The 72089-nt window shown below is 37.6% G+C and overlaps 3 protein-coding genes and 1 long non-coding RNA gene across 4 annotated transcripts in view; 2 read left to right on the top strand and 2 right to left on the bottom strand.

The window, feature by feature from the left end:
* Positions 1–2174, top strand: part of LOC136243272 (uncharacterized) — a 4755-nt gene extending 2581 nt beyond the window's left edge. Inside the window, exon 2 of the long non-coding RNA XR_010694818.1 lies at positions 2046–2174. This is a non-coding gene — a long non-coding RNA (uncharacterized lncRNA). The remainder of the gene's footprint in view (positions 1–2045) is intronic.
* Positions 2175–26464: 24290 nt separating this feature from the next.
* LOC136247822 (uncharacterized) lies at positions 26465–28483 on the bottom strand. Its single transcript, XM_066039645.1, has one exon. The coding sequence runs from the start codon at positions 28481–28483 to the stop codon at positions 26465–26467; it is 2019 nt and encodes a 672-aa protein (XP_065895717.1).
* An 81-nt stretch (positions 28484–28564) lies between these two features.
* LOC136247821 (uncharacterized) lies at positions 28565–31162 on the bottom strand. Its single transcript, XM_066039644.1, has one exon. The coding sequence runs from the start codon at positions 31160–31162 to the stop codon at positions 28565–28567; it is 2598 nt and encodes an 865-aa protein (XP_065895716.1).
* Positions 31163–51573: 20411 nt separating this feature from the next.
* Positions 51574–66580, top strand: LOC136247820 (protein NLRC5-like). Its single transcript, XM_066039643.1, has 2 exons — positions 51574–55035; positions 66497–66580. Exons 1-2 carry the CDS (start codon positions 51574–51576, stop codon positions 66578–66580), a joined length of 3546 nt encoding a protein of 1181 aa, XP_065895715.1.
* Positions 66581–72089: the final 5509 nt, after the last annotated feature.

Raw genomic sequence — 72089 nt, 5'->3', positions numbered from 1 at the left:
AGGTAACTTCTTCTAGCTGATCTCTCTACAGGGTGATTTGTTTGTAGCTGAATTCTGTACAGGTGATTTGTTTGCAGCTGAGCTCTTTACAGAATGGTTTCTATGTAGCTGAACTCTTTACAAGGTAACTTCTTCTAGCTGATGTCTCTACAGGGTCACTAGTTTGTAAATGAATTCTCTGCATGGTGGTTTCTTTGTAACTGAACTTTCTACGAGGTAACTTCTTCTAGCTGATCTTTCTATAGGGTGACTTGTTTGTAGTGGAATTCTGTACAGGTGATTTATTTTGCAGCTGAGCTCTTTACAGAATGGTTTCTTTGTAGCTGAACTCTTTTCAAGGTAACTTCTTCTAGCTGATGTCTCTACAGGGTCACTAGTTTGTAAACGAATTCTCTACATGGTGGTTTCTTTGTAACTGAACTCTCTACAAGGAAACTTCTCCTAGCTGATCTCTCTACAGGGAGATTTCTTTGTAGTTGAACTCTCTACAGGTGATTCGTTTGCAGCTGAACTCTCTACATGGTAGTTTCTTTGTAGCTGAACTCTCTACAAGTTAACTTCTTCTAGCTGATCTCTCTATAGGGTGATTTGTTTGTAGCTGAACTCTCTACATTGTGGTTTCTTTGTAGCTGAACTCTACAAGGTGATTTCTTCTAGCTGAATTATCTCTTTCTATAGTTGCATGAATTCCCTAAAAGGTAACTTCTTCTAGCTGATCTCTCTACAGGGTGAATTGTATGTGGCTGATCTCTCTACAGGGTGACTTGTTTGTAGCTGATCTCTATACAGGTTACTTGTTTCTAGCTGATCTCTTGAATTTTCTTCGGGTGACTGCTCTATTAGGATGACTGCTCTATTAGGATGACTGCTTTATTAGGATGACTGCTCTATTAGGATGACTGCTCTATTAGAGTATCTCGATCTCGCACTTACTACACCAAGTTGGATTTTGTGTTATAACTCCGTGGCTTTAAGTCTGATTCTTCTACACCATTGAAGAACCTTTCTAAGATGATAACTCCATCTGTACAGCGGTTTTCAAAGCATTACCCCAAGCGGTTTACCTGGTAGACGTGACAAGCAGTCGTTTTTTATTAGCTAATCTCGATTGCGTAATTGTTACACACTGTTGGTTTTTTCGTTGTATCTTCCTGGTTTTTAGCTCGATTTCTTTCAAACCACAAAAGGTTTTAGGTTCAATAGTTAACCTATTCACCCACCGATTTTCAGCTTCTTCCCATACGCGGTTTACCCTGTAGGCGTGACAACATATTGGTGATATTTTTCGTGAATAATCGTTCATAACTCTTTGCCTGTTTATCGTATTCCAGCCAATGTTGGTGCAGAGATGCGCCTTTATACCCCCCTTCTGTGTGCCAAATTTCAAGGCGATCGGATATGGCGTTCGCGTTTTATAGCAGTTTTTGTAAGTGTGCGAAAAGAGGAAGAAAAATAAGAAGAAAAAAACGAAGAAACTACTGTAAGCCAAATTTTGAAGTCGCATATCTCGGGAACGCTTGAAGCGATTTCATTCAAATTTGGAATGTGGAGTGCTGAAGGTGGAGGGAGTGTCCACAGCAAAACTCGTCTTGTTTCATCAAGGCAGCACAGAGCTACGGAGGTGCGAAAATTGCGTTTTCTTTCTTCCTGTCAATATACTCACGGGTGTTACGCGACGGATTCTTGGGCCGCACGACACACTACCGTGTGTCTTGATGTGGAAAATGCACTGTAGGATGTGTTATTGAGTTGAGTGTGTAGCGCATACCAATTACCCACATCTCACTTTTGGTTGAAGTGGAGCTTAGGGTGCCCACGTCTTCACCTGCAAGACATAGTATGGGTTATTTGCCACAAAAGGAATTGCCAACACCTGAGGAGTGCACAGGTGTCTCTCTGGGTAGGCAAAACTGTGCTATAGCCAAAGACTTTTGTGTGTGATTTTGTGAATACAGTCTTTATCTGTGTACACTGGTACATTTTTATGTACATGTTGTGTGCCAATAGTAAGTGTACTAAAATGTTATGTATTCATTTTTTTGCAGTGCCAGAATTATCAGTTTGTGTCAACAATGAACTACATGGAACCTGTGCCTCTCAACCATGTCAACAAGAATTTTGTAACTGTTAAAATAATTGATTTCTGTATGTTTATCATTATCCATTAATCATCACGTGCATGTTTACCAGTATGGGGTACATGAATAGGTGCATTTCTAACGGTAGATACTGTAATGTTGTCTTAAGAAACTAGCTAGCAGCATTATACACGCATGGGCATGGTGGGTGATGCGATTTTAGGAGCTTGAAAACGTCTTGCATTAACAAATAAATGGTTACAGCAAAAAGACGATTTTCTTTCTGCAGTTCAACAGTATAAAGCATGCTAAACTCACTGTCGTACTAGTTGTACGAAGAGTAAATGCCATAAAATTCCATGACACTGAACGGCGACGTGTACACGGCAGTAACTCGAATGGGACTCACTATAAACATAAAGTGCCAACAAACTGTGCAAACATCACAGATAAATACAGAAGATGCTCATGTGAGGTTCATACTTCCTCCATATCATACTTTGGGGTTTGGTACGAAAATGGCTTTCATACCAATGGTATAAAAGGCATTTAGTGTGATCAATGGCGGATCCAGCATGGGGCATTTGGGGCAAATATCCTTCCCCCCCCCAACCTTGTGGAAGAGCCATGCCGCTCAGCGCCATACAGCCATGCTTCTGATTAAAATAGCTACTAAACTTTGTGTCGGACCAAGATCAGTTTATTAACTCATAAAAATGTCCACATTTTACTAGCATAAATTACAAATTCACCTGAAACCAAGCAAACCAGCTCAAACTAGCTGTAAAATTTCCACCCAGCACCGTCTTGTGTACTAAGCGCCTCTAGAATTAATTATCGAATTGCTATTAAAAAGATATTCAGAGCCTTTAAAATAGCTTTCAAGACTTCACAACCATCCAAAAAGGCCAGAATGGCAAAAATCTACTGTGAGACACTACTAAGAGGTGATTATTTGCTGCTTCAAAATGCAGCAACTAACAAGAGAATCTGGCTCTCCCCAACCACCTACAACTTAGCCTGTCTGTGCCCCTCCCTATGGGGTGCCGTTTGTACCAAAATTGTACAAAATTGCCTTATTTATAAACTATAACCGTACTTTATAAATCAATACACTACTTTATAAATCATGAACATATACTTTATAAATCATATGCATGATTTATAAACCATATACCTGATTTATAAATCATTGACATACTTTATAAACTATAACATTGATTTATATAAATTATACATGTGATTTGTAAACTATAACACTTATTTGTAAAGTATAAACACTGATTTATAAATTATAATATTAATTTATATATCAATACACTACTTTATAAATTATGTGTATAGTTTATAAATCATACACATGATTTATAAATCAATAAAATCATACACATGATTTATAAATCAATAACATACTTTATGAACCATACATGCATAATTTATAAATCATCATTATGATTTATAAATTGCACATGTCAGATTAATAAATCATAAGTATATTTTACAGACCATCATAACGAGTGACTTAGTTTGGTTATTGTTGTATTTTATAAATCATTGTCATGCTTTATAAATTTAACACATGCTTTACAAATCACATGTACAATTTACTTTTGTAAACTACTACTATGATATATAAATCAATAGTGTAATTTAGTAGCCATATGTTGTTGTTTAGTATCGATGGTTAGAATTCATATCAATATTGCTTAGATGTGCATCAAATGGAAAGCATTTGTGGCATGTGATCCAGCACAGGATTCAGCACACTTAGTACAAGCTTTGGCAGCTGTTGTGAGCACTTGCACTAATGAGAGCAACCCGGCAAAGTGGAGTATATCACCATTACCAATGCCCCTGCCAGTGGTCCCACCAACTATGCCACTGTTGTCACCAATTATGCCACTGTTGTCACTGATTGGTTTGAGCCCAAATCCTACACCGTGTAAGAGTAGCCAGCAAGAGTGGCATAATTAGTGGAATTACTGGCAGGGGAGTTACCCATGATGATGACAGGGGCATTGGTAATGGTGTTACTCCACTTTGCTGGGGTTGCTCTCATTAGTGCAAGTGTTCACAACAGCTGCCAAAGCTTGTACTAAGTTTGCTGAATGCTGTGCTGGATCATATGCCACAAATGCTTTCCATTTGATGCACATCTAAGCAATATTGATATGAATTACAACTATCGATACTAAACAACAACATATGTGACCGGATTTGCGAAAAGGTACCTTTTCCACACATTTTACATACCAGCAAACAAAATGTCATAACTGTTTACTTCTTATACTGATTAAGTTGCTCTTTGCATCAAAACGCAGCCAGATACTGTAGCTACACTCATGGAAAATTTCAGATGATTACATGATATGATTAAAATGTTATAAAGCTGTAAAGTTCAAAAAATGGGTCAAATTTTGTGTGTGAAAAAGGTACCTTTTCGCAAATCCGGTCACATATGGCTACTAAATTACACTATTGATTTATATATCATAGTATTAGTTTACAAAAGTAAATTGTACATGTGATTTGTAAAGTATGTGTTAAATTTATAAAGCATGACAATGATTTATAAAATACAACAATAACCAAACTAAGTCACTCGTGATGATGGTTTGTAAAATATACTTATGATTCATTAATCTGACATGTGCAATTTATAAATCATAATGATGATTTATAAATTATGCATGTATGGTTCATAAAGTATGTTATTGATTTATAAATCATGTGTATGATTTATAAACTATACACATGATTAGGCTTAAGTCTATTATGCTCCAAAATCTTCCTATTATTCTTTCTGGCACTTCGTTTTTTATTCACCTATTATGCTCAAATTTATTCCTAAGTCTACCTATTATTCTCAAATTATTCCCAAATATGTGTGCCAAATTAGTATTTTTGTTAGAGTTTTTAAACAAGTGACTGCTCTATTAGAATTATGGACTCGAAGTTGACTGCTCTATTACAGTAAGTGACCGTTCTATTAGAGTATCTCGATTGTTTTCACCGTTTTTATGCTTGCAGTGTTTTGGTAGTAACTATAAAAGATTTTTACACTGCACCACAACAAAACCTTATAATTTTGTACCAATTATTCTTAGATTTCATCCGATTATTCCGGAATATTCCCCAATGCTTTTCAGTACCTATTATTCCCGAAATTATGCCGGCATAATAGACGCATGCGTACACATGATTTATAAACTATACACATGATTTATAAAGTAGTATATTGATATATAAATTAATATTATGATTTATAAATCAGTGTTTATACTTTACAAATAAGTGTTATAGTTTACAAATCACATGTATAATTTATATAAATCAATGTTATAGTTTATAAAGTATGTCAATGATTTATAAATCAGATATATGGTTTATAAATCAGGTATATGGTTTATAAATCATGCATATGATTTATAAAGTATATGTTCATGATTTATAAAGTAGTGTATTGATTATAAAGTATGGTTATAGTTTATAAATAAGGCATTTTTGTACAATTTTGGTACAAACGGCACCCCATACCTCCCCTTGCCAGTTCCTGGATCCACCCCTGGTGATAATCATACATTATGGTGTGAATTTCACACTTCCGAATTTACTGTGTAGGAGAAACTGATGGTTGCAGTTCCCATGGTTACCATTCATCTTCACATGATTGATTTCTGCTGGATTAGCAAGACTTGAAACCCTGGAACAATAATTGTAATTGATGATATTTCAAAATGTACATTTCTAATTGTAACAGTATTTAAATGGATATAGATTATACCACAATAACGGTGTGCAATACATACATTGGGTAAAATGGTCAGTAATACACACAGAGAATGGTGTCCTCATTTTTTTTTTGTTTTTTTAAAATGTTATTTAAACAGGGAGACAGCATCAGCAAAAGCTGTTTTTCAGCTGTGCTCTGAACAAGCATACAAAACAATATAGGTACATATATTCACACAATTAACTTAATATGACTTAAATAAGCTAGCTTAAAGCTATTTAATGAGTTCATCTCGGTGATTGAGGTAGGCAGGCTGTTCCATATAGTTGTGCCATGATAATATAGACATCGTTTGCCATAGTTTAATCGCACAGCAGGTACATACAAACGATGGACATTGCGCCCTACATGACCTGTGACAGATAAAGCAGACCTGAATATGGAAAGTAAGTAGGAGGGTGATAGCCTTTTTAAGATCTTGTATACTTGTATGGCAGTATGAAATCTGCGACGTTCAACTAAAGTAAGATTAAACGCAGATAATCTGACAGAGTCATATGATGAAAACCGTGAATGAATTTTTTCCAGTCTCTTAAGATGGCCAACATTAGTAGGTACCCATACAACATCACAATAGTCAATTATAGGTAAAACATGGGCCTGATATAATAATTTCATCACAGTATGAGTGAGTGGCTTAAGGCGATTAATTGAATATAATTTGCCACGAACCCTCCGTAAAACATACTCCACATGTTGGTGCCAAGTTAAATGTTGGTCAATGTAAACTCCTAAATATCGCACAGTAGAAACCTGTTGTAGTGGTAAACTGTCAAGTGATATAGGTGTAGGATTTTCCCAGAAATATGCTGTCGGGTCCCAATGAGCATAGATGAGGACTTTGGAACACTCAGTTTCAACTTGTTGGCAACCAACCATATAAAAAGTTGTGTAACAGCACGCTGTAGAATGCACTCCAATTGTCTGAAGTCACTATGACAATAATGCAGCTCTGTATCATTCGGTGCGAGGAAGCATATCATACACACTTTGGTGTGATATGCAGCCAATTGTTTTAACAGTGCTGGTGAACCGTATAATAGCTCGCTCAGTATAGTGTGTTTACAGCATTCTTCTGGCAGTGGAGAGAAGCCATGGTTGCTGTGGAAGAGAATTGCATCTTTGGCAGTGCTTTAGAGGCTAGGAGGGTGATTAATAAGCATGAAAGGCGCCGAGACTGAGCTGAAAGAAGCCGTTCTTTATAAAGAATCTCGAGAAAATTTCTTGTGTTAAACATTCGTTTCTTGGCATCCCTGACAGGAGTGATCATTCTAGTGTGTAGTGGTTCAATGTCAAAGGACTGGGATGGGTAAGGCTGTTCAACATTTCCACGTAAGGGGGCACTAGCTAGCTACGTTTGTTATATTGCAGCTGTTCAGTGCAACAATCTTGTTGGCCTTCTCTGCACCATCTCTAGTTTGTAAATATTTTGTTCATGGTATTGGACACCAGTCTGTATATAGGAATGGGATGAACACATGTATTATAACAGCATTTAACTGCTAAAAACCAGACATTTGTTATGTTACATTGTAAAAGACCCCTTACTGTATCTGCCTTTGCAGTGATCATGCTGATACCTGTATGCTGTGCCCATTTTAGGTTGCTGTCCAGCTATAACAACACCCAGATACAGCACTTAGTATGGCTTACTAGGTGTTGGATAGGCTTGGGTTATCAGAACTAACATGAAAGTAAGGCAAGAGTAGTTATGACTGCTGAAGTATGCCCACAAATGCAAATCTCAATAAGCCAGATTTTACTGAGTGCCACTCATGTTCTATTCTTGATAGCTATGCTGTGATGGTATGACTAGACACTTTGTCTTATTGGACAATTTACAGATAAAATAGTAGTTGTTACTCCATGGCAAGCGGTGTACACAAACAAACAGAGTTGTGTGAAGATCTTCTGCACACCTTTGTACAGACTCACGTGTCATGATCACCTACAAAATTAGAGTAGTAGAATAGATAGCAGAAATCTATATACATTTTTATTTTTATTGTTAACAACAGATGGATCAGTCCACGTATTTGTGTCATTTTTAAGATTTGTTGTTTTTGTTATAGAAAAACAGCTATATTCTTAATCACCACTGAGACTCACAAGTGGATCACCCAAAATTATAATTTTCACAAAGTTCTTGCATTTAGTGCATGATAATTTTACATGTGTGGTTTTGTAAGTTTTTACATTTGTATACATCTGAGGGGCAGAGAAAATTAGTACAGTGATCCATCTACTATCCAAACCCAGAGTATGTTCAGATAATTGAAATGAAATTGAAGCTCATTTATTTCTGTACAGAACTGTTCAATTAGTCTAATAGAATGCACACTTACTGTAATAAAGCTATCATTTCTACAGTTCAGATATGGCCGTATAAAGGAAGGACCACTGTAATAAGTCATCAAACATAAAGACAACTTTAACACATTCAGTCTCATCACCTCAGCAGTAATACCTAAAAGTATAGTATTCATTGCAAGACCTGTAAAAGACATCTCCCAGGGTCTTCCTTTCAGCAATCCCAATTGCAATACGTTAGGGTCCGCAACGTGAAAAATGTGACCGGGCCTGCGAAAACAGGGCATGTGGGCACAAACTATACCCCATCACTCTACAGGTCATATCTCAGTACTGGAATAGTATATTTGCGTTCTGTAACTTTCATCATGATGCCAGGTAAATGCTTACTAAGAGCTGAAAATTGTAATGCCATAGCATAATGGTACAAAAAGGTATGAGTGATGAAAGTGTGAAAAAGTAGGCAAAAATCATGTGCCCACATGCCCTATTATCGCAGGCCCAGTCACAAATGAAGTTGCAAGAAACAAATCCCCGACTATCGTAGTATGTTACCCTTAGTGCCCCATTACTAATACCACCCTTGGTTTGGAACTGCGTTCCCTTGTTGGAGAGACACGCAGATTTTAATATCTCACGTGATTGATCTTTATTTCGTGCGCTCTAAAGAAGACGTCGAGAGCTCCCAGATTCTGAGTGTGATTTCAAGCATTGTTGGCCTCCCAAACCATGCATAGAAGTGAGTAAAAATTTGCCAGTGTTTTCCACAAAGGCTGACTTTCTGTTGATGGGTCGAGAAAATTTTTCGTTCGAGGCGCTCTATCAGCCAAGAGAAGAGAAGCCAATCCTATCACATAAGATGGTAATGAAGTTGGATGTATAAGTATTCTACACATTAAGTTTGAAAGAGCTGCGACCTTTCTAACCATCTGGCTGGCAGAGATGAAATTTTCAGTGCAATGATCTTCGATGATTTTGGTGGGTTGCCTCCTTCCTACTGTTACAAACGGTCTTCCTAGGAGCTTTAAATCAAGGGAAGAACCAGAAGAACATCTGAGGTTTCTAAGAAGTGGTCAAATCCTTGACTTTTAAAGTTAAAAGGTCATTGGAAACTACTACTCTAATAGAACATTCAGTATTTTATTAGAATAACCATGTATAGTCACTACATTTACCATCTGCTTTTGGTTGTGTCAATTGAACAGCTGTATAGATTGCTGGCAAGTGTGCATTTTATGGACATTTAAATCTTGATATTTAACCTTGTGATGATGCATTCCAGTTCCTGCATCCATTTCCCACATCCTATTAAACTATACAGTGAGGCATAACATATGCTTAAATAAATTATATAGGTCACAATCATCAGTTTTTCATCCATCAATACCATTGCACAAGCTTATAGCAAATTATTTAGCTGAACTGATACCCCAAATGATTTGTAATGTTACTTTTTAGTCTGCTCTAGCCATGCATTTATTAACTTTGATGATGGCTTCTTACAGCTGCACTTGACAATTAAACAATCAATGGACCAAAAAATCATTGATATGGTAAGAAAAACAATGACATAGGCAGAGATACAAAATTAATAGATCTAGATGAACAGAAATTTGGCTTCATTAAAGCAGACACTGCTTGAAGTATCTTAGTTTACTACAGTGGTATATCCCCAGTATATGGAACAATTAATTGTTTGTTATTTTAGTAGTTTTTCAGTAAACCTGCATTCACTGATGTTTTACTGAGAGTTTAAACTTAGTAAAATAATTATGTTCCATATATTTAAGTTTACTGACACTTTACTATCAGTATAACTACAGTAAGGCATCTTAACAAATTAGTAAACTAAGAACCTTCAAGCAGTGAGATAACATTGCAGATTGATGAGTATTTTCAAGATAAGTTTGTTATTATGAATGGGTGTTGTTACACAGAGCAGTCCAATGCATATGAACCTGTGACAAGCAGAAATCAATACAACATGCAGGTTAAATGTATTCTTTGGACAATATACAGTGTGTATGTACTAATGTGTTCAAGGAATTATTCAACCACGCATATCCTTAAATATCAAATACTTGTAAAAAGTTACACTTTAATTAGCCCATACAGGTACAGATTCCATCTGGATGCATACCCCAGCTATCTGAGGCAGTACTTTGGGTGGCCATTTTCACTTCAAAAATTAAGCAGTTACTAACACTGGTGATTGCTCTATTAGAATGATTAAGAGCACATTGATCTTTTGCTACAAGAACTGACCACCAAAACTGGCCATGGAGACAATGGCCTTGCGATTCCCTGCCCTATTTTCACTACCTGTGCAAAACATGATAAAAGGACACTGTAAAAAGTGTAGGTCTACTACACCTATAAAGTGATAAACTACTCTAATAGAATGATCACATTGACAGATAAAACTGTGAAGCTTTTCCTCTACCTTAGTCATGAATCAATAATTTTACAAACTCATAGGACATATACACAGCAGAATTAGGGTATTATGGCTATGTTGCATTACTAAGTTGTTATATATTTAGGCAGTTGCACAAGATACATAGCTAATTATTATAGTTAATTTTCATTTAGGAAACCAGGTATGTAAAATGTGAGGTTACGAGCTGGTCATACAATAGAGTGCTCCATCTGATACAAAATGATTACTTCATAGCAAATGAATGGATTTCAAATACTATTATACTCTCCAGCATCCTGGATACTGCATTGCTTGCATCATCACAAGGTTAAAATATCAAGATTTAAATGTCCATAAAATGCACACTTGCCAGCAATCTATACAGCTGTTCAATTGACACAACCAAAAGCAGATGGTAAATGTAGTGACTATACATGGTTATTCTAATAAAATACTGAATGTTCTATTAGAGTAGTAGTTTCCAATGACCTTTAACTTTAAAAGTCAAGGATTTGACCACTTCTTAGAAACCTCAGATGTTCTTCTGGTTCTTCCCTTGATTTAAAGCTCCTAGGAAGACTGTTTGTAACAGTAGGAAGGAGGCAACCCACCAAAATCATCGAAGATCATTGCACTGAAAATTTCATCTCTGCCAGCCAGATGGTTAGAAAGGTCGCAGCTCTTTCAAACTTGGTGTGTAGAATACTTATACATCCAACTTCATTACCATCTTATGTGATAGGATTGGCTTCTCTTCTCTTGGCTGGTAGAGAGCCTCGAACGAAAAATTTTCTCGACCCATCAACAGAAAATCAGCCTTTGTGGAAAACACGGGCAATTTTTTTACTCACTTCTATACATGGTTTGGTAGGCCAACAATACTTGAAATCACACTCAGAATCTGGGAGCTCTCGACGTCTTCTTTAGAGCGCACGAAATAAAGATCAATCACGTGAGATATTAAAATCGGCGTGTCTCTCCAACAAGGGAACGCAGTTCCAAACCAAGGGTGGTATTAGTGATGGGGACACTAAGGGTAACATACTACGATAGTCGGGAATTTGTTTCTTGCAATTTCATTTTTCACGTTGCGGACCCTAAATATGTACACTGAGTGTTTCTAGGTGGCAGCTGTCTACATATGTGACCAGATTTTACAGAACTGAACCAAATCGCACATCAGGCAAAATCAAACTAACACCACCAGTGGATAGCTACACTATCGTACTACAGGTTTTGACCCTCAGCACTACTCAAACTACACGAGGCTGGTTTTAGTAGACGTCTTTTCTGGGTGGTGTGGAGTGCCCAAATGGCGGTTTCAGGCCTTGTGAAGGACCTGGCTTGGCAAGAATCAGTGGTTTACGGGTGGACAGCCTTATAATGTTGGCCAGACGTGTTCTCTGTAGATTTTGCTACATATCAGCCACTAAGGAGCCAGCACAGCCCTGTAATCTCGTGTCTGGACTCCAATCGTGGTCTGCCTCCATTTTGAGGACTATCTTTTGCCCTCCCCGCCACCCCCCAGCCTCCACCCCCTTGGGAGCACTCGTGATACTACTTCGCTCGTCCAACTGCTCAGATTTTCTATCTTATTTGGCGGGAAACTGTACAAGCAGCTACAAGTACTGGAAGTGGCTTGAAAGGTAACAGATTGATGCATCTTTTGTGTAAATTTCATACGCGTGCTTGCTATCCTTGGAGAGTTATGCTAGCTTCAATTCTTTAAAACCGTTTATCTCGAAACTTCTAATGTGCGATTTGGATCGTTTTTCCAAAATCCAGTCACATATATTACAATGGACCAAAGAATCATATAACATCATAGCTAAGCTTTTTATCATGGAACAATTTATAGTAATAACATTTACAAAAACATACAGAGCTCATATCTCACTAAAATCAGGCTGAGCCTGAACCATTCACACTGTAGCTCGAACTCCGCTACAGTGGATCAAATCGCTGGCGGTACTCCGGCCAGTAGCCAATACCTTTAGTAACAACAGCAAACAGAGTAACGAAACTTGTGCGGAATAGCCTTTAAGAGAAATTCCCTGTTGAACGGCTCTATTTGAGGATCTGTTTTTAGTCTGAGTTTTAGTCCGCCCCTTCGTGCAGTTACTAATCAACCTTGTAAAGAATTGCCAGAGATGTACTTCTCTACCACTTCTAGTATGAGTTCTCTTCAACACCAGTAGAATACAGCAATGTTCGACCACCACCATATACACATACACACATTCTTATGAACTTTTATAGAGCTATATATGACGTACCCTTTTCTTGACAAGCTTAACACTACTCATTCATTGTCATTTAAACAAAGAACGCACGTGACCATATTTCGTCACTTTACGACTGAAAATATTAGGCTTGGTTACATAACTATGAACCATTTTACTCCCGGTATTTTTATGAATTCGTACTTGTCTTCTGTTTATCAACAATCTTGCACAGTGATTACTAAGAAATGATGACTTCAACTTTCACAGTGGAAACCCTAACAGTTTGGTAAGGTGAGACCAAAAAAAAAAAAAAAGGTCACAACCAACTGACAAGAGCTTTCCACCTCACCAGCTACCATTTCTAGCTGATAAACTACATAAAAATCCTTACATAGCTCGCTACACACTGACTACTTTATTAGAGTGACTGCTCTATTAGAGTATCTCGATCTTTATCACGGTTTTCAGCCCCACTCCAAGAAAGATAATTTCGGTGTGATATCATTCTGAGAGGGGGCTAAGCGCCCTTCAGCAGATCGAGGGGGGCTTTAGCCCCCTAGCCCCCCCCCCCCTTTGGCCGCCTATGCCTACAGCTTTCTTCGTCTGGCTGCAGGAGCTGCAAAAGTGACCTGTACGAATGTTCTCAATTCTCGGACAAAAATATGTATTATTATTATTGATAATAATAATTAATAATAATACTTATTATTATTACTAGGACCGGGTCACACATAACCAAGTAAATTTGTTATTATGCTATTATCTACTTTACCAGTTGTACACAGAAGGCAGAGCCTGTTCGGTAACGTATTAAACAAGATTGTTTACTCCTCATCAGTCTTAACAGTCCCAAATTATTTCACTAACACCACATATCCCACCCGCCACCACCACCCCTTCCATTTTGAGATTCCGTTTGCTAGAACAGATCATTATAAATTCAGCTATTACCCCAAATCTATCCGCGATTGGAACAATTTACCAACTGACACAATAGAATCCCAATCTCTACAAGTATTTTTAGATAAATTATAACTGACTCTTATCTGTGTGATTTGTAATGTTTTTCCTTTCCTGAACATATCAGTTTGTAACTGTGTTTTCAGTAATCATAATCATAATCATAATCATAACAACCTGTGGCAGCTTTGTCTATATAACTGTGATGCATAATAAGTACAGTAGGACCTCCATTATCCAAACACCTGTGTGCCAGTTTAAATATATACAGAGTTCCGTTCAACTACTCTAATGGAACATACACTTACTCTAATAGAACATTCACCTAATGAAGAAATGCTCTAACACAGCAGTCACTAATAAAGAGCGAATAATCAATGGTTTGGATAGTCAAGGTCCTATTGCATCAGCTGCTTGTGTCACAATTGATGGTGGCCTCTCTACCTTGTCCCCATAGCCCTGATTATGCCACAAGAATGTAGATGTAGTGTCAGTTTGTAACATCATGAGAGCAACTTTTAGCTTGCAAGTAGGGTAGATTTTTTCAAGACCAAAAAACATAAAGAAAAACCCCACTTAATGACCTAACATTGGAATTCTGATGCTATACACTAAAAATATGGTATGATAGCAACATAAAAGCACATAACAGTTGACAATATACATAAATATTTTTCAAGTGTTTATCTTTATCCATTAATAGTAACTTGAGACAGGTATTCCATTTATTTATCTAGCTACAAAATAAGAATACATGAAACTGCTTATTCCCACATTTGATATCCAACAAATACAGTTACATGTATAGTATAGGGAACCTCTCAGGGACATATTATTTAGGGATGCGCCAATTTTGCCGGCAAATTTTTTGGAAAAATACGTTGGTAAAAGCAAAGAGCAAAATGCTGGAAAAATAGGTGGAAAATTGGAAAAATGGGCACCAAGGAATGGCAACTTGGCACATTTTGTATGAAAAAGATCGAGATACTCTAATAGAACAGTCACGCATGGTATTAGCATAATTAGGATAACATGAGCTCATAGGAAATGGTGACAAAAGATCGAGATACTCTAATAGAGCAGTCACTATGTACAAAATATTCTAATAGAGCAGTCACACATGCTTGCAAGCTTGAGATACTGCAATTAAGTTTTACTGATGCTCAGCAAAATAGAAAAAACCCGAGCAAAATATTGAGCAAAATAGATGAAAAATAAAAGAATTGCTGGAAAGAAAAATAGGTGGAAAAAAAAGCAAAATAGGCTCATCCCTAATATTATTCTGAATAAAAAAAGTCTGACTGACTGATGAAATTACTCAGCTACTGTACAAGAATGAGTAGCACAACTTAAACAACACTACATCATTTTTGCCAATGGATTTTATTCTGGCTAGTGAATGGATAGAAGTACGGCTATTCAAGGGCTGCTTCAAGCTACCATTTCGCATAAACAAAGTATCTGAGTTATTCCACATGACCATTAATCACAGGGTAATACAGTGTTATCCAACCACCTTGGGACCAAGACATGTTCAGATAATCAAACCCCATACATTTGTATACAGAGCTCAAATACTCTAATAGAACATACATCATAAACAAAAGAGAACTCAATTCTGCTGTTTGGATAACCAAGTGTTCAGATAATCAAGGGAACTAGCACTGTATGTCATTTCACCACAGAAAGAAGACTGATATACCATTTTACCCTGTAAGAAATGTAACAGTAAACTAACGGGTGGGACACTACGTATATAGCATAGTTTACCCCGAGATTTACTTCAGAGTAAACTAACATTTATTTTTTTGATCTAAGTTTTACATCAGAGTAACTAACAGTTACTAGTAATTGGTTTACTCTGAATTAATCACAAGCGGAGCTTATAATAAGAATTCCCTGTTCCCTGTACCATTAGAAAAAGACTATTGATACCACACAATCATCACCACATGCACATATGCACGCAGACACACACAGAGTAGAAGAGTAGATATTCTGTTAAATATTTTTTTCAAATTCCATAGCAACTTGTTGGAAACATGTTAGGTCAATCTGAAGGCTTGTTTAGGCTTAGTTTTACCTAACCAATACTGCCACATCATTGTTTGGGAAAAATGAGGATGGTTTTTGGATGGACCACACCCATGTCTTTGTGGTCTTTACTATACAGTACTATATCAGTACTATCGTACTGTACAATAAGTGAGCTGACAATCATTTCTCCAGTGTACACACCTTCTCATTGCTGCTAATTCCAATGCAATTAAAATTCAGAAGAACTGATAGACTTAAGGGCCTAGCTATACAGTGGAACGTGTCTATAACGGTCACCTTGGGACCAGATATATCTGGCCTTTATGTACAGGTGGCTGTTATATAGAAAACCTGCATAAGGTGGTCAGCAGCATTTTAGTGGCTATGACCGTTATAAATGAGTAATTATTATTAAGAGACTCGCGCCAACCGCAATAGAGTATAATTTTACTAGTCTTCATACAGAAAGGACAAGGTGAGCTTGTTATGAATGTTGGTTATAGCTATTGAATACGTTTAAGTAATGAAGCCTGATAGTTTGTATAGCATTCATTGAAAGGCAGGAAGTGTGATAATTGCATGCGCATTAATTGAAATGGTGCCGTGGTCACAGACTATTGGCTTAACAAGCCACCATAAAAGGAAGTGACTGCTATACGAAGGATGAAGTTATGTATACAGTGATTCATAGGCAAATTCTTGGTTGACCATTATACACGTTAGACAGGTGACCGCTTAATGCAGACCACAATACATACATTTGAATGGGAAAATATTTGGGCGTTATGCAAAGGTGACTGCTTAATCCAGGTGACCGTAACACAGGTTCCACTGTACATAAATACTAAAGCTTGGAAGGCATACCTTAGTGTGCTTCCTAGTAGGCCATGCACCCCACCCCTACCCCTAAGACAATTTTGGAAAATTAGACCATTGGGGTTGAATCTGAGGGTGATTTCAGCAGTTTACTGCATACAGTACTTATTTTACTGTTGTATAAGGGTGACTGCTCTATTAGGGAAACTTTACAGAAAAGCAGGAAACATACTATCCAGAATTTTTTTAACACTAGACCCAACATGAGGCTGACTATTAGCAAGTAGCAACTAATTCTGTCTCCCTGCTATATTAGAGTGACTGTTCTGTTGAATGTAAAAGAAGCCGCACATGCTGCAATTCAGCAATCATGGAACATTTAGTCGTTAAAACAAATACTACATTTGACCGGTTATAGCTGAGGCTACTACAACTTTCAACAAAGAAAACCCTGCAGCTGTTATGTGAAGATGGCTACTATGGGCTTGTGTGGTAGCAGCTCATGATGTCTGTATGGATTCACAAGTTACTGGCCTTGTTCAATCATCCTTCAACGGTATCACTTATTTAAACTTCTCTCAAAAACGTTATTTCCTGGCTTAAAACAACTCCTTTGCCTGGTTTCTGCTCCAAACATGTCTTATCAACACTTGTACCAGCATATTCAGATACAAGATGTGGCTCTTATTCGAGGGCAACTCTTATGACAATAATTCTAGGCTGTAGAGTGGCACTATCTGGGGGCAGCTATTGTAAGAACCGCGGCTATTAGCCAGTCAAATATGATGAAGGTACAGTGGACCCTTGGTTATCTGAAACATGATGTGTCTCAGACAATGGTAAAAGTGTTCAGATAAATCAATTGTTTGTAAACCTGAAGTCTATACATTTATATCCAGAGCTCTGTTGAAATACTCTAATAGACATACATTTGTACTTAAAATGTTCTAATAAAGCAGTCGTTACCAATTGTGGATAAACGAGGATACGGATAAATGAGGGTTGGATAACTGAGGGTCTAGTGTACTTAACTATTATACAAGAATAAATAACATAGTTCAAACAACCAGTAGTGGGTTGGACACTTTACATTTAGAATAAGTTATGTAACATTTGGTGTGGTCCAAACTCTGATCAGAGAATAGAGGAAGTTATTTGAGACATTAGCACCCTTCTAGCAATGTGGATACTACTTAGTGGTAGTTCAAATGGTATGGTCATCTTGTTTAATCAACAGTTGTTTCTTTGTTTCTAGTCTAGTGGCAGGGCATATTTATCATGTGTAATTTGATAAAGAGCATTAAAACACCTCGTGCTTTCAAGTTTCTTCCTATAGTCAGGTATAAACTATATAAAGACACATTCAGATGTATATATGGGTTAAGCAGGCCAATAGCTAGTTAGGGTTCTCAAGGTTATATTAGTCATTTTGCATACAGTAGTGTTACATAATGCATACACTATTCTTTGAAATGTTGTATTGATGTCCATATGAAGATGGGCATGTGTATGTGTGTTGCATGGCTGAATATGACTTTCCCACCCAGTGCCCAGACATGGCAAAGTCTGGCTATGCCACTGCACAACGGTGTTGAAATGAAAAACAGATGTCAATTTTTTTTAGAATCAGATGTCAAAAAATTCTTTAGAATCCACTCTTTGTACTCTCATAGAACATTCATCAATTTAGAGTCTAACTTATTAGTGCCTGAAAAAGAAACACCAACAGTTGGCCTAGAAATTTAGCATGGTTAACGTTACAGATGTTAATAGTGTTTCTATCTAGTCTTCCCCTCTACATAGAGAGAGGGTCTGGTAACTTTAGAGATGTCATTAAACAGTGATGTCGCAATAATGTTAGCAGGGGCATATGGAGGGGAGTTTCCAGGGGTTTCAGGAAACCCCTTTAGATTTTACACCGTACTTGAAACATTAAGAAATTGAAACTTCAGGGTCCCTGAATCTGGAATTTGTCATGGAACAGGACACATTTTAAACTTTTATCTTAGTTAAATAACAGTTTTTCAAATGATAGCAATACTTATAGTAGCATTGTTCTGAATTACGATTTTGGTGAAAAGATCGAGATACTCTAATAAAGCAGTCAGACAATACAAACTATTCTAATAACAGTCACTTAGCTGTAGTGGAAACCCCTTTTCAAAATTCCTGTGTACATCACTGATGTCAGCAAGGATGGTGCATCCAACAGCCACATAAAGTGAGTAGTTCTTGAAAAAAATCAGCAAACAGCTACAAACCAAAGAAAACCAAAGATTCTTTCCATATGGATTAACATAACCAAGATTTCTTTCCATATAGATTAGGCAGCATTACCAGCTTTAAAAGTGTTACTCCACAAATTTTGAATATCACAGTGACCAGACCCTTACTCTATAGAAAGGCAGACTAGTTTCTACAGTCAATAAAACTGTGTGCAGTACACAATGTGATGACCAATAAAATGAAGGGGTAAACATGTTGAAATTCATTACAGACATTTTCTGCCTTCAATGCTAGAGATAGTCAAAAGTGCGAATCAACTTTACTGGAAATAAAAAAGTGATATCATTGGAAAATCACTTTTCTCACATTATGTAGTGAAGCAAGGAACAAAAACATAAGCTGCTCTATCAAGATATCTTTTTACTTTTAATATCAAGACACACGGTAGTGTGTCGTGCGGCCGAAGAAGCCGGCGTACCACCCGTGAGTATATTAACAGGAAGAAAGAAAATGCAATTTTCACACCTATGTAGCTCTGTGATCCCTTATCCGATTGGAACCAAACATGCTAGAGAGGTGCCGGCCAGCAAGGGAAGTCTACACACCAAATTTGAAGAAAATCGCTCGAGCCATTTCCGAGATATGAGCGAACAAAATTTCGTTTTAATTTCTTCGTTTTTTTTCTTCTTCTACTTCTTCATTTCGCACACTTCGCAAAATCCGCCATAAAAACACAAAAGCGTACTGGGATACGGCTGAAATTTGGCACACTTAAAGGGCTCATTAAGGCGGATCTCTGTACCAACTTTGGTAGGAATCCGGTGAACATTCACGGAGTTATGACCAATTATGTGCGTAAAATAAGGTCGAAGGTCTGTCACGCCTACAGGGTAAACTCCTTTGAGGAATCAGTTGAAAATTACTATGTAGATGGAGCAACCATCGTAGGAGTGCCTTTTTGTGGTTTGAAAGGAATCGGGATAAAGACCACGGAGATATGACACAAAACCCGACCTGTGTCAAAATTACGCAATCGATTTTTATGAATAAAATGCTATTAGTTTTCGTGTCTATCAGGCAAACCGCTTAGAGCAATGAGCTGAAAATCAGTATGTAGCTGGAATAATTATCATAGAACGTCCTTGCAGTAGTGCAGAAGAGCTTCTCAACCATCATGTAGAGAGTTCAGCTCAAACAAATTGCCCTGTAGAGAGATCAGCTAGAAGAAGTTGCCTTGTAGAGAGTTCAGTTACAAAGAAACATTCATGCAAAGAGTTCAGCTGCAAACAAATCACCCAGTAGAAAGTTCCGCTATGAACAGATCACACTGTAGAGAGTTCAGTTAGAAACAAGTCATCTTGTAGAGAGGTCAGCTGGAAGAAGTCACCTTGTAGAGAGTTCAGTTACAAAGAAACCACCATGTAGAGAGTTCAGCTACAAACAAATAACCCTGTAGAGAGTTCAGTTACGAAGAAACCACCATGTAGAGAGTTCAGTGCAAAAAATCAATCACTCCGTAGAGAGTTCAGCTAGAAGAACTCACCTTGTAGAGAGTTCAGCTGCAAATAAATCACCCTGTAGAGAATCCAGCTACAAACAAATCACCCTGTAGAAATATCAGCTAGAAGAAGTTACCTTGTAGAGAGTTCAGCTACAAAGAAACCACCATGTAGAGAGTTCAGCTGAAAACAAATCACCTGTAGAGAGATCAGCTAGAAACAAGTCACCCTGTAGAGAGTTCAGCTAGAAGAAGTCACATTGTAGAGAGTTCAGCTACAAAGAGACTACCACGTAGAAAGTTCAGCTGCAAAAAAATACCCTTTAGAGAACTCAGCTACAAACAAATCACCCTGTAGACAGATCAGCTAGAAGAAGTTACCTTGTAGGGAGTTCAGCTACAAGCAAATCACCCTGTAGAGAGTTCAGCTACAAAGAAATCATCATGTAGAGAGTTGAGCTGCAAACAAATCATCCTGTAGAGAGTTCAGCTATGAAACGATCACGCTGTAGAGAGTTCAGCTACAAAGCAACCACCATGTAGAGAGTTCAGCTGCAAAAAAAAATCAATCACTCTGTAGAGAGTTCAGCTAGAAGTCACCTTGTAGAGAGTTCAGCTGCAATAAATTACCCTGTAGAGAATTCAGCTACAAACAAATCACCCTGTAGAAAGATCAGCTAGAAGAAGTTACCTTGTAGAGAGTTCAGCTACAAACAAACCACCCTGTAGAGAGTTCAGCTACAAACAAGTCATCCGGTAGAGAGATCAGCTAGAAGAAGTTACATTGTAGAGAGTTCAGCTACAAAAAAAACTACCATGTAGTGAGTTCAGCTACAAACAAATCAACTGTAGAGAGTTCAGCTATAAACAAGTCACCCTGTAGAGAGATCAGCTAGAAACAAGTCACCCTGTAGAGAGATCAGCTAGAAACAAGTCACCCTGTAGAGAGTTGAGCTAGAAGAAGTTACATTGTAGAGAGTTCAGCTACAATGAAACTCCCATATAGAGAGTTCAGCTGCAAACAAATCACCCTGTAGAGAACTCAGCTAGAAACAAATATGCCCTTTAAAAAGATCAGCTAGAAGAAGTTACCTTGTAGAGAGTTCAGCTAGAAACAAATCACCTGTAGAGAGTTCAGCTGCAAACAAATCACCTGTAGAGAGTTCAGCTATAAACAAGTCACCCTGTAGAGAGATCAGCTAGAAACAAGTCACCCTGTAGAGAGATCAGCTAGAAACAAGTCACCTTGTAGAGAGTTCAGCTAGAAGAAGTCACATTGTAGAGAGTTCAGCTACAAAGAAACTACCATGTAGAGAGTTCAGCCGCAAACAAATCACCCTGTAGAAAGTTCAGCTATGAACAGATCACCCTGTAGGGAGATCAGCTAGAAACAAGTCACCCTGTAGAGAGTTCAGCTATAAACAAGTCACCCTGTAGAGAGTTCAGCTAGAAGAAATTACCTTGTAGAGAGTTCAGCTACAAAGAAACCACATTGTAGAGAGTTCAGTTAGAAACAAGTCATCCTGTAGAGAGATCACCTAGAAGTATCACCTTGTAGATAGTTCAGCTACAATCAAATCACCTGTAGAGAGTTCAGCTACAAACAAATCACCCTGTAGAGAATTCAGCTGCAAACAAACCACCATGTAGAGAGTTCAGCTGCAAAGAAATAACCCAGTAGAAAGTTCAGCTATGAACAGATCACCCTGTTGAGAGTTCAGTTAGAAGCAAGTCATCCTGTAGAGAGATCACCTAGAAGTATCACCTTTTAGAGAGTTCAGCTCCAATCAAATCACCTGTAGAGAGTTCAGCTACAAACAAATCACCCTGTAGAGAGATCAGCTAGAAGAAGTCACCTTGTAGAGAGTTCAGCTATAAAGAAACCACCATGTAGAGAATTCAGCTGCAAACAAACCACCATGTAGAGAGTTCAGCTGCAAAGAAATAACCCAGTAGAAAGTTCAACTATGAACAGATCACCCTGTTGAGAGTTCAGTTAGAAGCAAGTCATCCTGTAGAGAGATCACCTAGAAGTATCACCTTTTAGAGAGTTCAGCTCCAATCAAATCACCTGTAGAGAGTTCAGCTACAAACAAATCACCCTGTAGAGAGATCAGCTAGAAGAAGTCACCTTGTAGAGAGTTCAGCTATAAAGGAACCACCATGTAGAGAATTCAGCTGCAAACAAACCACCATGTAGAGAGTTCAGCTGCAAAGAAATCACCCAGTAGAAAGTTCAGCTATGAACAGATCACCGTGTTGAGAGTTCAGTTAGAAACAATTCATCCTGTAGAGAGATCACCTAGACGTATCACCTTGTAGAGAGTTCAGCTACAATCAAATCCCCTGTAGAGAGTTCAGCTACAAACAAATCATCCTGTAGAGAGTTCAGCTATAAAGAAACCACCATGTAGAGAATTCAGCTGTAAACAAATACACTGTAGAGAACTCAGCTACAAACAAATCGCCCTGTAGAAAGATCAGCTAGAAGAAATTACCTTGTAGGGTTTTCAGCTACAAACAAATCACCCTGTAGAGAGTTCAGCTACAAAGAAATCATCATGTAGAGAGTCAGTTGAGCTGCAAACAAACCATCCTGTAGAGAGTTCAGCTATGAAAAGATCACGTTGTAGAGAGTTCAGCTAGAAGAAGTCACCTTTTAGAGAGTTCAGCTGCAAACACATCACTCTGTAGAGAATTCAGCTACAAACAAATCGCCCTGTAGAGAGACCAGCTAGAAACAAGTCACCCTGTAGACAGATCACCTAGGAGAAGTTACTTTGTAGAGAGTTCAGCTGCAAACAAATCACCCTGTAGAGAATTCAACTACAAACAGATAACCCTGCAGAAAGTTTAGCTAGGGTCAAGTCACCCTGTAGAGAGAATCCTGTAAAGTGTTCATCTACATACAAGCAGATCACCCTGTAGAGAGTTCAGCTACATTTCAAGTCACCCAGTAGAGAGATCAGCTGAAAATTATCCTGTGGGGATTAGTTGACATGTACTAAATATATGCTCTCTTTTTATATTATGAACTCTTGATATATGCATTATATATATAATTTGTACATTTATTGATAAAATCAGAATGAGTTAAAGTATTTATAAAATCTGCTTCATCTTTTTCTTTTTCCTGTGGTAAAGAAAAATATATAGGTAAAAAAGCCACAAAGCTGGCCATAGGCCGGCTTTGTGGTATACAAATACAAAAAGAAGTGAAATCTAATCAAAAACAGCCAAGCTGTAAAAAAAGGAGTGCGGCCCTTGAAAAGGCTATGGTGAAAGAAGATGTGAAATCCAAGGTGGGGCCAAGAAATGGCTGTGATGGTAGGTTAATGGTAAAAATTTTAATAATGACACCTGAATTGTTGTTATAAATTTTTTTACCATTAACCTACCATCACAGCCATTTCTTGGCTGCCACCTTGGATTTCACATCTTTCTTCACCATAGCCTTTTCAAGGGCCGCACTCCTTTTTTTACAGCTTGGCTGTTTTTGATTAGATTTATATTGCTCTACTTAAATAGCCAATATGCTTCACATTCCTCTTATATGTTCTCTTGGACCCTTTCCTACTCCACTTACAACACTTTTTGCAGTTAATATTGATAAAAAGTGAAAAAAAGCGCAAAAGCTTAATTTATTATCAATTTCTAGACAGTGAGCGTGTGGTATTCTGTTTATCCATCAACTAACAATTCCTTTAACTCGAGGTATCTTCTCACTGAGCTTCTCAACTGCAAGTGGTATCTAATGCCTGGTTAAACGTGCAGCGCATATGAACTAGTCGGTTGCTATAAGCTACAACCCGTTTTTCAAACCGGTTGTACGAGTTCGTTGCTAGGTACTCTTACCGCAAAGTTATTTTGTTTGTTTATTGGACAGGGTTATTTGGAATAGTAAACTTCGTAATTACAGCAAGTAGAGATGAATCCATTTTTAGTTTTTACCTTCGTGTATTACTTATTGGCTGTGCCTAGAGTCACGGCAATCACGTGAATAAAAAAATACTTAGACAAAAAACCTAAGAAAACGAAAAAAAAAGTTTGGATAAAGCGAGGATCGAACCCAGGACGTCCCATACTCTAGCCCAGCGCTCTACCAGTGTATCACTGCGGTTCCAGCCCCCTTATTTCCTTAGTTTGTACCTTATATATGTCATTCATGAAGAAGCCTATATAAATAACACCAATAAAGAAGAAACTAAACCTGAACCCTTACCCTAACCCTAACTTTAAAGTACAAGGCGCATCCCCTAAAGTCGAATGCTCGGGGCATACTACCAGGCGCATGCTCGGGGAATACTACTAGGCGCGTGCCCTAAAGTCGAATGCTCGGGGAATACTAGACTCTGCCAACCCTAGCTCGCCTCAAACTCAACAAAAACTTACCTTCATACAACTACTGTGTGAATTCTGGTTGACTTTGCCGTGACTTTAGCACCAGTCACGGTGCCGTGACTCTAGGCATAGCGTTACTGATTTCATTACGGCGAGTGCGTATTTTTATGTGCAGTGGTTTAACCGTACATTATTTAATTATTTATTACGTATTTTGACGAAAAAAGTATTATTCTTATTACTTGGTTATGTAATTATTATTAATGGACAAAAATTGCTTGGCAGTACAAGACTGTCAAGCTAGGCCGCAGGCCTTTGAGAGTGCCCATATCTTGTTGTTCTCCATAAATCATCAAGATTAATTGCAGAGGCACTTCTAATACTGTTTTTCAATTGTAATGTTGTTGACAGTACAGCGGCGTTACCTGTAGAGATAGTAATCCTGGTTACAGCATCAAAGGCTAAGAGAAGCAAATTAAAGTCTGATTGGAAAGTTTATCGTGATGCCAGGAACCTAGTCAACTGCAGATTGAAAGAGGCACACAACAATTATTATGCCAGACTATTTGATAGTTCATTCAGTGGGAACCGCCGCCAATTTTGGAAGTACGTAAGGGCCAAACGACAGGATAAACATGTATATAAACGACATAGCAAATGATATTGATTCTCCTCTTCGGATGTTCGCAGATGATTGTCTACTTTACAGAATAATCAATAGCAGAGAAGACACCATCCAGCTCCAACAAGATCTGAACAAGCTATCTGAATGGGCTAACACCTGGCAACTGAACTTTAATGTCATCAAATGTGCTGTAGTGCAATGCACAAGGAATACTTCACCCATCACACATAATTACATACTGAATGGCCATATATTAGAAACATCTGAGCAACACTCTTATCTGGGCATCTTAATTAACAAGTCATTATCCTGGTCTTCACACATATTTACCATAGCAGCAAAGGCGACAAAAACCCTTAACTTTTCGAAACGTAACCTTAGTAGTTGCTCACAAAGAGTTAAGAAATCTGCATACATCACAATGGTGAGGCCACAAATGGAATATGCATCAGCTGTGTGGGATCCATACTACAATTCACAAATTCAGCAATTAGAGAAGGTACAACGTCGTGCAGCCAGATGGATTTATAATGACTATAGTAGATTTAGCTCAGTTTCAGCAATGTTAAATGAATTATCCCTGCCATCTCTTGAGACTCGTCGCAAGATATCTAGATTACAAGTCCTGCACAAGGCACTCCATCACCAGCTTGCCATCTGCATACCATCATATTACCTACCACCAACGAGAGAAACTAGATCATACCATCCATTGCATCTCATAATTCCATCATCATCCACCAGATCATATCAGAGCAGCTACTTCTCAAGAACTGTTAAAGAATGGTACACCTTGCCTGTTAACATCATTGAAACGTCTGATCCAGATTCGTTCACATCACTTTTACACTCATATTACCACACTAGTACTAGCTTGTAATTAGTCGAACAATTGGTTTACTGTATGTTAAGTTAGAACTGTTTTTGTTGTTGTTTTTTGTTTTCCTGAGCATACCAGCAGGGCTGACTGCTCAGTACAAATAAATAAACCGTTAGCGATGTTTAACACTCGTAGAATATTGTAACGTCGACCTAGTACGAGACCAAAGGTAAAACACTAACACGTGTTCACACACTGCTGAACTAATCATACACACGTGAGCAATATACAAAACCCACAATACATATCTATATATCTATATATACTTAATGTTAATCACTGTCCATGACATCCTCGGGGGGGCACGTAGATAGCTTATCCACTCCTTCATTTGTTCTTGTCCTCTTCTGGCAGCTTCACGAACTGGTCTGTTTGAGGGAGGTACAGGTTGATCACTATCCTTGCTCTGTGGCATCTTCACAGTGGATGGCTTGACTGTCATCTCAGTTGCTGTCACTTCAAGGGGGTACAGGCGGGCTATGGGACGGTTTGTCCTTCCAGTGGCAGTGCGAATGTTAGCAGAGCGGACCAGGCCATCTGCTCCCTTGTTCACTGACTCTATTACAGCTAGCTTCCAGTTGATCCTTGCCGTATCATCATGGACTAACACTACGTCCCCTATTTTCACATGCTGCACATTGTTGCCAGTTGTCTTGTGTGTCTCCCTCAGTGCAGTTAAATATTCATGTCTCCATCTACTCCAAAAATGCCAAATAATGATGGCATGTGCTCTTGCCCTACGTTTGACTTCTGACACATCTCCGAAATCAGGATCTTCAACTTCATCGCCTTCAACTCTAGAGTGTGGCAAGGTGGTAATCCTCCTCCCATGGAGCAAATGAGATGGTGTTATAGGCTCCGGGTCGCAAATGTCTGATGATGTGTGAGTTAATGGCCGATCGTTGAGGAGTGCCTCCACTTCAACTACAATTGTTTGAAGGCTTTCTAAAGTGGCACATGTTCTGCCCAGGGTCTTCTTTAAGGCGGACTTGGTGAGGCCTATCAGCCGCTCCCAGAAGCCACCAAACCAGGGAGCACATTTTGGTATGAATTGCCACTGGATACCTCTACGAGCGAGGGCGTCTGATAATTCGGCAGATGAGAATAGACCTTTGAGTTCCTCCGCCGCGGCCAAATAGGTGGAGCCATTGTCAGAGAGTAGAAGCTTAGGCACAGATCGACGGCCGGCAAACATCCGAAATGCTAGCAAGAAACATTCTACACTGAGGTCAGTCACTATTTCTAGGTGGACTGCACGTGAGACGGCACACGTAAATAAGCAAAGATAAACCTTGCACTCACCCTCTGAAGTTCTGACATACAGGGCACCGGTGAAATCAACTCCGGTAACAGTAAACGGGTCTGTGTGGTTAACACTTGACTTGACTAGTGGAGGGGGATCAGGTATGGTGTACGCTTTTCCGGCAGCCTTCCTGCACACTACACATTTCCTAATGATGGATTTGATCCGTTGACGGGCACATGGAATCCAGTACTTCTGGCGTAATGCTGTAAGTGTAGCATTGACTCCACTGTGCAGTTGGGCTGAGTGAGCGTTCCTGATTATCAGGGTTGTGAAGGGGTGGCGTGAAGGCAACAGATAAGGGAACCTCGCCAATTCTGCCAATGGCGTATTGTGAATGCGGCCTCCACAGCGTAATAAATTGTTACAATCTAAGGATAATCTTAATTGTCTCACAAGTTGTGAACAATTTCCACTTGACTGTAAGTTAGTGACCTCATCTGGGAACATGGTGTGTTGAACATCATGTAGCCATTTCAAATTAGCTGCTGTAAGCTCTGGGAGAGTCAGTGGTCCTACTATTCGTGAAGTGATGGATTGTCTGGTGTTTTGTATAAACCGAAGCACAAACGCTGGTGGTGCGGGATTTAAACTGGTTACTTCTTGTATCACATCTAGCTCCTCCTCTGCTGCCTGAACATGTAGTACTTCAGACTGCTGCCATGTTGGCCACTGTGATGGTGTGGGTAACCATATTGGGCCATGCATCCACTGTGTTGAAGACTTCAGGACATCACATGTTATGCCCCTGGTGAGTAAGTCGGCTGGGTTGTCAGCTGAAGGGCAGTACCGCCATGTAGTTGAAATAGAACGTATCTCACTTACTCGGTGGCTGACAGATGGTTTCAAAGACTTCTTGCTGTGAATCCATGACAAAACAATTTGGCTGTCGGACCAGAGACAAACAGAGAAGGTGGCATTGAGTGATGTTGACATATACGAGCACAGTCGTGCAGCAGTTACAGCAGCCATTAGTTCAAGCCTTGGTAATGAGTGTTGCTGGAGGGGTGCTGCTCTGGCCTTTGACATTACAAGGACTGAATTCATTCCAAGCTAAAAGTATGCAGCCGCACCATATGCTTTGGGGCTAGCATCTGCGAATACATGGAGTGTTGCATCAGCATTGCAGGATACAGTGACACACTGCCGAGGAAATGAAATTTCTGTGGCATGAAGTATATCATGGACAATGGTGTTCCAGTTCTTGCACAGCTCCTCAGCTAGGTCACTGTCCCAATCAAGACATTGTTGCCACAGTTGCTGCAAGAACAGTTTGGCAGAGATGGTCACTGGAGAAATAAGACCCAATGGGTCGAAAACACTAGAGGCACATTTCAATATTTCACGTTTTGTACTTGCAGAAATGAAGTTACTGGGTTCTGGCTTGGGGGAAGGGTAGATGAGATCAGTCTGAACGTCCCACACTAGACCAAGCACCTTCACTGGGTTACCGGATTCAGCTACATTGTGTTCCTTTGCTGTACTTTTCAGATGTGGGCTATTTGAAGCCCAAGAACATAGGTTGAAGTGGGCACTGTTGAGTAGTGACCTTGACTTGAGGTAATAGTCCACAGCAGCTTGCTCACTGTGGCAACCAGACACAACATTGTCAACGTACAGATTGTGAAGGAGATCACGAGCAACCTCTGAGTTATTCTGGGACAGATGGTAGATCAGTGCAGCATTTAACATAAATGGAGAGCAAGTAGCTCCAAACAACACTACCTTAAACCTGTAGGTGGTAAAGGGGCTGCTTGTATCAGCTGGGTCCGATAACCACAGAAAACGTGTTGCATCTCTGTCTGATGGATCCAAATGGACATGTAAGAAAGCTTTCTCAATGTCGGATGAAAAGGCGAACTCATATTGACGGAATCGGAGGAGAATAGCACAGAGGTCCATGAGAAGGGGAGGTCCAGGGTCTAGGCAGTCATTCAAGCTTGGAGAGTCAGATGATTGTCTGCAGCTACAGTCATGCACGATCCGAATCGGTGTGGCGGAGGAGTCCTTTTTGACGGGGTGATGTGGAATGTAGTGCACAGCTACAGCTGTCTGCTCCAGATTGTTGTTCACCTTCTCAATGAATCCTTGCCTTTCCTGGTCCTCAATGATAGTACTGTACATTCTCAGGAGGTTGGGTGTCTTGGCTAGTCGGTGAGCCATAGATCTTGTGCGTCTAACACAGATGGTATAATTAGATGGAAGTGGTGGATGATTACTCTTCCATGGGAACTTTAGACTGTAGGAGCCATCAGATTGCACAGTGACCTTGGTTGTCAAGTAAGTCTGTAAAAACTCAGCATCTGAATTCTGTGTGGCTGTGGTAGTTCCCATAGATTCCACCTTCCAGAAAGTGCTGTAGTCTGTCTCTTCGGTGATACAAGAGAGGCCTGAGATTTGAACACACGATATATTGATGGACTGGGATAGGGGTAGCGGGCCCGATAGGAGATAGCCAAGTCTGGATTCGACAGCTGTTGGACCATCACCACGGACTACACGATCTTGAATGAAATGCCAATAGAAGTCCGCCCCAATAAGAATAGAAATGTGGAAGTTTTCATCACTTGTCCCTGGGTGAGCTAATTGCAAGCCTTGTAGGTAAGGGAGCTGGCTCAGATGAGTTCTCACAGAGTTACGTACAGGTGCAGCCAGTTGGGGAACAATCAAAACGGATACCGAGATCTTAATTCCATTCAGAGTGTTGATGAATATGGATGCAACTGCTAGTCTCTTAACAGCAGACAAATGTGCACCAAAGGAGGAAACAGATATGTTTTCATGGCTGGTTGGCTGAAGGTGAAGTTTGTCAGCAAGGTTTTGTGTAATGAAAGAACGCTGAGCACCCTCATCAAAGAAAATGTTTCCTTCTACTGTAGTGTGTCCAGATTGCCCACTTGATATGTCAGCTATGGCAGTCTTCAATAAGCAAACACTTGTGTGAAGGGCAGATAGCGATGCAGTAGTTACTGCAGTTACCGGTTGTTGTTCAGTAGCTGTTGTGGCACTGGTAGTATGACCTTGCTGTGGAGTTGAAGGTGATTGAGATGGCAGCTTATCAGTTGTGGTGAATGCCTGACATAGGCTAGTATGGTGTTTTCTGCGGCATTCTTTACACGTAAACCTTGAAGTGCACTGGGACACTTTGTGACGTGCAAGGCAATTAAAGCAGAGGCCAGCATTTTTAACAATGGAAAGGCGTTCTCTATGACAAGTAACTGTATTACGCAAGCCAGGTTTGTGTGCTCCCTTACAGAAAATGCAGTTGGGATCCTTTCTAGGTTTATCATGTGATACTCCTCGGTGGTGATCAGTGGCTGTATGAAAGGAACCCATAGTTGGCAGTGAATTAGTGTGATAGCCAAGTTTACGACCGGGTTTCTGACCCACTTCAAAGATCCGTATTTTCTTTGAGATACTTGCTAACAGTTCATCAATTGTCCATTTTGAGTCATAATGATCCCGTGCCATGTTTGTTCTGGTATCAGATGGTAATTTACTCAAGGTAACAGAGGTTAGGAGTGGGCCATAGGATTCTGGTGGCATGTCAAGTGCAGATAGTGATCTCATGTGGATCTGTACAGTATTGTGAAATGACTGCAGACTTGCTAGATTTTGAGATGGAGCTGGGACATTCAGTAAGGCCTCCATGTGTGCATCTACTTGCTTTTATTGCTGGCCATATTTCTCCTTCAACAGCTCAACTGAATGAATATAGTTAGTATCAGTTAGTGGAAAGCCACCAATGATGTGAGCTGCATCCCCCTGTAACTGGGTGCGCAAGTAGTTAAACTTCTGTGCCCCTGATAAGTGTGGGTTACAGTCAACTGCTGCTGAGAAACTGTCCCAAAAGGACTGCCACTGGAGGGGATTCCCATTGAAGGTAGGTAAGGCTAGTTTGGGAAGTCTACTATAGTTGTGATGATGTGTAGTTTCACTACTCTCATGTGTGGTACTACTATCATGAGTGGTGGCAACAGCAGTTGAGTGTATTGGCTTCTTTACTACTTCTGGTTCATGCATAGCTGTATCTTGTATGGGTTCTTGTGTAGCTGTATTTTGTATGGCGGGCATTAATTTAGGTGACTCACGTGATTCCCTAGAAAATTTACGAGGCGTTGACTGTCTTGTGATGGGTAGTTGGCCAGCTCGTTTGACATACTCTGTCAGAAATGCAATTCTTTCCTCCAGTGTTGTCAGGTATGTGTCAGTGTCACAGACTTCAGTTTCCAGGTCTTCTTCATCTTGAATAGCTGCCACGATCGCCTCGTCCAACTTTTCTATCTGATCCCTCTTCGCCATCAGTTGTGTGACAGTGGTAGAAGCTAAAATTCGTCGAGCTTCGGGGATAGAGTCAAGGTGTACGGCCTCAAGTTCAGCGGAGAGCATATCTTCAACCTTCGCCAGGAGTTTGGTCACGCTTCCCTTAAGTCCGCGTCGTTTTACTCGGTGACGTTGTAGATCGTCCATGTCTAGTTTCGATCATAGCACCAAATGACAGTACAGCGGCGTTACCTGTAGAGATAGTAATCCTGGTTACAGCATCAAATGACAGTACAGCGGCGTTACCTGTAGAGATAGTAATCCTGGTTACAGCATCAAACCGTTAGCGATGTTTGACACTCGTAGAATATTGTAACGTCGACCGAGTACGAGACCAAAGGTAAAACACTAACACGTGTTCACACACTGCTGAACTAATCATACGCACGTGAGCAATATACAAAACCCACAATACATACATATATATATATATATATATATATACTTAATGTTAATCACTGTCCATGACAGTTGTACGTACAACTGGCTGAAAGCCAAGCGTAATGGCCACTTCGCTTTCGAGTCAATAATTAATAGTTGGGGTGCGCGAACCATCTGTATTTTTACATGGTGACTGCAGAGGCACTTCTACTGTTCTTCATTATGTAATGGGCTGAAATAACAGTGTAATGGCCACTTCACTTTTAAGTCAGTATAAATGAAAGCTGGGGCACGTGTTCAGACAAAAAACCGCATTACCTTTAGCGCCACCCTTTATTTTGAAGTGATATGCATGGGTTTACCAGTCATAATATTGTTACAAAAAAGTAAACAAGCAAAAAAAATAAGAATTTTATGGTCGATTTAGGGATCATGGATAAAGTACAGTAGGGAAACAAGGGAAGTCACCTACACCTGCAGATAATTATACTAGTGGACATTTAATCCTATTATTATCATGGCCTCATGGGTATAGATGACTGATGTGTGGATTGAATGTTTGCTAGTAAATGTGTAGGCAACCTCCATCTTCTTCTTCTTATTATTATTATTATTATTAACACTTTACGGTGACCAGCACTGAGGTCTGACAGCAACATGTGCTGCAGCCTTAGGATTACCTAACTTAATTTCAAGTTTCAAGGACTTAGACTTAATGACTTATAGCTGATAAGGTTCCCTTTCTATGATCCCAAATTGACCTTAAAAATACAACTTTTTCCTTAAACTTGTAATAATAGTTCTTTATAGTGAGTGTTGTTTGTAATCTATAGCTACTGCTAGTTGACTAAAATATATTAATGATGGCAACTAAAACTAAACTTTAACTAATATAAAACGTTTTTCTATATATTTACAACTATGTATAACTGAAGCTAAAAGTCAAATGCGCTACTAAAACAATGCTAGCCTGTAATGAAACATTTTATTAGATTATATAAATATTGGTGGGGTTGAGGTTAAAAGCTACACCAAATGTTTGCTGGTTCTATCAATTTATACAGTTTTAAGGATAGTTTCCTTTCAATGGATACTATTATTGGTAACCAGCATTGAAGGTCTGACAAGAGCTTGTATGGCAGCTTTTGTATTACCTAACCTAATACTGAAATTTGTATTAGATCAAGCAAACAAGATGAGAATAATTTCTATTTTTGAAATAAAGGCACAACAATTCTAACCAGGCACCTCACTCAGTGACTAAATCTGGAGAGTATGTCAAGACCATACAAAAGTAGACCCAATAAGCAGAATATAACCAGCTACCACAACTATAACAGCTGTGACACTGTGACAGCTGAGAAACAGTTGATACAGTGACAGTGGGGACAGCTGAGGTACTGTGGCTGTGATAGCTGTAACAGTAAAAACAGCTGAGACAGTCACACTGTTACAGTATACAGCTGTGACAGTAATTAGTTATAAGCTTCTAAAGTTCATGGATCATGTGGGTATTAAAGCAGACTAGATTTAATAATTATCTATTCTACTGTTTGATTTGTTTTTTGAATTAGTTGGCCTTTCTCAAAGCCAACTTTTGTAAGGAGAACATGACTGTCAGTTCAACAGCCCTGGCACTACTTTGTAACTACTGCCAAATTTAAAAAAAACACTCCAATAAAGTACTCGACACAATACTAGAGGTGTGCGATTATCTACATTTATTGGATTATCGAGATATCATAAGACTTATCGAGATAAGGATGATAGGTTTATTAATCTAGATAATACTAAACTTCTGTAAATTATTGTATACCTGATGGTGTAGGCACCTCCTGGGGGCTCCAACTCTCCTACCACTTGGGAACAGTGTTAGGACTAAAATTTTCACTTTTTTATAGTCTTTAATGCGCTTATCAAAGTTTTTCCCCACCTACCCCCATGCAGGCAAACAAGGAGATTTAATAAAATGTTGCTCCAAGTGTGGACAATGCTTGCAACAAGTATCGGGATGGTATAATGGAGAAGGAGGGGGATTAGACCTACAATTTTCCCCAGGGTAGGGGATTTAGACTTATAATTTGGTCAAGTCCCCTCCTATTCCCTCTCTTTGCCCGCATGGGGGTAGGTGGCGCAAAACTTTGATAGGTGCATAAATTGCAATTTGCTCACTTTACTGGTTACAATTATGGCAGTTTACTTAAATAAATAATTGTTTCAGTTATCGAGAGATGTTAAATAATCGAGATAAGTTCAAAGGAAATGTCGAGATATGTCTAAATTAGTCATCTCACACTTCTACACAATACTCACCAAAAGATTAGTAGTATCAATATATATATATTTTTTAAATATATAAATAATCAATAATTATTAAACATAACACACGTACATACTGTATCAATAATAACAAATTCTTAGATTAAAAGAAAGAAAGTCCATCCCTAGACTGAGTGTGGCACCTCACTAGACATTGGATAGCCTGCAGTTCGAATCCTGGGATAGGTTTCTTTTTTTTGGACCATTTTCTGTTTCACCTTATTTCCTAAGTTAGTCCTCAATTCAATTAGCTATCAATTATTTTTTCCTTTTATAGTTTATTGAACATTAACATGCTAACTTGAGCACATACAAACATACCACAACACATTACTGCATGCTTTCCTACACAAACCGCCCTTCCACTACACCAAGCTCTATAACATTACAGCATGCGACCACAACATACTACAACAACACATCACTTTACAGATCAGTTATGCATATGCAGACATACATACATATACATACAACTCTTTGGGAGAGGTAGGGCAACTGAGGTATGTCACACCAGCCCAAATAGGCAATGTGTATGTGTTATCACTGTCACAGCAAACTTTACATAATGCATCCAGTATTACTCACATAAACCCAGCAGTCAGCCACCACATTGCAAACATACAATTGTAACAAGTATTAGCTCATTCAGTTGTGACATGTTAAATTTAATGACAGTTAGCATTTCGTGATAACAAACACCCAGCATTGGACTAGGCAGCTATTAAGTTTAATTATTCAGCAATTTGTACCCAATTCCCCCAAAGTAATTGTAAACAGTTACACGAAAATTGACAAAAATGTACAGTAACTTACAGAAAATACATCAATGTATATAATGCAAGCACAGATATAATACATCAATTAATATGGTAACTAGCATTACGGAGTAAGTATCTGCAACTAGTATATTATTATTCAGTGTATATATGCAACAACATGTTATACAGTGCACCTATGCTGCGACATGTCAACCAATGCTATATTATATCGGGATCAAGCCAGAATTCGTTCAATTTCTGCTGACTCCTGTACCAGTTCATGGCTTCGGGCCATTCCTTGTGATTCTTTAGGCCTATCCATGTCCTCACAGGAGTTTGTATGTTCTCTTTGATAGCCACTTCTCCAGTTCGCTGCCCATGTGGTAGTGTTGTTGATCAATTTGGTGATCATCTACTGGGCTGTGGACATGGACCCATGCATATACGTAGGCACGATGCTTTATGTGATGCAATATATCATGCTTTATTTTAATTTTAATTATACTGGACAGCCAGTAATTACTGATATGTCCAGGGGGACCAGCTCCATGAAAAATTAAATACACAAGTACAGATTAGCTAACTACTTACACACATGCAATTACATTAACTACAAATAAATCGACTGATTCCAGCACAAGTAAATGGTGGGATAAGTGATTCCATTCATCAATTGTTCTTGGAAATAACTAAATTTATATGAATTAGTGTTTATAAATGGTATTGAGAAGCGTAAATGGTGATAAGATCTAGTTTATTGCACTAAAAGTTTCTTGATTATAATGATCCGGGGATTTTTAATCCTGATGTATGATGAACTGCCTTAAAAACTAATTTAAGCCTTGATATTTGTCTTCTCTGTGCAAGTGACTGCCACTAAAGATCCTCTAAAGTAGAAGATATGCTCGTTCCACTTCGCCAGTCATAATTTGATGTGATCCATCGTGCTACTCTTCTTTGCACCATTTCTAAAGCATTGATATTTTTGTTGAAGTAAGGGTCCCACACACACTATGCATACCCCAACATAGGTCTTACAAGATGGGTATATGCCATGCATTTGACTGCTTGATTGCATCTATACAAGTTTCTGCTGAGAAAATTTAACATTCTTGTTACTTTAGTAGCTAGTGATGTTACTTCAGGACAACACTGGTTGCCATAAGGAGCAAAGGTGTACTGGCTCCCGATTGGACCGCCCTGGTGATGTTTTTCACCCTGACTTTGTGCATGGGAAGCCTGCGTACTTCGATGTTGCTGTACGTTGTCCATTACAGGAATCTTTGTTGGGTCGGTCTGCAGTTTCAGCAGGTGTGGCTGCTGCTAAGGGAGAAGAAAACAAGGATGCTAACCATGATGAGCTTGTGCAGGCTGCTGGAGGTGTCTTTCTCCCCCTGGTGGTTGAGTCCTTTGGTTTTTGGTCTGCTGCTAGTCGTCCTGTCTTGCAGGATAGTACCTTTGAGGACAACCACTGGGAGTGACATTTCTCGTGGCCTAGCGTATCGCCTTCTGCTAGAGCAACTCTCTGTTTGTCTGTGGCGTCACAATGCCCAGACATTTTTACATCTATTTAGCCTATTGCCTGGCAGTCCTTTGTGGGAGTTGAAATCTGTTTCATGCTCCCACTCCCTGCAGTTTGGTCGGTAGTCAGCAGGGCTTTCTTCTTAACGCCCCTGTCTGGAGGATTTTGCTGTGTGTATGCTGGCGGTCCATGCAGTGTTTTTGCAGGTCTGTGTAGGCTCTGTAGGTTTAGCTGCTAAAAAATAAATAAATGCTCGGGGAAACTACTATACGCGAAAATAAAACATTTCGGTTCAGTAATCACTTCCTAAATTTTAATGTTGCAAGAACTCCGCAAATCTCTGTATATGCTGGACAGAGAAGTTTTTTAAATTTTATTTTATTTTTAAAATTTTTTATTCCGGCCCTAATGGTACGTACTCCCATCCTCCCCGAAGGAATTTTTTTTGGCCACACTTTGGACTTAGAAAATTTTCACGAAATATTTTTCCGGATAATGTTGTGTACGTATCCCGGATACTGGCATGTCGAAGACTAGTTAGCAGGGCCAACAACGTCGTGTTCTCCGTCAGGCTGGCAGCCGCTAGAAAAGAAGGGCGAAAAATTTGAGCCAGCTTAGAAAAACTCTTTTCTCCAGCTGTTTTTTCAGAAGGACTGTTCTTACCTTGTTTCTCTCACTGGCTGCCTCATCACTATGAACTGATTTGTCAGTGGCGTCTCGCATTACCTGGCAGCACAGAGCAATTCACAGGTATTGGTGAAACTGATTATGTGAGTGTGAAGCAGCTTGTGTTTTATTCTTGTGACACCACACTGTGTGTGTCGTTTTTGTGCTATATAACTGTTTGTATAGTATGTTCACGTTGAGCTGAATCCTGAAAACAGCTAAAAATTACAAGTGGACTTTTTCTCAACAGAGTTAACATTTCAGCCAACCAGATGATTATTGGTAACAGCAAAGGTATCAACAACAGACACGTACGGTTTGGCTCCATTACAAGTTTGGGAAAGGGCTGTATTGGACACTGGACTTATATGGCTTCCCCATAGGAAACGTATTGTGAAAATTTTGGTTGACAATAAATATTATGTCTAACATTTGAACAACAAGATTTAGAAATATTTTTAGTGGGTCAAGCAGTACTACAAATGAGCCAAATTTCAAGATCGTGTGTAATTGCATTCATGAGTTATTAAATGTTTTTGAGGGTTCAGCTCAATGTGAACATACTATACCTCCTGCAAAGAAGAACAGCTTAAGCCGATTGCATTGAGTTTAAACAATAAATCAAATCTGTGTGTGTGTGTGTGTGTGTCACTATAGGTGTTATGAATTCTCTCATGGAAGAACGGCTCTGCCGAATGTGTTGAGTTTCAATTTTTTTTTTAATTCTGACATTAGATACATTACCAGTTATAACTGAACAAGGGATGGTCACTACCTATGTGTGGTTCTGTAAAACCATCTACGACTGTGCAGATGGTCCTACAGGAGTATTGGAACTATATGTGACCTAATTTTAGAAAACTGTCGATATCCGCACAATTTTCAAAATGCATTTTATTTGTTCTTTGTTTTCTACAGGGACAGAGGAATGGACTAGCTAAGTTTCAGCTTCATAAGCAAAGCAGTGTTGGAAATACAGCACTAGACAGCCGGACGAGCAAATAAATTGATATGTAGAGAAGCTATCGAAAAAAGAATCTACAGGCGCTTACATAAACCATAATAGCTTACTGATACAATGGCGTACAGAATTGAATCTTGGCTCATTGTGTTCGCCATGACTTTGTGCATCCACCAAGGTATAGGTGTTGCCCCAGGCATGCTTCTGTGTTCGAGAAGGAAGCACAATTCACTGGAAAACAATTGTCAGTAAATTCTTTCGTCACCACAATGTAAACAAACATTTGTAACTTTGAAATCCTTTCGTGTATGGAGATGAAACAAAGATTTTTGTACTCCCTATGAACAGGCAAATACGATGATGCCAAGGATGTATCCATTGGAGGCTTACTTCGCCCACCTGTGAGGCGATAAAAATTTGCGTAAAATTTTTTGGAGCTTGCATTTTTTACCCATAGTTTTTATTACAAAAGTACTATTGTATATCGACGGTTTTCCAAAATTAGGTCACATATGTTGCTGAACATCAGTTGTGGTTTTTGTCATCTTATTAGTATTACCAAATTCTACTTTCTCAGAAAGAAATATGAAAAATTATTTGCTATTCTATTGTAGTAACAATTAAGTGACTGATATTTGTAGTGACATTAAGTCCCAATAGAAAATAACATTTCGCTACTTAGAGATGTTCCTTTCCCTATAGAGATGCTGCTGTTTTTATATACGTTAATTCACCTATTAATGTATTACCCCACTATTCCGCCCTTGGGTATATATGGAGATTTCAAACAGCTGAATGTCAAATGACCCATAGAAGGGCAAACCTATTGTGTCAAATCCTCACTTATCCACACAGGGATATAACAAGTTACAAGAAAAAGTACTTGTGTGCTTAATGAATGATTATCAAAATTAATGCTCTATGGTGCGGCAACAGTTTTGTGTCAATTCTCCCTGTAAATACATTGATAGGTGCATTATAGATATTATAATTTTATCACCACTTTATTATGTGGTAATGTGGTCATGATTTTGTGTGATGTTGTGTGTATTGGGTATGATGTTCTTATTTGTAGGTGGAAACTCAGATATTGCAAGCAACTGGCTAGGGAATTTAATGTCTAATGAGGTAACCTAACACACTACAGAATGCCAAGAAATGCTTATTGGATCGAAGTCATCTCATTTTTATGCAATCACTGTGAGAATAAGGACTCATTGTTCCAACTAATCTCCATGCCATACGGTTTGTGTGGGGGTGGAAAATAAGCCTTCTAGTCACTGTTGTACGCACTCTGTGACCGCTGTGGAATGTTGGCAGAGCCAGTCAGATTGCCTTGCCGGCTCTATGATAAAGCAAACACCAATTATTCTAATTCTTACTGTAATAAAGGACTGAAGTTTAACAATGCCATAGGCTTAGGATATTTGTTCCCCTCGTACAGAGCTCTTATAATCATTGGTTCGCTTTGGATTTGTGAAGTAGTGGAACTGTCGAGGAAAGACCTTCAGCAATGTTTCAAATACATCATGACATTACCAGTACAATTTTCGCCTCAGTTTGCTCAGACGTGACTGGCACAATTCATCCTTGCCACCAAATAATAACATGATGTAATCTAATTGCATGTCAGTTTATTCAAGGAAAATGTACAACAGTGACCAAACTGTTTATTTCCCGCCCCCACACAAACTGTCTGGCACGCGAGACTTGCATATTCAAGTTTTTTGTTATTCAGACAAAATAATTGTTAAATCTGCAATAATGGGTAAATATGCGGGAGCTGATGAAAACAGAAAAGAAACTCACTGTAGTTTCTAATAACTATGTTACATACCGTGCAAGAATTGTGATCCACAGATGTGATTACTGTTAACCATTTAATTGAGTGACTGACAGTCTACTTGCTGGCTAATGTAGTACACAGTTCTATGTATATGACTCAACCATACAATTAAGGTACATCTTTTTTATAAAGGACAAAAATTACCAATCTTTAAGAGGTTTCATTATAGACAAATTTGTAAATTCTCAGTGCTATCTCTTATACAGATTCTTGTACAGGAACATTTCTAATATTAATGGTAATTAGAACTGCTCCCGTACAGTATGAGTCAAGCATACTTGAACTGTTGAATGACCTAGTGCATGTATAGTATAATTATGTACGTACATATAAACTTATTTATTGGAACCACTATGTAACGAACCACTGCATACGTATGTAACGAACAGTTTGAGACCAACTGATGAAATCTTACTGAGAGGTTGTCCTTTAAATTGCATTCTATAGGAACCACAGAAATGTTTCTTTATAGTGGAGGGTACTTTAAGAGAGGTTCTACAGTTAGATAATCCATCAATGCTTTTTAAATTTAGGAGTAAGAGTTACATGGTGCAAGTCAAGGTTGTCTACCAACAGGAAGAATTGTATGCAAAAGAAAATGAACAAGTAGCTACAGGTATCAAAACACACATATTCAATGATCGATAAGTGGATGTGGCTCCATGATAGTCTACAGGCTCCCATAAGCAGGCATACAGCTTTTCTTGATGCCATGCAGACTTGTTGCCTACAACAATACAAACCCAATAAGTGGGCATAATACCATAGAGGATGTGAGTGTGACTCCATATATCACTTAAGACACCAAAACATTCTCAAATGGTGCATGAGTATGGCTCCACATTAAGTTCCTTGAAATGCAACCCAAATAACCTGACACTAATGCACTAATAGACCAATAGACCTGCAGTGCTGGTCACTGTAAAGTGTTAATAACAATAGCACTTCAAGTTCACACATGCATAAAGAAGTACAGTAGATGTACTCTATAAAATTGATGAGGATGCATTGATTTTTATTGCGGAAATTTTGAATGACGTGCTCTTATATTATAGTACCTGAGAACTGATACTAGTAGTATATGGCTATGGGAGAGTAAACTTCACAACTTAGTTTTTTATCCCCTTACACGGCATAATTCATACACAAATACTGACTCTATTTATTCTGTCTATGTTTTGGGGTTGGAACTAATAGTCCAAAAATTCTACCTTGTCAAACAAAAACAGACCACAGCCCCCAATAGTGAATAACATTAGAGTCATTTATAGATTTGAGGTTCGTTTTGTCTCATTATAGGGAGTTTTTTTAAATAGCTGTTCCAATACTGAATAAAGATGGGGTTAGAACATGTAGTATTGGAACACTATTTTTGCTGTGTTAATTCAGTTTTTAGGCTATCACTAGTTGTACAAGAGATGAAATGGTGACACAATTAGTACACACATAAAGTATTCACTATAGCTGTCACAACAATGAGTATATCACACCTAATAGAAGTGAATACTTGATTATCTGACCTTCGACTATCAACACAGTTCTATTGGAGTATTTCGTCTAAGGCGTGCATTCCATTAGAGTAACTCTGTATATAAAATGGGCTTTGATTATCTGAATATGTCTTGGTACCTAGGGGTTAGGAAGCATTGTACGAGTAATTTCTTTACAGCTGTCAGCCATGCAGGCATTATTTAGACAGTAAAGGACAATAAGTTTTCAAGTACAACTACCTTATAAATCATGGAGTAATAAAAGTACTTCTGCAAATTTACCATTGGATAAAATAGCAAATAATTTGCACTAAATCTACTACACTAACACTAATGCAACCTTCAGGTGTGAGGATACAGCTAGCATATTGAGGTGAACATACACTCTATGTACAGCAAAATACGATTGGCTACAGTCCATATACCATTTTCTTAAAGAGGGTGATATCAATAACATGTAGCCATCAACAAAAATTAGTTGTGTAAAGGTGCTTTACAATACACGCACTGGTGCTATTGTAGTATACACCTAAATGCAAAACTTCAATCATGTCTTTTGTTGTTGCCATTACCCTTGAATGCTCACAGTCAAATTGTTCATCATTAAACATAGATCAGTCATCTCACAAGATCACCATAATACAGACTCATTGTTCCACACCTCATTTAGACTAGAAGTAGCTTGGTTAAAATCATTCACAATAACAATGTGAATCCACCTACAATATAAGAACATCACACTCAATCATAGATCATCACACAAAATCATCACCACATAATAAAGTAGTGAATCATTACCTAATATAATATACCTATAATGTACATAAAAACAGCAACATTTCTGTAGTACGTAGTTTTGGCCAGAAAAGCCCAAACCTTCATGATTCCCTAATATTACTATCATAGGGTGAATGGCAGATCCAAGGGGAGGCATAACACACCCCCATCTTTCTAAAAAACAACATAATACAAAATCGAGCTACTCTAATAGAGCAATCAGTAAAATACTCTAATAGAACAATCACCACACATAACAGTATGATTAGTAAAAATTCTCCATAGTTGTTGAATATGAAAACTAGCATCTGCAGGACTATAATTCCATGCATGGGCATACTTAACCTGCTAAGAATATTTTTGCTACAAATGAAATGTACATGGTAGGCTCATAATACCTAACTGAACTACTCATGATTTTCACTTATCCCTATATATACACAACTCGTGATCACTTAGAAAGCAGTACATATGATTTAGATAAAACCACCTGAAATCAAAATTTTCAGTCCTGAGATATATGAAATCGCTTCAGCTTCTGGGGCCAGGACCTCTGCTCCATATAATATATTATACCTATTACTTTGGTGCACCATTTCAAACCCCAGAGCTTCCTCTTATACTGTATGATTTATCATGTATAATGGCAATATCCTACTAGTACAAGCATAGCTTAACTTGTTTCTATCCCACTCTACATTAAATGTACTATAGACTATAGTGTGGTGGTCTTTTTAGTCAAATGAGAAGAGAAGACAGGAAGAGTGAAAAGATTTGTTGACCTCGTAGCTTGTTGCCAAGAACCCTAAGCCATTATCTTCATCTGCTTGTCACTGTGAGTAGCAAAAAAGAACAGAATTTCTGAAGAGGTTACTGAAGCAGCAAACAATGTTACTTTGATCACTTATTGCAGTAAAATCTAGTATGTCATAATAGATATAGAAATTGAAATTAAGTTAGGTAATCCTAAGGCTGCAGTACATGTTGCTGTAGACCTTCAGTGCTGGTCACTGTAAAGTGTTAATAATAATAATAATAAAATAATAAAAATATCCTGTATATTGTACCAGTAGAAATCTTTTGCAAAGCTTAGATGTGTCAATAGCCAGCAAGACTACTAATGTGAGTTGAACCTTCCCCTGGTAATGTTTGCTTCAACCGTACATCTGACCAGTCCAACTGTTCCTAAAAATTTATATAACAAACACGGAAAGACTCACACTATGGCTTACCCATGATGTTACTCATCATCCGACTTAATAAAAATCACCACTGCTATAGACTAACAAATTTACTCAGTAACGAATCTAGAGATGGTATCTTACTGATGGTGGGGTATGATTATAATTAAGTCCTGGAGTTCTATGTATCTGGTCATTTAACATTTTTGGAAAGCACAGCTATTTACTGTATCACTTCAGAGCATGGCATGATATTGAATGAGGTATCTAATATCACTAAGAAACCTCCTGGCATATCAGAATCCTCCTTGGGTTGGTTAGAAACTTGCTTAGTAATATATTTAGACTTCAAGCACATTCACTGTGTAGTATTTAGTATAATGCACTAGTTATGAAAACTTGTCTTTGATTTCCAAGAGTATAACATGGTTAAAATTAAGCACCAAACCGTGTTCAAAGTTGGATGCCTTGGTTCTTCATAATTTTAAAAACTGAGGTGAGAACATCAAGAACCTTTGGCTGGGATCCTAATCTATACACATAGAGTTGTAGATAGATACTGCAGAGTTAGAGTGAATCCTGTACACAGGAAATATAATCTAGCAGTGCCTAATATTCAACTACATTAAGGTTTGTTCACTAGTTGTGGTCATACAGTAGTCAGCCACGACATGTACACAACATATAGAATGGTCAGAAGAGTCAGCTAAATAACCACATTCACGGGACAGTTACAACTAATGAAGTAAATAATGACTGTTCTATTAGAGTACTTCATACTGGAAGTGTACTAAGTGTTTAGTTGGTCAAAGTAAACAGCCAGTGTAACTGAAGGGATTGTACCATGTTAGTGTAACTGATAACATTGTTGTTACTTCACAGGGTAATCAGCTGTGCTACTGCCTGCTTAGTAATTTATACAGCATCAAATATACATGTATGGACTCATGTACATACACACATACAGTACAAACAATCAACATGCAGTTAGCAATACAGGAGAGCAGAAAATTTTGTTGTTGTACAGTGCTGTAAAAATGATAGCTAAGCGGCTTCCTCTCCGCGTAATGTTATAAATGTTTGAATTTAACCACAATAATCATCCTAGAAATGACAGAACATGTTCAAACATACAGTATCAAGCCAGTAAGAGTAACACTATTGTAAAGATGGCTGATTACTACTACACTGTAATAATACAGGGTGAACTCAGAATTTCAACTGTGTCAAACAAAACTGGCCTTCAAACATACTGTGTATCCTTGTTCAGTAGGATGAAAGAATTTAAACATTCTTCAGTGTGTTAAACTAACAGCAACAATGCTAGAAGTCTAATCTATACTCTATTGTCTATTTGGTGTTATTAACAACTCAATTTCATTAATTGGCAAGTCATCCCCTGCCTCAACCATACATTTGACCAGTCGACCAGTCAGTCTAATCACATTATTTCATATTCCATTAACACTTCTCAGAACTAGTTTTCCAGCAGTCACTAACAAACCTGTGTATTATGCTCTCCGTAATAATCACACTTTGCTAAACTTTAGTATTTTCAACAGTTTCAATAATATTATGTACAATCACCACTCCTTTGTTCTGTGCATAGTATGTACACAATGAAAATAGCCAATGTGCTGTTGCCTTGTGTCAATTTTGGTAGCTATATGGAAAAAATTAATTTTGTTACCAAGTTGGTTTTCCTTGCCAGTCAGAAACATTGTTAATTTGTGTGTGAGTTTGTCATGTGTCATAAACCGTTTCCTTTCTGTAATTCTACTGCATTTTGTCCAAAAAAGAAATCACAGCCTACGAAGTCCCACAAAAATCCAAACAGAAGTTGCAGAAGTTATTATTATTATACCCGGGACACATGCAACCAAGTACAACCACCAATGGGGCAATCTACAAATGGGGCATGTACAACAGTGCATGACCAACACAGAATGTGTGGATGAAAAAGATGCACATACAGTAAACTTAAGTGATACATGCAAATTGCAATTATAATCGTGAGGATCTGCTACTATTTCGTTGTATTGAATACCATGGAAGACCACATAATGCATTGTTGCCGCCCCTCTTCCATGGTTCTCACAAGATGAGGTGCAAGTGCATGCTCTCATATCTACGGTATTGAATCTCATGCCTGCAAGCAATGAAGCTTATACATCCATTAAACAGTCCTAAAATTATAATGTTTAATGAGGATGAATGTACTGGATTAAGATATGCATGGCTGCTGAAGTTTCCAAAACAGACCTCAATGATAAAAGAAGCAGGGTATTTCACTAGAAACTGATATTTGACTTTCTTTTTTAAAATATGAGCTAGGCCATATGTCCTAAAATGATAACATGATATACTACAAGATGAAATTGAATTTTGGAGAACAAACGGCTGTGTGCAGCTGATCACTGTAAAAGATGGCAGTACCTTCAATAGGATAAAAATCCAATACCAGAAAATAAAGGATATGCCACCAAGAAAAAGTACAATTCCATTCTGTGGTAGCATTGCAGACTGTAACTATGTATAAACACAATATATAGTTTACAGTATGTAGATAAATAAACAACAGCAAGCACAACCACACAGCAATTATCAGCCTAAACATAAATGTGACCAGGCCTGCGAAAATAGGGCATGTGGGCACAAACAACACCCCGTCACATAAAATGTAATATCTCAGTACTGGGATAGAATATTTCCACTCTGTAACTTGTTGTGTAAAGTCAGCTAACTGTTGAATAAGTACTGAAATGTTTATGGCTACAGAGTTATAGAATACAAAGTTATGACATAATTATTAAAGATTGAAAAAGAAGGCAAGTTTTATGTGCCCACATGCCCTATTATCACAGGCCCGGTCACAAATGTTCATCATTCCCAAGAAGTTTTATTGATATTTGACTATATTTTTGAAGTAATCATTTAGGACCACAGAAATTATCTATACAAGGAAATGCTTAATTGCAAATCATACTGTTTGGACATCAATAGTTATTAAGAATTCAAACTGCTACAATGTGCCAAGGAAATACAGTGAGCATGCATTATATGAAATGCACACTTTATTACCTTTCATAGCATTCCCAGTACATCCAGTGAAAGCTCAGTTATCCAGATCCCACTTATCCAGATTCTCAGTTAATTGCACTACAGAAATGACAGCTTTATTAGAGTAGTGACTGTTCTATTAGGGTAGATGAATACTATTGATACTAATTTTTACAAATGTTCTTTATGGAAACCAAGAGGCCAGAAATCACCATTCTAGTTTACCACACCACCCAGAGAAGATAGCTCTCAAAACCATCTAGAGTATTAATTTTAGTGTTTATATAACTACCCACTGGTGTTGTTAGTTTGATTTAGCTATTGTGTGGTTTCGATCAGTGTGGTTACAGTAAATTATTTGAGACTGGGCCTGTGAAAACAAGGAATGTAGGCACAAACTACATCCTGTCATACTATAGGCCATATCTCAGTACCCGAACAGAATATTTGCATTCTATAACTTTCATCATAAAACCCACTTAAATGCTTACTAAGTATTAAAAATTCCATTGCCAAAGCTCATAGGTATAAAACGTTATGACTCAAGGAAGTATGACAAAGTAGGAAAAAATTATGTGCCACCCTGTTTTTGCAGGCCCAGCCACGTTTTGCAATGTAAAGCAATTTTTTTTATTAACAGGCAGTTGTACACAATTTACTAACATGCTATTGTCACAGTGAAAGCATGTAAACGTAGTGCCTTCAGTTCTTTAGTACAAATATACTTATGTAAGTACTGCAGGGTTGTAAAAATATACTGTACACACACACATATATACAAGTAAAAAAATTGGATTAAAGTTCAAAGAATAAATTGTAGTGAAACAAGGGAATAGAAAAATGTTGTGAATAACAGAAGGTGTCTATACCTGCAGATATATATTAATGGGAAATACTCAAGTACTGTGTCATAAAAATCTTATCATAATGGATAATAGTGGAATATCACAAAATAGGTTATGCAATGCTATTTCAAATGAAGTTTTTGGAAACTATCAACTGTTAAATTTTAAATTTGGGGTGCCACTACTAATCTTAAATGATTATTTTTGGACAGATAAAGAAACATCACTGCATTGGTATGTTAGAAAATATTTGGTAAATTGCAAACTTGATGATTCATTAGAAATTACTAATAGTTATTTCTGCGAAGATTCATCCTTTACATATGAGCTAACAATTTCAAATTGTGGTTTTAGAGAGGATGATAATAATAATTACATAGAAAGTATTGTTTTGCTCAATGAAAATCCTTTATGCGTATAAGAATATATGAAAGTAAAATTCAAGATGAAGTTGGATTAAACGTGTTAAGACATTTTCAAGAATTTAATAAGGATGAATCCGAATTTATTTTGATTTCTGATTCACAATTAATAGGCTACGGAGTAACAGAGTTACAAATTAATGAAATGCTTGAAAGCAGCAAGAACATAAATTCTGTCTATCTTCTAAATTGCAGTTTAACTGAATTAGCCATGTTTAAAAGTATACCTGAATATTGGGACACAATTGATATATCAGGATCTTGTATAGGAGATGAAGGTATCGAAAAACTTTGCACGCATTTCTCATGTTTCACAGACAGAGTAATATGGATAAAGCATTTTAATGTTTCATGTAATGGTTTAACTCCATCATCATTAATAAAACTACTTCAATTCTGTATTGTTGCAAACTTAATTGTATCACATAACAATATTATAATGGTTGATGATCAAACGGAAAGTTTCAATGTGATGCTACAAAATGCTCATCATATTTTAGAGATTGAATATCTCAATTTTTTACAACACATTCCATTAGTAGTTACAGACTTAACTAAAATCTATATATATTTAATAGCAACCCCGGTTGATCTAGCAGCTATTCAAGAGTCATCATGCAAGGGTTGGCAGCAATGCAGTATATTTCATGTTCATTATCACTACAATAACAATGTTGAAATCAAGCACTGTCTAACTTTAGATTACTCCTATTTAGTATTACATTAACATTGTTAAAGTTGGTGGCAATTATGAACTGATTAAGGTGGTAATTTCAGTTATACTAAATGGATTATTGGTATCTGGCCACAAGATAAGAACTATTGATCTTTATAATTGCAGAATTGGTGACAGCGTTTGCAGTGTATTATGTAAATCTATTTTTAATGACAAGTGCTTATTGAATTATGTTGAAGAACTAGACTTGTCTAGTAACCTAACTACTGAATATTGTATTGGCTCAATCATTAAATCTCTTCAATACTGCATCATTAGAAAGTTGAAAGTATCTCTTACACCTTCCACATTTTTAAATGAATTTGTAGGGAGCATATTTACTGCCTGTTCTGGACAACCAGGGATACGTAATTCCATCAGTGGAGTTCCTTTCTCACTCATTAACCTCGCTTTACCAAACAACCACTATGATTCTGAGGCTGAAGAGGATGAAGAAAGTCTATATTACAATGTCATTGGTAACCAAATATTGTAGGAAAGTTATATATTTATGTTTTTTTATAAATTACACATAACATTATGGTGATTCAGACATAAGTTTACATAGAGTATTAAAAGGTTTGGAAACAGATCTACAATTTGCAAAACTACACCATCTCCATGTTTATAATAGCTTTAAAAAGGCTGAGCATTTTCTGCAAAGGATTTTGGCTATCTTGCTTCTTAAAAGAGTTGATGATGTTATGATATATGAAGTGAACCTGCCAGACAAAGTGGTTAAGGAAATTGTAAATAGCCTCAATTGGTTAGGTGATCGTATTCATTTTGTTTTAACATCAAAGACAATTAATGATTTATGCATACAATGCCAGTGGTCATCATATTTTAGCAGCTATCAAACAGTCTTCAAATCTCAATTCAACACAGCCTGCCCTCATAGAGCAGCCGGTATATACGAACATTACAAATACAAGTACTTCATTATCTATTGCTTCATATCATTGGCAATATATTCATTTAAATAATTGTAACATTACTGATGAAGACCTTTATGAATTACAAGCTTGCTTCAGCAACGTTACAATTGGGTTCCTGAATCTGTCTTGCAATAAGTTAACATCACGTGCTGTTAGTATGTTTGTTCTAAATTGTAAGGATGTACAAAATCTGCATATCAATTTGGAGTTTAATCTATGTGAAATTCTTTCCAGTTTCAACCATTTATTTAAAAGAGATTTGCAAATAGAAATTAGATTCAAAGGATCAGTAGCTTTCATTTTATGCAGATCTTATTTGTGTAAATCACATTCCTATATTGATGAATTCTTAGCCACTGCTATGGCCTCATTGGAAGAAATTCACTTTTTGATGTTCAACTGTAGATTCCATGTACAAGATTTTGATGTCATACCATATAAATTCAGTTTAGTTCAAAATTTATCCAGTATTTATCTACACAATGTTTCCTTGCAGGCTCGTCATCTTTTAAGTGCAATTGAAACTCTTCTGAATGTTAACTTGTTTATTGCAGAAAAAGATTTTCTCTTTACAAACAACTTTGACAATCATGAAAGATATTTCTTTTCAGAAGGGAGTGCTAGGCTTGAAGTGACATGGCACAGACATAATAAGTTCATATTTAAAGAAATGCCATTAGCAATAGAGATGACAAGTGTATTGAAGGATACAAAAAGCCTAAATATTTCTAATGTCGATGTGAATGATGACTTAGCTAAGAATATTGTGACATTAGTTACTGTGGGTACTTTATCAATACTAATATTGGAAAACCTTAAATTAAGTGACCAACAAATAATGCTAATACTCAAAAGTTTAGAGTGTTCAACTTCATTGACCTGGCTTGAAATAAGTTACATAAATGCTGTGCAGCATTGTCGATATGAGCTATTTGCTGTAGTTGTTAAAAAAAGGAATTTATATTTTCTTATTGTTGAAAAGCATCTTGTATTTACAAACCATTCAATAGATACTGATTATGAGCACGGAAAGCTAATGTCTACACAAAAGGGTGTCAGATTTGAAATACACCAAGCAAATTTCACTGTATTCATAACAAGGGAACTGTTTGCAATTAAGGATACAATAAAGATGAAGAACATATTGAAAGAGATTAATGCATTTACGAGTTGTAGTATTTCAAATGCTTATGTGACTGATGATAAAGCCAATGATATTGCAACGCTTCTTTCCACTGACTCAGATACTTTGCCTAAAATAAACATAACGAACCTGAATTTGAGTGGCAAACAATTAATGATAATATTGAAGAGTTTGCAGTATGCCACTTCATTGACACATTTTGTAATAAACTCCATCAATGTTGTTAACTATTGTCAAGATGCTCTCTCTTCTATAATTGCCGAAAATGAAACTTTATCTCACCTTGAGATCTCCAATTGTAACCTAAAAGAAGCAACTATTATAAAGATAGCTGAAGCAATGTTCATAGTTTCAAAATCGATAAGATATTTAATTTTGAGTTACAATAGAATTTCTGATGCAGCAGCAGCCAAATTGGCTACTACATTGAGAAAGATGAATTCTCTAATACACCTTGATTTAGCAAATACTAACCTGCAAACTGAAGGTATTATTAGTATTGCACAAAGCTTAAGACAAACTACTTCATTAGAGACCTTTTGTATTAGCAACTGCAATATTCCAAACCAAGCTGTTGTGTATATTGTTAGAAATATACTAATGCACTCATTGAGTTGTTTAGAAATGTCAAACTGTAAATTAGAAGAAACCTCAATCTATGATATTACAACAGGATTAATTTATACTTCATCACTAAATACAATAGACTTAAGCATGAATAAAATCACTGATATGACAACTGCTAACCTTGCTAGAATAATTAATAAGAATCAAAACATTAAATGTCTGAAACTGTCCATGAGCGGTTTGAATGAAAGAAGTGTTATTGAAGTATTATCTTCATGTAAAGTATTAAAACAATTAGTTCAAGTTGATTTAAACTTTGCTCACTTAAGCGCACCAGTATCTGAAAATGGTCCTCATATGTACTTTTCCATTGACGATATTATTCAGCAAATTGTCATTATAGAAGAGGAAGATCCATATAATAGTATAATGGAAGAGATTAATAAACAGTTGACACACTTTACACTAAGCAACTGTAGCCATAAGGAGATGTTTAGTGCTCTTGCAGCTTTGTCATCATTAGAGCATCTAGATGTAAACTCAAGCACCATTCCTTTTGCAGCTATTTCAAGTACAATAGAAAATAATACAAGTTTGAAGCACATAAACATTTCTAATTGTTCCTTATGTGAGCACATGTTTCATATAATAGCTAAAGCTATGTCAACACTCACTCAGTTGGGGTATCTTAATATAAGTGGCATCAGAGTAACTAAAAAAGCAGCAGGTTTTGTAGCAGCTACCATCGCTAAAAACCTTGCAATATACCATTTTGATGTGTCCAAATGTCAGCTACAGCCAAATGGACTGATGAAAATTGTGAAGAGCTTAATGCATTTAAAGAACTTATCTTACCTTGATATCAGTTATAGTTACTTCACTGCAGAAGCTGCCAATGAGCTGGCTTACACATTCACCCAAGGTGTTGAACTTGAACACTTATGTTTGAGTAACTGCAACTTGTATGAACAATCTTTTCTTGCCATTGTAAAGTCTCTTGCAAGTATGACTGCTTTAAGGCATCTAAATTTAAGCAACAACATTATCAACTCTCAAACTGCTTTTGCACTAAGTGACTGCATTGCAAATAATTCTAACATAGAATACCTAGATTTGAGTAACTGCAGTTTATCTGAAAATGAACTTAGGAAAGTTACTGCCAGTCTGAAGCTACTGAGTTCCTTAAAACATTTGAATTTCAGTTCATCTGTATTAAATGTTCATGTTGTAGATGATCTTGCATTTGCAATTGGCAACAATACTGGATTGGAATACATCAATTTTTCCAATTGCCAAGTGCAGAAAAATGGCATCTTTAAAATTTTACAAAAAATGCTGCAAACACATACCCTGAAATATATCAATTTCCAGTCAAATATTATTGATACTGGCCAAGTGGATAAAAAGAAGTCTAAAAATGTGATTACAATACTAGTTCGGATAATTGTTAACAATAAATCACTGGAATATGTTAATTTTTCCAGCTGTGGACTGTCTGCACTAGATGTAACGTCTATCATGAAAGCTCAAAGTGTGTTGTCAAATTTGGTTTACATCAATATTTCTAACAATGATGTAGATACTGAAGCTGCAGATGAGATATCATCTGTAATAAAAAGCAATAAATCATTGGAAGTTGTAGACTTTAGTAGATGTGATATGGGAGTAGGCAGCATGAGTACAGTTTCTAATGCTCTTTCGCAATGCATGCATCTTAGAATAGTCAATCTTAGTAATAATGTTATCACTAGAGAGGCTACCAAGGTATTGGCATTAAGTTTGTGCAATATTGCTACATTGGAACACCTTGATCTCTCATGTTGCTCTTTGGAATGTTCTCAATTTTTTGCAACTCTAAGTACAAGTTCATCATTGCATTTTAAGTTGAAACATATTAATCTCAGTTTAAATGAGATAGTATGTGGAGCATCATCATATTTAGCCAGTTTACTGGATGATAGCGGTATGACTGAATATCTTGATTTGTCTAACTGCTGCTTACCGACAAATGATGAAGAAGATGGCTTATATTACATACTTTATGTGCTTAAAAATAGCAATTACTTGAAGCATCTAAATTTGCAATCAAATAAATTTACAAAAACGTCAGCATGTACTCTTTACAATGTACTATGCATTAACCAAGAGCTTGAATATCTCAATTTGGATCAATGTGAAGTACCCGAATTCTTCCTGGGTGATATCCTCAAGCAGTGCAGAGCATTAAAATTATTAGATATCAGTAACAGTATTGTGACTGATGAGGCTGCTTGTGTGCTTTCTTCTGTGATTAGTAGCAGAGTACTGGAATATTTGAATATGAAAGATTGTATTCTACAAAAAGATGGCACTGAAATACTTGTTAATGCAATGGCATTAAATACAAACATGCAGTACAAAGTTATGGAGGAAGAGACTAAACATGCCATAGTAGGTGTGGTGATTAGTAATTTAACCATTTCTATGTATAGATTTGATGTCACTAAGTATGATCCATTTGCAGTAAATCTAAATTTTGGAATTATCAAACCAATATGCTATTACAAGCTAACGCCACATTGCATTTCAGAGAAGATGTGCAGTCTTATTGTGTCCGCCTTTTCCACTGAAGATGTAGAATATTTAAATATTTCTCATTGTGAATTGAGTGATTATAATTTCCATTTAATAATGCAAGCTATACAGCATATTTCTTCACTAAAGTATTTTGTTCATAAGTCAAGTACAATTCAAGATGACGGTCTAAATAATATTGTTACTGTTATGTACAACTGCAATAGCAATGTGTTACATGTTGATCTTTCTGACTGTAGTATTTCTGGATCACATATTTCGTGTGTTGCTAAAGGTTTAGTGACAGTACAAAATTTAAGATATTTGAACATTTCTAGCAATGAAATGACTAAAGAAGCTGTCAATGATGTAGCATCTGTTATCACCTGCTGCAAAACATTAGAACATTTTCATGCAAATACCTGTGGCATAGATGATGTTGGAATTGAAATCATTTGTGAAGCACTATCAACAATTACTTCACTACTTTCTTTTGACATCAGTTACAATCAGATTGGAAACAACTGTGCAGGGCAAATTGCTAGTGTGTTGTACAGCAATGCTAAACTTGAGTATCTTGATTTCACCAATTGTTTCACAGAAAATTTGTTCACAGTGGGTCCTATCAAATTGAAATCAATAAAGAGTTTGTCCTTAGAAAACAATCTAATAGATAATAATTCAGCAGAAATAATTAAAACTGCTCTTATTAACAATATTATGATTGAAAATCTTATTCTATCACACTGCAACATGACAGAAGAAGGATTACTTTTAATATTATCCACTCTAGAGAATGTTCATAGTTTGAAATATATCAACTTGGGATCAAACGATTTCACTAAATTGATTGCAGAACAAATGTTTTCAGTTCTCCATGCTAATGGTAATCTATGGAATATTGACTTATCTGACTGTAAACTATCACAAATAGATCTAGTTGCTTATGTTAATCTGGTGATACTAAGTGAAGGCAGTGTGATTCAGCATATTAACTTTAAACACAACAATTGTGATGTAGGTCATGATGATTCAGATTTACATGAGGATGAATGTGTAAATATGCTTCCTATTAATAAATCATTAGAGTATATCAACTTATCACAATGCAAACTTTCTAATTTGATGACACACAGGGTTTTGTTAACATTAAGCAATTGCAGATCACTGACCTATTTAAGCTTATGCTCTTGTAGTATTTCCAGTGTGTTATTACTTGGATTTATCATCACTAACAATCAAAATTTGGAATATTTAGATTTGTCGGATTGTAAACTACTGCAAGAAGATATTATAACAGTTTCTGAAAGCTTGAGAAAAACAAGTTCATTTCATTACCTTCTGCTCAGCTATAATGAGATTAATGACAGTGCAGCTCAGGAATTAGCATCAGCCATTAGTATCAATATGTCATTAAAACATCTGTCATTATCGGATTGTAAGCTACACGAAAAAGGAATGTTATTTATAGCTGAGGCTTTGCAATGGGTTTCATCATTACAATATCTTGATTTAAGCCATGGAGTAATTACAGATACTGTAGCCTCAGGCATTGCAAAAGCACTATCTTGTAACACTTCCCTTGAGTGCTTAAACATGCGTTACTGCACTTGGCCAAACAATAGCTTTGCAATAATTCACAGAAAGCTAGATATTGAAAAACTGACAAGCCTACGAGAGGTTGATTTTTCAAGTTCTTGTTAATCTTACATGTCACCATTACTTAATTGCTTCATTCATTTTGCACAAACATTTTTATATTCATTTTTATTACTTCATTTCAGTATTATGTGTAAGGTAGCTTTACTATAAAGTAGCTTTACAGTAGCTTTACTATAAATATTCAAACCCTGTTGTGTTATGATAGTTGGTGTATATTATTGATTAGTGTGGCAGGTGATTGTGATATTTATTTTCCATTGTATGCTAACTAGGCAGACAGAAGTGCTGAATGGAAAGTCAATTTTCAAGCTCACACATTGGTTTAGCAGCTAATGGTAATAGGGATGCGGCGATTATGCCGGCATAATTTCGGGCATAAAAGGTATGTGTAGGAATCAGGACTTATGCTAGCATTTTGAGGTGATATTAAAGCTTTAACAGTAGGAAAATCTACAGATTGCACAATTCAGTTAAAAAGATCGAGATACCCTAATAGAGCAGTCAGAAACTCTAATAGAACAGTCACTGAAAATTATTAACTCTAATAAAGCAGTCACATTGAAATGAAATACTCTAATACAGCAACTAGCTAAAGAAGTGAAAACTATTTGAAGCTTAAACATCAATGAAAGTGGTGAGATACAACAATGAACTGCCAATTATGTTGGCATAATTTGGGGAATAATGGGCAATTCTCAAAAACATAATAGGTGATTTTTTGAGCACTGCTCAAAACCATAATGCTCAATTTCTGGAGCATAATAGCCTCATGCCTAATGGGTAAGATTGATAGACTTTATAAAGTAAGTACTAATGATGGTCTTAGGCTATTCGCATGCTACCCTCAAGAGTCTTCAAACTTTAGTACCAGTAGTGGAAACAGTATTTACATAATTTCCCCATCACCTAAGATGTGGATGACCCCATATCTACCCACGTGTTCTATAGCAGGTCAATATAATCACTTTACCCCAGCATGATGCATCCTACAGACTTTCAGTACCTACAGTATGCTGTTAAGCCTAATGAATATATGTGACTGTGTCTGGGAAAACCGGTCTTATCGCCCATTTAAAAGTATCGAGAAACGTCGGTTTTAAATATTCTGTGTGTTGTAGCTGGCCAATGGTGGTAGCTACGCATACCAAATTTTCACACGTTTTACAACAATTTCTTACCTTCCTGATCATCCACTGAAGAAGTAGTCAACAGCTAAGTTTCCCGCCATTTTAGATAGTTTTTAAACCGAGGTTGTCTGTAGGGGTTTTACTCTTTTCACCACCTTTCATAACCCTTACGTAATATTAAGCTCAAAAGCATCCAGACTTCCTACTGTAGTTGTTGCTCTCTCTCTCTTCGACTTTAGGGCACGCATCTAGTATAGTTGCCGCGAGTAGTCGACTTTAGGGGATGCGTCCAGTAGTTGCCGCAAATAGTAGACTTTAGGGGAAGCGTCCAGTAGTTGCCACGAGTAGTAGACTTTAGGGGAAGCGTCCAGTAGTTGCCACGAGTAGTAGACTTTAGGGGAAGCGTCTAGTAGTGTTAGCGTTAGGGTTAGGGTTCAGCTTTGGTTTCTTCTTCACCTTTAGGGTTAGGTTCTTCTTACTATATACAGCTTATTTCGTTAGTCACATTTATAAGATACAAAAGAAGGTAATCAAGGGAGCTAGCAGCGGTAGCATAATCGGTAGAACACTGGACCATCACACTGGGATCCTAAGTTCGATCCCCCTTCAATATTGCACTTTTTTTTTTTCGCCCTTTTGGTTCACCGTTTTTTGTCTAAGTTCTGTAGGGTTATGAAATAGGGTGAAAAGAGTGATACCCTGTCTGTAGCAGGCGAGCTCCAGAAGGGTGGGAGGCGGGGGCCCTGCATGGAAGGCGAGCTCCAGAAGGGTGGGAGGCGGGGGCCCTGGAAGGCGAGCTCCAGAAGGGTGGGAGGCGGGGGCCCTGGAAGGCGAGCTCCAGAAGGGTGGGAGGCGGGGGCCCCGGAAGGCGAGCAAGATGGTGTTCAAAAATTGAAAAGAGACGTGCTGGGATGAATTAGGCCAAGTTATAGGCCATTCAGGGCTCAGAACTGGCTAAAATGAAAGGAAATTTACAGCACAGGTCATTGTCCAACACCACGGAGCTGTACAGCCACACACAGCCATCTCCTGGTTGGCCAGGGCTCCATCAAGACCCCAGACCACTCGTACGGCTCGCCACTGTGCTCTAGTAAAGCAGCCAGCAAAAGCAGACCACCTTACTCTGGTCGACTGTGGCAGTGAAACTTGATAGTGCATTCATAAAGCTTTGTGTTTGTGAGAAAAAATCAAACATCCTGTCTTGGGCGATAAGAACGGTTTTCGTAGATCCAGTCACATACAACTGTGTCACGTGAGATCACGTGATCACACTAATATTACAAAGCTGTGAACTCTCTCCTCTTGATGTTTTAAGTGGCTATCAGTGTCAGTGCTTCTTGTTGTGTTACATGGCTGAAAATGGTAAGCTGGCTGTTCTGGTGTACCTAGCTATAAATCTATTGTTGTATGTGACTGTCTCTGGGAAAACCGGTCTTATCGCCCATTTAAAAGTATCGAGAAATGCACAAATATTTGCACAAATAATAATTAATAATTAATTATTATTTGTGCAAATAAAATTATTTATAATAATATTATTTAAAATAATATATATATATATTTTTTAATATTTGTCACATATGCACAAATATTTTAAAAAAAAATTTATAATTAATTAAATGTAGCAGGAAATGAGATTGTTAACCCAACTTATGGTGATGATACTGAAGTACAAAGAAGAGCTCACAAAGCTCAGGAATTGGAGCCAATGGAGTATAGTGCTTTTTTATAAGTGTTGCAATTATTATAAAATGGTCCAGGAATTTAACTTGTTTAACAAAGTTAATGGAGGGATATTATTTGGTTGTGTAGCATCAAATTGCATCTAGCCAGCATTAGATAAGTACATAGCACACCTGCATCGCAATGCTTGATGTAGTATAGAACAGAAGGTATTAATTGGAAAACATTATGTTTGCATGCGCTGCAATGCACAGGAAAAAATATCACGTGTATGGATCATTCCAAATGTGTATCCAGGAGTAAAGAATATTATATAAACAAGTGGTGCGTGCTCCAGTAGTAACACCCTCACTTTAATTTTCTTTTGTTATGAAGTAACCTATTCCTCCGTTTCCACAACAAAATTCCCTTTACTTTCCAGCTGGTCACATTGATTGTATAGTCATGATCCATCAGTGACCACTACTGAATCACAATAATGGTACAGTAAATAAGTTGGAATCTATTCAGAGAACTATGACTAGATTGTGTAGTAATGATTATTCAAGCATCACTGATATGTTTTCCTCTCTTAATCTACCCTATTACAGACTAGAAGAACCAAAATCAAACTAACAACAATTTACAAATAATCAGTGGTCATCACAGAAGACCTTATCCCCAAACTTTCAATCTTGAGAAGTGACTACTACTATTACCAACCGTTGACACTGATTGATGATAAATTTTCTTTTTTCCCTTCTACTATAGAATTATGGAATCAGCTCCCTGTAAATGTGTTTAATTCCCCTACCACCATTGATTTTTGTAATAATTTAACTGACCTCTATCCCCTCTGCTGATTTTTGTAGCAATCTAAGGAACCTCTATGATTACACCTGTGCGTTACATTTCCTTAGATTTCTGCACATTGACAAAAATAATTAATATATATAAAAGAAACATTTAAACTCTTCTACAAATTCATCATTGTGGTTTAGTGGATTTGTCCTGTCTCATTTTTTGGTTTCCTTTTCAATGTTGGATCATGTTTAGGCAATCTGTTGTGGTTTTTCATTATTGGACAATAGTGTTGAGTGCAGCATCAACTGATGAATCTAAAATGCTCACTATATTTCATACAATTTTCTGTCAGGACTCAGTGGTACAACTGTGAAATATATCCATGTGTGCACATACATACCATTATTATATTATTTGATTTCTCTGGGTGTGTGGTAGAGCTCAAAATTTAAACCTAATTATGATGTGTGGACATGTATTGACTGTTCTATTAGGGAATCTGAGTTACTTTAACAATAATAATTGTTGACTTTTAAAGTTGATTAGTTCAGAAGCCCCTTGGAACCACCCTTCACTATTGTCTGTAAGTATGACAGATAATGAAACTCACAGTAATGCTATACATGTGTAGTTTATGTATAGTATATTCAGTAGGAAGAGTATACTAGGAAATATGATGTTACAATACTACAGCTAGTGCATGTGTATAATAATATATAAATGGCTACTGTAACTTGCAGTGCATGTGTTCATACCACTCACTACTAACATAAGTGCACATGATCAGTCCTCAATTTTATTCATCACTTCTATGAACGATTCACGGTACTGAATGTACCTTTCATCATCAGACTCTGGGTTATCTGGTCTATCTTGATCAAATCTGTTTAAATACAAAATAATTATAAGTGTGTTCATGTAAATAAATCAGTTATACACGGTATTGTTCATTTCACCAGTTTATGTTTTTAATATCATACCTGTTTCACTGCATTGTGAAAAAGGTGGGATATAAGATGGTATTTCTATTGGCTTATTGAATACAAATAAGCCTTAATATATACCTTGTATTATACTCGTGTTATACTTTAGTATAATACATACTATACTATTACATATATGGTTTCAGTTTATTTACCACATCACCTGAAATAGCTTATATCTAGTATAATGTCCACACTATACCATCACATATATGGTTTCAGTATGTTTAACACATTAACTGAAGCCTTACATGAGATTGTTAGTATAATACAGATTATATCAAGCTTTTTTGTATTCAATAAGCCACTGGAAATACCATCTTATATCCCTCTTTTTTCACAGTGCTGCCCATACAAAAGTCTCAATAGTAGCAGGGAAATTTATCCACTCTTGTTGTATTGGAAATGGTAAATTTCCAATACAACACTCGTGGTATTTATCCCAAATTTCACTGCTACCCATGCTATTACTAGTACATATTGTTCCTTCTTTTAACATTTTCATAGAAAATCACAGATCATACTTTTAGTTTAATGATGCATTGATTTAGAATTATGCACATATTTTCTAAGTAATTGGAAATGGTAGAAATGGAAACTGAAATGAAAGAAAATGATTAACCTTAATATTTTCTTGAAGAAAAATCTCACATCATGCCAATATAGGATTGAGTAAATATATTATGTCAGGTAGTTCTGTTTATAGATCAGATGAACTTCAAATCCTCATTATATATAGTTACAATATTCAAACACCCAAGAAATCTATGGTGAACTACAATGATAATGTAAGGTCATCTATATTATTCAAGTCAAGTGTGCTATACATCAGTTACACAGTATAATATAACATCTGGGACTATATCGAGGAGAAAACCTTATAGTGTTCTTAGCTTGGGGCATACTTTACGTACATGACCATGGTTGTCTGATGATAGATGAAGTATTGTAGGGATTTTGATAGTGAGTCACAAATGTGACCAAATTTTGGAAATTACCCATATGGGTGCATTTGACACCTAAAACATTTGTGACCCAGTCTGACAAAACCGGGCTTATCGCCCATTTAAAAGTATTGGGAAATGCCGGTGTCACAGTGATATGTGTTTCCCCACGTTTTGTGTTCCCCGCACACATATCACTAGGGATCCGTGTTTCCCCGCACACATATCACTAACTGGCTAGCAATCTACAAGTCACAGTGATATATGTTTCCCCGCGGGTATTATGTTCCCCAGGTAAAGCATTCCCCATACACATATCCCTAGGGATGCGTGTTTCCCTGACGTTCAGTTTCGAAGTGCATCATAGATAGTATATTCTATGGGTGCATGTACGTAAACTGTTTTTGCTTTGCTGCTTCTACTACTGCTACTAGCCACTGCTGCCCCTTTTCCTGCTGCTATACTACTTGTCTACTAGCTGCACCAGCTACTGTATGCAGGATCTGAGCTCCTTTTGCTGCTTTACTTGTTGCTGTTATTGCTATAGCTATAGTGCTCCTATACTTTCAGCTACCACTATAGCTATACTACTTGCCACTATACTACCAGCCACTATTCGCTGCTATACTATGCTTGGTGCTACTATAGCTAACATTTGCTAGTACAACTATACTATACTTCAACTACTTGTTGCTACTCGTACTGAAAATTAATATGTATGAGAATGGATTGGAAGTAGAGAACTAACACACATACAATAATAAAAATTAATTAGCTACTATACTGTCTAATGTTTTCTGCAAATAGTTTGTTGTAATTTTATAAACAGTATATAGAATTTGGCTTCGGCCATTTCCAAATAGCATGTGTGTCCATTTGTCACATTTCACCTGTGAAGAGAAAACAAGAACAACGTAGCTAAATCCTACACTCACATTATGCTGGAATACTCAATCATAATAGTATGGATGGCTTAAACTTTCATCTCGTGCATTCTCTACACATAATATTTTCTTGTCCATGCAGATATCTTGCAATGGATTCATACCTGTACAGTAAAGCAGCTTTGGAAGTACATAACTGACTGGAAAATCTGTAGTGTAAACCTTGCATGTCCAGTGAAAATCTCTCAAGTATATAGCTAAAAACTACTTGAATATGAATTTAGCATGCATGCATGCACACAAGTATTAGGTCTTGGTGAATTTGGTCTTGGCACCAAATTCACCTGAATTGTTGTTATTAAAATTTTACCATTAACCTACCATCACAGCCATTTCTTGGCCGCTACCTTGGATTTCACATCTTTTTTCACCATAGCCTTTCTCAGGGCCGCACTCTTTTTTTACAGCTTGGCTGTTTTGGATTAGATTTCACTTCTTTTTGTATTTGTATAGGCCGGCTTTAGGGCTTTTTAACCTATCATTTTTTCTTTACCACAGGAAGAAGAAAAGATGAAGCAGGGTGATTTCTTTGTAGCTGAACTCTCTACAAGGTGATCCTTCTAGCTGATCTCTCTACTGGATGGCTTGTTTGTAGCTGAACTCTCTACAGGGTGATTTGTTTGTAGCTGAGCTCTCTATACGGTAACTTCTTCTAGCTGATCTTTCTAAAGGATGATTTATTTGTAGCTGAATTCTATACAGGGCGATTTGTTTGCAGCTGAACTCTCTACATGGTAATTTCTTTGTAGCTGAAGCTGCTGAACTCTCTACAATGTAACTTCTTCTAGCTAAACTCTGTACAGGGTGACTTGTTCCTAGCTGAACTCTCTTACATGGTGGTTTCTTTGTAGCTGAACTCTCTACAAAGTGACTTCTTCTAGCTGATCTCTCTACAGGATGACTTGTTTCTAACTGAACTCTCTACAGGGTGATCTGTTCATAGCGGAACTTTCTAGTGGATGATTTGTTTGCAGCTGAACTCTCTGCATGATTGTTTCTTTGTATCTGAACTCTCTACAAGGTAACTTCTTCTAGCTGATCTCTCTACAAGGCAATTTGTTTGTAGCTGAATTCTCTATAGGGTGATTTGTTTGAGCTGAACTTTCTACATGATGTAGCTGAACTCTCTATTAGGTACCTTCACCTTCTTCTAGCTGATCTGACTACAGGGTGACTTGTTTGCAGCTGAATTCCCTACAGAATAACTTGCAATGTAATATAATTGAGTAAATCATAAATGCAGCTGAATGCTTTATTAGGGTGACTTTTCTATTAGAGTATCTCTTTCTTGCATTAATACACGTAGTTGCCTTTCGAATCAAAACTCAGTGGTTTGTAATCCTATTCTTCTGTACTACTGCAAGGACTTTCTATGACGATTATTCCAGCTACATACTGATTTTCAGCTCGTTGCTCTAAGCGGTTTGCTTGGTAGACACGAAAACTAATAGTGTTTTATTCATAAAAATCGCGATTGCGTAATTTTGACACAGGTTGGGTTTTGTGTCATATCATAATATTATGGTCTTTATCCCGATTCTTTTCAAACCGCAAAAAGGCACTCCTACGATGGGTGTTTCATCTACATATCAATTTTCAACTGATTCCTCCAAGGGATTTATCCTGTAGGCGTGACAGACCTTCGACCTTATTTTACGCAAATAATCGGTCATACCTCCGTGAATGTTCATCGGATTCCTACCAATGTTGGTACGGAGATCCGTCTTAATGAGCCCTTTAAGTGTGCCGAATGTCAGCCCGATCAGATCACGCATTCGTGTTTTATGGCGGATTTTGCGAAGTGTGCGAAATGAAGATGAAGAAGAAAAAAAAACCGAAGAAATTAAAAATAAATTTTGTTCACTGGTATCTCGGAAATGGCTGGAGCGATTTTCTTCAAAGTTGGTGTGTAGACTCCCCTAACTGACCGGGATTTCTCTAGCAATTTGGTTCCAATCAGATTAGGGATCACAGAGCTACATAGGTGCGAAAATTGCGTTTTCTTTCTTCCTGTTAATGGTAGCATTGTCGTCCTCACACGTCGTCCACCTCAGCCCTCTGCTCCCACAGGTTCACCTCAATCTCCTGACCCTAGAACAACAAATATCGGTAATAATGGTAATCAGTATATAAACCTTACGCTAAATAACCAATCAAGCCTACAAATAAATGCACAAAGTGAAAACTTAAAGATTTGATCTGTCTAAATTGTCAGAGCATCGTTAATAAAAAAGAAGCTTTTTGGGAACTACTGGAACGTCATTCACCTGATATTGTTGTAGCATGCGAAACTTGGTTGGATCAATCAGTAACAGATAATGAGATCATCCCATCAGGCTTATTCGCCGGCTACAAACTTTACCTTCGTGATCTTGACGATGGCTATGGTGGTGTACTTATTTCAGTAAAGGACAAAATTGACAGCCAAATTATTGAATGTAGCATATCGTGTGAATTGTGTGCAGTTAAATTACATCTAATCTAAAACAGCCAAGCTGTAAAAAAAGAGTGTGGCCCTGAGAAAGGCTATGGTGAAATAAGATGTGAAATCCAAGGTGGCGGCCAAGAAATGGCTGTGATGGTAGGTTAATGGTAAAAATTTTAATAACAACAATTCAGGTGAATTTGGTGCCGCTTGGTCTTGGCACAAAATTCACCTGAATTGTCGTTATTAAAATTTTTACCATTAAACTACCATCACAGCCATTTTTTGGCCGCCACCTTGGATTTCACATCTTTTTTCACCATAGCCTTTCTCAGGGCAGCACTCTTTCTTTTAAAGCTTGGCTGTTTTGGATTAGATTTCACTTCTTTTTGCATTTGTATACCCCAAAGCCGGCCTATGGCCGGCTTTAGGGCTTTTTAACCTGTCATTTTTTCTTTACTACAGGAAGAAGAAAAGATGAAGCAGGGTTGATTTCTTTGTAGCTGACCTCTCTGAAAGGTGATCCTTCTAGCTGATCTCTCTACCGGATGACTTGTTTGTAGCTGAACTCTCTACAACGTAACTTCTTCTTGCTGATCTTTCTACAGGGTGATTTGTTTGTAGCTTAATTCTCTACAGGGCGATTTGTTTGCAGCTAAAGTGCTGAACTCTCTACAATGTAACTTCTTCTAGCTGAACTCTCTATAGGTGGCTTGTTTTTAGCTGATCTCTCTACAGGGTGACTTGTTTCTAGCTGAACTCTCTACAGGGTGAATTGTTTCTAGCTGAACTCTCTACAAGGTAACTTTTTCTAGCTGATCTTTCTACAGGGTGATTTGTTTGTCTCTATAGGGCAATTTGTTTGCAACTGAACTCTCTACATGGAAGTTTCTTTGTAGCTGAACTCTCTACAATGTAACTTCTTCTAGCTGAACTCTCTACAGGGTGACTTGTATCTAGCTGAACTCTCTACAGGGTGATTTGTTTGTAGCTCTGCTGAACTCTCTACAAGGCAACTTCTTCTAGCTGATCTTTCTACAGGGTGATTTGTTTGCAGCTGAATTCTCTACAGGGTAATTTGTTTGCAGCTGAACTCTCTACATGGTAGTTTCTTTGTAGCTGAACTCTCTACAATGTAACTTCTTCTAGCTGAACTCTCTACAGGGTGACTTGTTTGTAGCTGAACCCTCTACAGGGTGATTTGTTTGTAGCTGAACTCTCTACAAGGTAACTTCTTCTAGCTGATCTTTCTACAGGGTGATTTGTTTGTAGCTGAATTCTCTACAGGGCGATTTGTTTGCAGCTGAACTCTGTACATGGTAGTTTCTTTGTAGCTGAACTCTCTTCAATGTAACTTCTTCTAGCTGAACTCTCTACAGGGTGACTTGTTTTTAGCTGATCTCTCTACAGGGTGACTTGTTTCTAGCTGAACTCTCTACAGGGTGATTTGTTTGTAACTAAACTCTCTACAAGGTAACTTCTTCTAGCTGATCTTTCTATAAGGTGATTTGTCTGTAGCTGAATTCTCTACAGGGCAATTTGTTTGCTGCTGAACTCTCTACATGGCAGTGGCGTAGCCAAGGGGGGGGGGGGGGGGGGGGGCAAGGGGAGGCATTTGCCCCCCCGTCACTAAGTGATGTTTTTTTAAAACTTCCGTCACAAGCTTTCCAGTAACTGACACGCATCCCAAATTACTGTTTGTGCGCTACTACGTGAGTGCACACAACATTCAACTCGTTTGTGAATGGTGATAATAATACGATGATTTCTAGCGCGTTACAAGCAATTAATAAAACGATGTGCTAAAAAATAAGATATGCCCCAATCCCAAGGGGTTCCCTCGTGTAGACTATGCTTTCAGGCGAACGAAAATATTAGACACAATTCTATATTTAGACTACACTACTCACGTGATAGTGCATTTTTTAAATTTAAACACAGATTGTATTGTATTGTATTGTATTAGTGCTTTACAGTGACCAGCACTGAGATCAAGGATGACCCGCTCAAAGTGACTGGGCAAGAGTCGCAACTCAGAAGTGACAAGTGATATGCAATGATGCTACAAACCTACGAGGTGATAAAGTGTTAAATGGACCAACTTTATTTTCCCGAGTTAATCACACTGGATAGGGTTTCCACTCAAAATTGGAAGGTGCTTCATTTTCTTGTTTCTGGAGATTTTCACACAGATTTACCTTTAAGATAAAGCAAAAAAGTGCTAATTTGTTATTGGAATGTTTGCAGCAGTCGCTATCAGTATAATTTTAACATAATTAAATAACCAAAAAGTGGTCACATGAACAAATATCCCTTCATATAGGATTCCACTGCAAAATAAGATGATACCTCAGCCTTTTTCATTATTTCTGATGATTTTCATGCAGGCTGACCTTAAGATAAAACAAACAAGTGCTAATATATTTGTAAATTGTCTATTACTTTCAATATCAGTGCAGTCTTAACTGTAAATACCCAACAAACAGTCACGTGGCCAACAATCCCATCACACCTATACAGGATGCTAGAGCACTACAAGATGTAGAAGTCTTCATTATACGGCAAGAAAATATACTAATTGTGACTTCGGTCACCCTAAAATACGATGATTTTCTAATAAGCTGCCCAATTCAACTATTATGATATTTTTGGTCACGTGACCACATTTTGTAATTTTTTGTGTGCTAAAATTATGCTGATACCCAATGCCACAAGCAATCCAATAATAAATTAGCACTTGTTTGCTTTATCTTAAAGGTCAGTCTGTGTAAAAATCACCAGAAAAAACAAAAGGAAGCACCTTCATATTCTAAGTTGGAAACCCTACACTGGATCTTCGTACAGTGTATGGCATGCCAGTTTAATTTTTTTCACTTTGTCAGTCAGTCAGATGATCCGTCACAAGCTTACAAATTCTGCTAACAGGAAAGGTATAGAGTTGGGATTTTGTGCCAATACATGGCGTTTGAATTTCGCCCGCTGAAGTGAGTGAGTTCGTCATACTATGCCAGTGTTTATGATTATGATTATGAATAAATACGGGTAAAGGCACAACCTGCATACCCGATCAATGCAGTAATTATACAAAAATAACTCTTGAATCAATTAAATAACTTATACAAAAATAAATCTTGAATCAATTAAATGACTATCTAATAATGATTTAAAAGTGTTAATCGAAGAACTATTTACAACATAATTAGGCAAACTATTCCAATTGTTGGTGATTCTATTGATAAAGTAATTAGATCTACACAATAGTCTTGAGCATTCCTTAAACAATTTGAATTGATGCCCCCTGGTAATAGATCTTGAGTACGTATATATATCAGTAAAATCGGTGGTGAAATAATTGTTAAGAATTTTGAAAAGAAATATTAGATCACCTCTCAATCGTCTATAATGAAAAGATGGCAAATCTAGTTGTGTCAACCTCTCTGAGTAAGATTTGTCTTGAAGTTGTGGGATGAGACGAGTAGCCCTTCATTGTATCTTCTCTACCTTTCTGTTGTCTAGAATGTAATGAGGCCCCCAAATAGGATTATTGTATTCCAAGATAGGTCGAACTAATGTATTGAACAAACAAGTTAGCATGGTAGAGTCAATGTATTCAAATGATTTCTTAATCAAATCAAGTACTCGGTTAGCTTTGGTAGTAACTTGAGTGGTGTGATGGTGGAATTTGAGCTGATCATCAAAAACAATACTGAGGTCGCTGTGCTTTGCATTGATATCAATAAATATTCCGTTGAGACAGTAAGGACCATAGTGGTGGGCTGGGCCAAAGTGAAGGTGTTTGCACTTGGAAATATTAAAATTCAAAAGCCACTGTTGTGACCATCTTTGAAGTAAGTCTAAGTCACTCTGTAACGCAGTATAGTCTTCTCTCTTTCTAATGACTCGAAAGATTTTTGTATCATCAGCAAACAATAGCACCGGACTTGATACAATTGATGGTATCTCATTTACAAACATCGTGAATAGTAGGGGACCCAGCACAGAACCCTGGGGGACACCACTAGTAACTGGAATGGTGGAAGATTTATGGCCATTAAGTACAACTTGTTGCACTCTGTTAGATAAAAAGCTTTCAATCCATTTTAGCACATTTCCATGAACACAAAACGATGTTAACTTTTGCAATAAACGTCGGTGTGGAACACTATCGAAGGCTTTTTGGAAATCTAAATAGATTACGTCAATAGAATAGCCCTCATCAAGATGATGAGTTAAATAATCCAGCATCAGAAGCAATTGAGTGGAACACAATCTTCCTGGTATGAAGCCAAATTGATAGGGAGACAGTAAGTTGTTTGTGGATAGGTGGTTCAGTATATGATCTTTGACAATGGATTCCATTAACTTGCTGAAAATAGAAGTGAGGCTGACTGGTCTATAATTGCAGGCCAGATTCCGTGCACCTTATTTGTGAATAGGTGTTACATTGGCACACTTCCAATCTGAAGGTAAAGCGCCATTATTTAGCGATTTATTAAACAGGATAGATAATGGTACAGAAATAAATTCACTTACAGATTTGATAATAGTTATAGGCCATCCGTCTGGTCCAGAGGATTTATTACTTTGTAGAGCTATTAGCTTGCTGAAAACAGTTGCAGGAGTGATTTCAATGGAGTCATCAAGGAGAGGGGAACTAGTTGAATCAATTGTTGGAATACTTGCGGTGTCCTCACAGGTAAATATACTAGTAAAGTATTCGTTAAAGTGAGTAGCCATTTCAGTATCGGAATGTATTGCAGAACCATCTGAGGAGACCAACTCGGTAACACCTGGGCGTACTTTTGTTCTTGAGTTAACATATTTCCAGAATGCTTTAGGCCTAGATCTGACACCTTGAGCCAGATTCTTTTTGTAGTCTTTCTAAGGTTACGAGTCAAGCTTCTAAGCTGATTATTTACTGATTTAAAGTTTGCAAGGTCTATGAGAGAACGAGTCGAGAGGTACTTTTTCCAAAGATGATTCTTTTTCCTTTTCAAACTAAACACTTCAGAGTTACTGTATAGGCTTTTCTTCTCCTTGGGCTTGTAAGTAGGAACGCAATTGTCAAGAGCATCCTGAAAGATCGACCTAAATTGCAACCAAGCATCGCTCATATCAAGGGGGTCCAATAAGGATACCCAGTCAACATCACCAAGAGTTTGCTTCATTAGATCAATATTTGCAGCTCTTGTATTATATTTCAAGTTGTCAGTCTTCTTCGGCTCCAAATAGCATGAAAGATCAAACTGTATACAAATGTGGTCGCTATTACCCAAGGGTGGAAGATGCAACAAGTTTGTAACCATATTCTCTTCGTTTGTGAATACTAGATCGAGTAGGCTTGGAGAATCACCCTGTCTAATTCTTGTGGGCTTGTTGACATGCTGAAACAAGAATAAATCCTCTACTGAGTCGAGAAAAGGTACTATATGAGAATTAGTAGTTGAACCTGAAAGGTCTGACCAAGTAACTTCTTTAAAGTTGAAGTCGCCACATACTAATAAGTGAGAATAGTTATCGAGTTTGGTAAATAAATTACAAAGAGATAAAACACTAGTACTGAGATCACCCGTAGGACTACAATACAGACAGCCAACTAACAGTGAATCAGATCAACAAAGTTGAATTCTAACCTATACTTGATCTTCAAGATCAGGTGAGTGAAAAAATACTTGATGAGCCTGCAGCTCCTCAGAGACAAATAATCCAACTCCGCATATGTGAGAGGTGACAGGGGTATATGTGTCTGGATCAAAGTTAACGTAAAGAGAATATCCAGGAAGTGCCAGTAGAGCTGAGCTAACAGTAGAATTTGGTGATTTAGGAAGCAATTCGGTAATAATAATTATGTCAGGGGGGTGGCTACCTGTAATTTGAGCTGAAAGAAGATCACGCTTATTTAAAAACTGATCAGCATTTGTATACAAAGTTCTTAACATTGTATTACTTATCATTACTGAAGAACCAGCAAGACTTCTATCAGGAACAATTAGTAGCCTACTGAGTGTTGGTGGTTTCAACAATTATATTTACACGGGGTTGTCTCTGTGAAATAATGCCATTACGAATTATCAAATTAGTTTCTACATTGGCCTTCCTTTGTTTTAACTCGTCAACAACCCTTTTGTGCTTAGCACGTTCAAGTCTTGTTCTATCAGGGACAAGGTATACTTTGTTGTACTGTTCGTGTCGCTTCAGAAAGTGAGAATGAGAGAGCATGAAAGTCTTGTCGTCAACATCTTCAACAGTCAATAGTAATGGTCTGTGTTTATTAGGGATCTTTGGTCCCAAACGAATAACCTTGGTTACATCCAGATCCAATTTGAAAACTGTGTCACTTAGGGCCTTAAATGATTGACTATCAACGTTTCGGTCAGTGGACTCCGGGAAATTGTATGCGACAATGTTATTTTTCCTTCGATCTCTATCTGCAATCTCATCTATAATGTCTAGAGCATTACTAGATGGACCAGCTCCTTGAGTGATGGATTGAGCTGGAGCACCAGTGTCCATGTTAACAGCAGACTCAACAAATTTGGAGGATATAGATTGTACCGAGTTGTGTTGTGTTTGTTGTGTGATAGTCAAATCAGCAATTTTCTCACTAAGGTCAGTCAGAGTCTTAGATAAACAATTCTGTTCCGTTGTTGTGCTGGTTTCAGAGCTGTCAGCCGGTGGGAAAAGTGCTTTACTAATTGAACCGAACATAAGCTGCTTGGAGCGCGTTTCACACTTATTAAACTTGCAGTAGTACATAACATTTTCAACAGTGGATGTTAATTGAGTAAGCAGTTTATATTCGTCTTTACTTAGACCTTCGCAAGATGCGTGCAGACACGAACAGCACAAATCACATTGAACAACCTCACTTTTTTAAGTACATTTCTTGCTGCAATGACGGCAAACATCTACGCTCTTACTGGAATCGTCAGGGGAATTCTTTGGTCTCTTTCGCTTGGATGGATTGTTTCCCAGCGATGCCATCCGCTTCGGAGTCTACTTTCAGTTCCAATTGTTGCCAACTGAGGGTGACCAGCAGCTGCGAATATACGCGAACGAGACAACTGTACGTACTGAAAGCAAACAAACCTTCCTTTGTACCGTTATCTACACACTTTTCACCACGGTACCACAGCTTATTTAGGTTGGAGGTGATGAGAGAGAAGTAGGTCATACAGCCCTTAGCGCGTCAATTTTTTTTTGTACTAGGACTGCAGCACAGACTGTGGCTGACGTAAGTAACTGTGACACATTGTATTTGTACTAAAATATTCACAATGTAGTTCTACTGGATTGTGGAAAAATTTGTTGGAGTACAGTAGTGGCATGTTCGATGATGCTCGACGAAAATATTTCCATTGATAAGTGATACACAGGTTCTAATAGTTCTTGCGCGACCAGATTTTTAAAGCGGAAGTCACGTGCATATAATTAAGTAGTAGTGAGCGCGGTAAATTTGAAATGAATTAGCGCACCAGTGGCGACAATGAGCAACTACACGCAGGTTTTGCAGGAGATGCTACAACAGCTGTCCAAGTATAATAACAGTAGCGATTTCC

The sequence above is a fragment of the Dysidea avara genome, chromosome 2, assembly GCF_963678975.1.
Source record: "Dysidea avara chromosome 2, odDysAvar1.4, whole genome shotgun sequence".
Classification (NCBI taxonomy): Eukaryota; Metazoa; Porifera; class Demospongiae; order Dictyoceratida; family Dysideidae; genus Dysidea; species Dysidea avara.
This window is presented reverse-complemented; position numbering and strand designations above follow the sequence as displayed.

What these genes read in the sequence shown, in the direction of transcription:
- LOC136247821 (XM_066039644.1), bottom strand. Translation starts at nt 31,162, where the DNA reads ATGGAGGCCTTACTGAATGTCCCAGCTCCATCTCAAAATCTAGCAAGT.
- LOC136247820 (XM_066039643.1), top strand. Translation starts at nt 51,574, where the DNA reads ATGAATAAAATCACTGATATGACAACTGCTAACCTTGCTAGAATAATT. An exon ending in ATTTACATGAGGATGAATGT is followed by an intron (nt 55,036 to 66,496) that starts GTAAATATGCTT and finishes GTATTGTATTAG; the next exon opens with TGCTTTACAGTGACCAGCAC.
- LOC136247822 (XM_066039645.1), bottom strand. Translation starts at nt 28,483, where the DNA reads ATGGCTGCTGTAACTGCTGCACGACTGTGCTCGTATATGTCAACATCA.